At 42.7% G+C, this 60,959-nt stretch overlaps 1 protein-coding gene and 1 long non-coding RNA gene across 7 annotated transcripts; one reads left to right on the top strand and one right to left on the bottom strand.

The window, feature by feature from the left end:
* Positions 1-3,851: 3,851 nt before the first annotated feature.
* Positions 3,852-33,128, bottom strand: LOC125711733 (N-acetyllactosaminide beta-1,3-N-acetylglucosaminyltransferase 4-like). 6 transcript variants are annotated; one of them, XM_048980975.1, is made up of 6 exons: positions 33,003-33,128; positions 19,651-19,889; positions 17,725-17,800; positions 11,268-11,437; positions 11,029-11,118; positions 3,852-5,363 (listed from the first exon to the last, which is right to left on the bottom strand). In XM_048980975.1, exons 5-6 carry the CDS (start codon positions 11,085-11,087, stop codon positions 4,238-4,240), a joined length of 1,185 nt encoding a protein of 394 aa, XP_048836932.1. In that variant the 5' UTR covers positions 11,088-11,118; positions 11,268-11,437; positions 17,725-17,800; positions 19,651-19,889; positions 33,003-33,128; the 3' UTR covers positions 3,852-4,237. The 6 variants fall into 6 exon arrangements, with proteins under 6 accessions (XP_048836932.1, XP_048836948.1, XP_048836925.1 ...); XM_048980991.1 differs by having other exon boundaries at positions 11,268-11,376; XM_048980968.1 differs by having other exon boundaries at positions 11,268-17,800.
* A 23,277-nt stretch (positions 33,129-56,405) lies between these two features.
* On the top strand, positions 56,406-57,848 carry LOC125711763 (uncharacterized). Its single transcript, XR_007383104.1, has 3 exons — positions 56,406-56,495; positions 57,239-57,345; positions 57,476-57,848. It is a non-coding gene; the product is annotated as an uncharacterized LOC125711763 (long non-coding RNA).
* Positions 57,849-60,959: the final 3,111 nt, after the last annotated feature.

Below are 60,959 nucleotides of genomic sequence, written 5' to 3'. Positions count from 1 at the left end.
TGGTAAGTTAGTCATGTTCTCTACTGTGAACACCCGTGTAAAATAATCATTAAACTGATTTACTCTATCAGTTTCATTTTCAAGTATAAGGCCCTTACTATCCTGCAGATTAGTGATTTCAGCTTTTAGAGCTCTTTTGGAGTAAAAAAAAAATGTAAGAAACTTTTACTGTCACCCTTAGCCTCCAATGCAATTTTTCTTTCGACATTCCTTTTAGAGAGGCTAATGTTATTTTTAAACTCAACCTGTAGACTTAGATACTCCTGCTTTGTTTTTAAATCATTAGTGAATTTCCATTTGTGGAACAGAGCCCTTTTCTTCCTGACTTTATTCTTAATTTCCGTAGTAAATCACCTTGGTTGTAGTTTCCTACATTTAGCTTTGCTGGAAACAGGTATGAAGTCCTCTTGCACTTGCAACAATTTGTGCTTTTAAAAATTTCCCACATCTCTTCAAGCGTTTTGCTATTTAACTCCATCCAGTTTACAGTTTCTAGTTTCAGGCTCATACCATTAAAGTTAGCCTTCCTAACATTGTATATTTTTGTTTTGGACTCGAACCTCGAATTTAATCATGTCATGATCACTACTGTCCTGCTGTGTGATTGCCTGCAAACACTTGTGTTCATAAAGCTGTTATCAAGGTAAATAGTGGCTTGCTTGAAGAAATCAAGATAGTTTTACAGAAGATCAAGTTTCCAGCAAAAATGTCATCTCATTCAGGGTGCTTTTTAGCCTATGTTCCCTGAGAAAGACTCCAGTTGCCCTTCAACTCTGACCAATATAAGCAGTTTAAAGATGGGTGGATGGCTGGACAACAGGTCACTGGGTAGCATGTTTGCCTTCCACGTTCAGGGTGGGGGTTTGTGTGGGTCTGTATGTGTCCCCCCACAATGTGATAAAAACCTGTTATTTCAACATTGTGGGGACAATTTTTTCACTCCCTACAAGGGGAAACTTTTATAAAAATCTGTAACTGTAATCAAAACTAAAAATACTAAAAGTCTGGTATTTTTCATCCATCCATTTTCCAAACCACTTATACTACTGGGTCGTGGAGGGTCCGGAGCCTATCCTGGAAGCTGTGGGCACAAGGCAGGGAATAACCCAAGACAGAGGAAAAGCCCATCACAGGGCACACTCACACCTAGGGGTAATTTAGTAACTCCACTTAGCCTCAGCATGTCTTTGGACTGTGGGGGGAAACCGGAGTACCCGGAGAAAACCCCACGATGACATGGGGAGAGCATGCAAACTCCACATACATGTGACCCAGGCGGAGACTCAAACCCGGGTCCCAGAGGTGTGAGGCGACAGTGCTAACCACTGCACCACCATGCCGCCCCAGTTTGGTATTTTATTTGGTTAATTATGGTTAAGGTAAGGGCTGGGTCAGGGTTAGGATTGTTATTGTTGGGATTAGAGTTATAAAAGTAGATGGATGTGTGTGTGTGTGTGTGTTTGTTCAATCTCCCTGTGTCATATGGGTTTCCTCCAGGTACTTTAGTTTTAATGTTACAGTCCAAAGACATGCCGGTAGGTAAATTATCTCAAAATTATCTGTGTGTGTGTGTGTGTGTGTGTGTGTATATATACTACGGACTGACATCCTGTCCAGAGTGTTCCTCTACCTTGTCCTCTAGGATTCAGGCCCCCCTGCACAAGTGGTCGTAAGATGTGTATGTGTGTATATATATGAAATATTTTTGTGGGAGGGCATTTCCAGTGACTCCATAAAGCCATGAAACCACCCTCCTCTGCACTACTGTTGATAAAACTATCAGTTCACGTTGTTGAAGTTTAACTTTCTTGAGTGTTGAGTTTTCCCCCTAGGTTACTTTAATTTTGTTTATATAACATATGATTTAGACAAAGGAAATGAAAAAGTATCTTTCTTTTTTGATGACGCTATACTGTTGCAAAGAAAAAAAAAGACTAATGTGTTGTAAATAAGACAGTGTATTGATTCTGGGTTGTTCGAAATGTTAGGTATTAAGATGTGGGAACTCACTTTACAGGGACCCATCAACACAAAACCCGTAACACACATGCATATTCAGAAATCAGAAATTCAGTCAGATTCACGAAAACAAACTTGCTCAATGACAGAAGTGATTTACAGCTAATCGTGGTTTCTTCCTGTAGCCTGGAATGCTTGCCATCGTGAGAAGTTACTTCACCTTCTAGTCTCAAGCAAACATGCTACTTTTTTTGGAAGCTAAAATTACTACCCTTCTCTTAGAATGTTTTTGGTATGCACAGATTTATGTTGTCTATTTCTAGGTGAATCTCGTAACCTGAACATTATTTAATCACTACACGGACAGCATGCCTCATGCACCATCACCACCCTCATCCACCAGTACAATAATCCTCTCCTTTCCTGTGTTGCTTTTATTGGCACTTCATCTGTTTGTTCCCTTTTCCAGTTCTGCTTTTCTAGCTACAAAGCACTATTGTCATTGCTCAAAACGGCACGCGCTCTACATTCTGAGAAGCTCATAAGTCCTGCATTTACTCTTGGCTGAGGTGCTTCCTCCCTTCCCCAGATGTGTAGAGCTGAATATGCAAAGTGTGGGTGAATGCAGAGCTTAATCTGTGCTGGCCTGGGAATGGACACGTGGCTCATGCCAAGCGAGTGATGCAACTGAAATCATACTGAAGAACAAGAGAAATATGCTGATCACCATGAATTCCTCAGAAAGGACCTTTACAATTGGCCGTTACCAGACATTGCCGACTGCCATATTTATCATACAAAATATAACTTTTTATAACTCTCTACGATCATTGAGCATTAACAAATTTTAATAGCTTCGAATTTGTTGTGTAATGATTTTGATTTTTTTTTATTATTCTAACTAAGCAGATAGGAACATCATTTAATCTCACAATGCTTAGGGTGCCCTGTTTTTTGGACACCATACAAAAATGTTATGATTAGGGATGGGCCGATCCACATTTTTTTCATTTCCGAACAGATTCTGATAGACAAGAGCATTTTTACTTTAATATTTTAATATAATAAATGTATAATATATACACCTATTCTTTATATGTTAATATATTTAAACTAGTAAATACAGATGAAAAAAATCTTTAATTGGGCTACTAGAAACATACATAACGGACTGTTCCACCTCGTTTGTACATCTTGTTTTAAGCATTTTTGAGGCATTCTTTCACTGGGAACAGTGTCACTTACACATCGTTTCGATACAGCCCCTGATGGATCATAAGCTGTAGACAGTGCGCAAAGCTGTCCAAGTAGCGACTCCCAAATCATACATTACTTGTTTTAAATTACTCACGTTGTCTGGCACAATTGCGTGCGCTTTGTTTAGTGGAATTTTCCACTAAAAGTTACTACCACCTCTCAAAACTTTGTTTTTACGAAGACTGCAAATCGCTGTGCTGCTAGTTGCTGTTGGAAGTGTGAGATGGTCCAAAATCACCTTCTTATCTGACGTCCGTACTGCAAAGCCTTTGCGAATGACGTCACAGCAGGCGGAGGTCTAGCGCTCAGTAGCAGTGTTCAGCTTGGATGCCGCAAAAAAACACATCCGTAATGGGAAATAGCTGTCCTGCGATTGACTGTACAAATAGATCTAACATGAAATAGGAGCTCTGTTTTCAGACACTGCCAAAAACTAAATGAGTAGGTATCGTATGCTTTGAATATTTTGTGTCTGAATTTTCTGAATTGCATATCAAAGAGGCCATGCGATGGGTTGGCGCCCCATCCTGGGTTTTTCCTGCCTTGCGCCAGTAGCCCTCAGGATATGCTCCGTACCACCCGCGACCCTGATTAGGATAAGCCGTTTCAGATAATGGATGAATTCAAATGAAATATCAAGCTTACGACATTTTTTATTTTCTCAACCTTATCAGTTAACAGTGAGCTTAACAGATAAGCCAATATTATTCTGTCCAGCTTTTCCATTAAGTTAAAACTTAAACTTTATTTACACATAGATTATACACACAAAAAAGTACATGATGTTCATGTCCAATAACACAGAATCCATATTCAATAGCCATTCACTTAAATTTAGAGCAAAATGATTTAACCCTCTAGACCTCTAGCCACAAGTTTTAATTAACCAATTATGTTGAAATAAAAATGCACTCAGCATGCATTTATAAAATTTGTTCCATGAAAATGAAAAGATAAATAAAACGGTGCTTTTTATATTTGTCAGATTTCCGGCCTCCAAGCTACGGCATATTGGCCAGTGTTACATCTTAAAAGCTGGTTTGTCGCATCTCGTCTCTGGGTGGCTTACCAGTGACCACATGGTCCACTGTTCTGTGGTGTTCAGCTTGTGCACCACCATGAGGTTCTTGTAGATGCAAGGATTGAAGGGTGTTATTTGCTGGCGATACCCAAATGTCTTGAAGCCGTTGTGGAACACCAAAGTCACGTTCATCTTCAATAAGCACATGCCCACATATACGTCGTCGATGGGAAACAGGTCCGTGCTTTGGGCTGCCTGGTTCAGGTGAATGACTGTCCATCGTGACATAAGGTAACCGCCACCTCCTGCATAGGGAGGGTACTCAGGCTCACGGTATAACTCCTCTGGGATATAATACTTGTCCTTTGGATCACGGATGGGAAATGCTGGAGTAATCACATCACCAACAAAGAGGTGTTTGGAAGGATTGTACTCCTTGAGGAACTCCACCAGGTTGCCAGTGTGGACAAATACATCATCATCCCCCTTCATTACAAACTGGGCAGTCTGACACTTTGTGCTGAACCACCTGAGGAAGTGGATCTCCTTCAGTGTCAGATTGAAGAAGGTATCTGCAAAGTCCCACTGCAGAATGTCACCAAACTGCTCATTCTCATACTCGAGGAGCCTCTGTAACATGTAGCCCTTCACCATGTCCTTGGACCGGCCCATAAGGAATACGAGCTTCACCCTCTTGCCGCCAACAATTCCATATTTGCCCCATGTACTCCGGAGAGCCATTCGGCGGTCAATCTGGACAGCAGTTGACTTGATGGCCAGAAGGAGGAAGAGGTCTCCCTCGCAGTCTGTCGGGCTCTGGAGCTTGCGGAACAGGCGGCAGTGCCGGAACCTGAGGAATTCACGGTGGGCCTCTGGCAGGTGCTGAGGGATACTCTCCTCACTGTCATTTTTAGGCACACATTTATAATCAGGTGAAGCAGTTTCTGTCCCAGAGTCTTGTTGAATTTTTCCTGAGAAGAACAAGTCGCTGGATATCAGAGTTCCCAGGTCAGGCTGATTGGCCATGAGGTCCATACTTAAAAAAATGATTCCTAATACAAGCATGAGCACCATAATGCAAAGTGGACACTTGAAAGTCCTCTGTCTGCAAAGGGGTCTCATGGCTCTGAAAGGGAATGGGACAAGTCCTCATCAATGAAAAGAACACCTCCTGTAATTTACTATTACATTTATAAAATATAGGACTTGGCAGCCTTGTCCATGTTAATGCAAATGCATACTGTTATAGTTTTCAAGGGAAGGCACAGTGTCTGTTTGGGTGGCTATGGTAAAAGTTGGGGGGGGGGGGGGGGGGGGGGCATAAGTAGCTGATCCATAACCATGCCTCTGGGAGAGACCGTGCCTACTTGTTTTAGCAAAACCATTTTTTTGCATGCTTTAAAAATAAATTCGGGCTTTTGCAATGGAAGCGGAAAAAAATTACGACAACCTTCATACATTGCTATTTAAAGTGTTTAGATAACAGCCTCAGTTAATGGCACTCATTCGTTACCTAAATAGCCTATGTTACGACGTCAAGCCCACCTGTAATAAAGCTAAGAATGTGACCCTACATATTCTCACGGCCAAAATGGCAAGGCGACAAAGGAGGAAAAACGACACTTCACATCACGGATCAAATGACATATCATTTAGAAATAAGTAGATCATGTGATTGACGCCGAACAGTTAAGTCACCAATATCAAACTGTTTTTTTGTTACTAACCACAAGGTAATTTAAGGAATGGAATAATTTTGCCTATATTGTCATACAAAAGTGGATACAGCGTTACAATGTTTTCCTCTGTAATTAGATTTAATGAGTTGGAAATTTAACGTAGGCATGTATTTTTAATTGTATTTCTGAGTTTCTAAATCAAAATGTAACAAGAAGTCTATTTATACTATTTTATATGTGAAATATTTAAATCTCATGAAAGATTGAGCCATTGGACGTTTTATTTTCACTCCATGACCCCCGTCAATATTTAATTAATCTACTTTGATATAGGTGTCTTTTGTTGTGAATTTGTGGTTCTATAACAAAAAAAATATTTTTTTACTAATTTAGCACAGATCCGTATACATACATGCGCGACCGATTGAATTTCATACATTTTTTGTGTGGTATTTGTTCAACTGAAAAGGGTTAAAACGTTTAAATAATTTTTAAGGGGTCGCCTTCATTTATCAATTCTTTTTTGCCATGCCAATCTTTGTCATTTATTTAAATAACCATTCATGTTTTAGGCCTAAGCGTCTCTAATTTAAGTAGCAACATGTTTAATAGTTAGAATATTTTTAAAAGAATTTACGACAAATTACTTTTAGAAAGCCGGTTTCTAAACGGTTAAAACTGATAAAGTAATTGGCTGAAGCTTTTGCTTAAGCCGTGTATAGTTTACGCTTTTCTATTTCGATCGGAATTGAAACGTTAGCTGGGAATTTCCCAATAACCATTACAAATAAGAACTTGTCTCCAGCGGGGTTTGGAGTAAACATGATTTTTCACTTTAGCGAGCAAACGTCATCTTTCTAAGACATGTAAGCGTGACGGTTTAAAATAACAATCGAGCAGTGTGTTTCGGTTCAGATAGGAAAGCATGGTGTCCGATTTTGACAAGGACACGATGAGTGTAAAAGGTTTTTGACTCCGGAGATAAACTACCATTATCATGGCACTGACTGCCAGTCTGTCCTGTTAACGACCCCTTACAGGTAACCGCCATGCCTTGGGAGAACGGCTCTATGTACCCAAAGTACACATGTTTGATGTAGCGACGAATTTGCTGAACTTACCATCCGTAGGATAAAGAACCGGTGGCAGCTGGAAGACCACTGACGTGATTAAGAAATAAATTACCCCTCTCGGTTGTCTCTTCTAGAGTGTCTTTACGCAATAATTTGCAGTTAACAGTTGTAATAACTATCTGAGGACGAACCGCAAAGACTCTACAATACTTTGGTAGCCTAAGCGCAATTAATCCTAATTCATGGGATTATATCTTTTTTTTTATTAAAAGCCCTGCATTCAAAACGTTTGTTTCATAAAAAAAATATTGCCATATTCTGCCAACAGGAAAGGCTTACTCACAGTATTTTAAAGTCCTCTGGTACGGATCTCACGGGAAAAATAATTTATGCGTCTCGACCCTTTCACCTTGTACTCTGGAGGAAGTAGCATTTACTGTAATCTAAGCACCTTCACTGTTGCTACCAAGCGCCGGAGAACCTGGCTTTTAGTACATTACAATAGCAGGTATGTACCGTCCCTACCGTGTTACGTTATGCTTTGTGTTCCACCTACATGCTGTAGGATACTCTCTGACCAATCAGTAAGCAGAGGAAAACTCTTTGTAGTGCGACTGTATTATAAATGAGTTTTAAGATTAGGTGGACAATGAGGTGTAAAATTTGACGTCATTTTGGATTTATTGAAAAGTAACCTCTTGAAAATGAGATTATGAGATTCAGGAGCAGCACTAAGGCTGTTTTGGGGAGGGGGGGGGGTAGTCAAGTCAAATAAGCCCAATTATAGAATGTATTAATGCTAAGAGTAATACATGCATTGATAAAAACGATATTTTAAAATTACCCTCCCTAAATAAATTTAGCTTGAGGTACTTGACTCACGACAAAGCGAGGGTGGTCCCCTGCCGTGTGCCCAGTTCCTTGTGGGATTGGGGGGGGGGGGGGGGGCGGATACACAACTTCATAATTTAATTATAAATGTCTGTTTATTGGGAGGGAATGATGAATCTAAATTAAACATTAGGGGGTACAGACGTCCCCGGGTCTGATGCCACTCTTTGTACTAGATAAGCAGCTATAAAAGACAGAAGGACATTTGACTTGACTGGCATCAATTAGAAAACGAGCCCTGCTTATTCATATTTTGATATTTATTTTGTTTTGTATGTAAGGGTGCAGGAGAGAGGGGAGCACAACTGAAGAATTTCAATACCCTGGCTGTTCTGGTGCCCACACCCCAGTGGAGCAGCAAACACATTTTGTCAACTCATTTGCATTAAAAACATTTCAGCAGCGCGGGGTATCGGACTGCTAACAAACTCCCCCGTTTCACAAGAAGGGAAAGTAGGGAAATGTTAAACTACTGTACATAACTGTAATATAAACAATGGAATGCAAACAGTATTTCTTGCCCCCCCCCCCCCCCCCCCCCCCCCACCCGCAATGAGACGGTGCCCTAGGCAATTGCCTGTCTTATGCCTACGGCGGGACCCACTCTCAGTTTCTGATTTTTATCATGTAACGTTCCTCACATCACTGAAGTAAACTGGCTTTTATTCTTGCGAAACTGGCTTTTATTCTTGCTGAATTAGTTGGCCACCATGTTGTACATTTCCTAATTGAAGTCCTTTACATTTTTTTCCAAAACTACATTATCATGTTCATATTTCTTTTAAATGAAATCCTTATGCATATACACACACATCAAAGCCATGTGCTGCAGTAACCTTAAATAGTAACTATTTTTAAATTAAGAAATACTAAAAACCAATAATATATTCATGATGGATGGTTTAAGGCATTTGCGCTGAGCTCTTAATAAGAATGGGATGAAAATACAATTTGCCGTTAAGATGAAATATGCAGGGTGGTGTTCCTTATGCATACTTTGTTCTAACACTTTGAGGATGATTTCCTTGAATTATTGTTATTTGTCATTGACCTGTAATACAGGCAGCAATAGCAATTATTTCTTTGGTAATTAAAATTCGCATACCTGTTAAGTGTCCGCATCAACTTGAATATTTCCAGTGACATTATTGTATAAGAAATACAACCAGCTTTATTCAACAGTCATTTCTTGAAGCAATAGAGCCACAGGCTTCGGCCACCATAGAAGCATATGGCATTGTGCCTCCCGCCAAAACCAATCTAATTATGTTACAAATTTTTTAGGGCCCCTGTCAGTCGAGGACCATTGGAGTCGACCTAACTTCCCGCCATTAGGGTGCCCCTGAGCAAAGCTATGACCCTCTCGCAACTTTTCATCATTTCTCTGAGCACAGATGATTTGATTGTGTTATACTCTCTGCTCAGTATTTGTTACATGAATTACGTAAATTCTATATATCAATGAGAGTGATTCCTGAATGCAGAGCAGATGGTCATTCTGCTCACACTTACATATGTGGATGTGAGTGTGTATTTATTGACTCCTGACCACTTGGAAACCAACAGATTCAGCTTATCAAGTGTGTGACTCTGAGACAGATCCCATGTTTTATACAGGAAATGTGACGCTTTAGTACGGACGGCCACATTATTCATGGACAATTCAAGCAAAAATCTGGATGCATCTACTGAAATTCATTTATATTTCAGCAAGATAGAGACCCTATGCATGTCTTGGGGTTATGAAATTACCATATTATCATGTCAACAAGGAAAGCAATAGAGTGCTCTGACAGATGACCGGGCCCTCAGTCACCCAACCTAAACCCTGTAGCTGGTTTGGGATGAGTTGGATTGAAGAGTAATTCCAAGGTAGCCAACTGTTGACTAGAAATTGTGGAAACTCCTTCAGGACTGTGGGAGAAGCATCCTAGGTGGCTACATCTGGAATGAAAGAACTCCAAGACTCTGAAATGCTGTTATTAAAGCCTAAGGGGTCTATTCTAAAGAGTCTAAAATTTGAGATGTTGAACACTTCTCTTGATTGTTGCGATATTTGCTATCTATTACTTAATTGTCTTAAGGTCTTTTACTATGAGGTGAATAACATGACTAAAATACAGTAGTCCTCCCGCATCTAAGGTTTCAGTAGCCAGTTTCATTGTCTGTGGTCTACCACAGTCTGAAAAAAAACTAAATGTGTAACAATATGTTTTTCCATTGTGCATTCGTCATTTGAGGGGTATAAAGAGCATGATTTTCATTGCTCCGTCATCCCTTGATGCATACATTTTTTTCATTACTCTGTTGTTTTTTGAGAATTTGGCTACAACAGAATCCCTTTCATTCAATGGAGAGTACAGTACTGTATGGTACTGTTTAATAATATACAATATTCTTTATTATTACTGTAGTTAATATTACTATATGTGATTACAGGAAAATCACGTTACAAATGGGCTCTGTGGATGGTACACTATCAGTGGTTTCAGCTGTCCGCAGATACGGGGGAGCTACTGCACAGACAAATCCATTAAAAGCAGGTGTGTCCAGATTTTTGACTGGTACTGTATCTAAGTCTTTTAAAAAGTTCCTAAAAATGATACCCATCCAAAGAAAGGGAAATCCAGACCGGCGGCACTGACACCAAGACAAAACATCATCCACTCCATCTTAGTTGTCCTTTTCAGAGTAAAAACAGCCGTGAGCTGAGTACCCTTCCCTTATTATCAGCACAATGAGCTTTTCACTGGGTGTTCCCAGGCCCAGTGACGCACTGCAGGTTTGATGTATGGGCCTGTGAGGCAGATCGCCACCTCTGCAGGTGAATGCTCATCTCCACTGTCAGAAGCCCCAAGTCTGCAGGGTGGTTCCCCACCACGTCCACGTCATTCTCCCTTTTCCCTTGGCCTTTACCAGGAATCAGGCACAGACAGTGATCTCTGCTCCCACTATTGTTATGCAGAGCACTTATTTTTGCATCTTGGTTCTGCTGAGCCTTAGCTACTGCATACTTTCCAATTAGTCAACTATGTAATTAGAGAAGGAGTTAGAAAGAGAAGACTGTAGCATTTGGGGGGGGGGGGGTTACGGGTACCCTTGCAGGTGGCTATGGGTGGATACCCACAAAACCCATCACCTTCCTTACAGTTGCTTTTCTCTGGCTTCCTGTGACCTCTTCCACAGGCTTGGTCTGCTGGTCTTCATTCTTCTCCTCTTTGAACTTTATGCTTCATTCCTATGCAGGGGGGGAGGGGCAAACAGTGGTGTAGGAAGATCCAGTGAAACAGCATTCAGTAATGGAATATGTTTCATATTTAGATATATTTCTTATTATATATTTTCCCCATGTATGCGCCTCTCCTACACATGGGCCAACAGCCTCACCTGTAAGATGATTTTGCCCATAGTGTGACTTTCAAGCATCCTTTTTCTCCGTGGGAATTGCTCCGAAGTCTCCCATCCAGTATATCTGGTCACCATCGGCTAGTAGACTCTGCAGGCTCATATTTATGTGGAAGGAAAGTGATAGAGCGTTGCATCACATGACCTGGCACCTGACACAAAAACAGTAGAAATGGTTTTGAAGGAGTTTGAACAGAAAGTGAAGGAAAAGTGGCCAATGAGAGCTCAGCATATGTGAGACCTCCTTCAGGACAGCTGGAAAAGCATCCCAGGAGGCCACCTCATGAAACTGGCGTAGAGGAGACAGTAGGGTCAGTCAGTTCCTTAAGCCATTGGGGCCCAATGGTGGGATCACTCTGCTGGCCACGAGATTTGGACCAGCAACCTTCTGAGTCCCAACCCACTGAGCTGACTCCCCCCCACCCAAAAAAAAGGATAATTTTTTTGTTTAATACTTTTTTGGTCAGTGCATAGTTCCATACATGTGATTTAATAGTTTTGATGTCTTTATAATTTCTCTAAAATGTAGAAAATAGTACACATAAAGCTTTCTGTGGGTGGGCGTGTCCAAACATTTGACTTGTATTGTATATAAACAGATATACATGATGGTTCCCTAAAGTACAACCACTCCCCATTTAGTAATAGAGTTGCATTTCAAGGACCAGGTGTGGCATTCCTGAAAGCTTCGTAATGCTAAATAGTTTGTTATCCAGTACTTAAGATGGATCGATAAGTAGCACGCTTCTCCGAAACCTTTCGTAACTAAAATAGGCCTTGTTACTTATCTTGTTTGTTGATTTACGAGTGCTCTGACCCACTCGTTATTTTCTACGTCGTTCTTTATTTGAACTGTTTTCTGCTGCCCTGTCACAGAGACACAGAGATTGGCCAAAATAGATGACAAAAACACATTGATGCACTTATTGGGACAACGTGATAATGCTAATGATATGAGTTGAGGTCAATATTGCCATATAAAACTATAATGTCGACTATAAAATATGCTGCAGAATCGCATTTCGACTTTGAATATATGGAAGTATAATTAAGATGGAATTGATTTCTCATAAATTCATAAACATGAATTCAACAATACAATATTTCAATATGAATTACCCAGCATAGTCACATAAGCAGCATACACTGAATCCTGCCCGATCACTAATATTTTCGAGAGTAATAAGTACCTGTCGGCCATGCCCCCCCTCCCATTCGAGCACCTCCCTGAAAATCTGTGCATGTCACTGTTATTCATAATGAATGCCACAAGAGTCGACTATAGCATAATTTAACTGTGATTTTGTATGCCATGATGAATACCTGCGAATACCTGCTGATTTTGTGTACCATGATGAATACCTGCGAATACCTGCTGATTTTGTGTACCATGATGAATACCTGCGAATACCTGCTGATTTTGTGTACCATAATGAATACCTGTGAATACCTGCTGATTTTCTGTACCATGATGAATACCTGCGAATACCTGCTGATTTTGTGTACCATGATGAAAGGACACTTCATACAGTCATAAAAGTAACCCTATCACAAACCTATCCATCTGACAACCCACAGGAAACGCTACTGCATGCAGACTCCTTACAAATGGCAAAACACACGCACAGTTCAATATGCAAAAACAATAAACAAAATGCAAATGGAGAAGGACATAAATGATAAATGTATGTAAATATTTATGTTTTCCTAGATTAATTGACATTCAGGTGAATCACCCCTCACAACCAGCAATGGCAGATAATTGTGCAATAGTTGGTAGTGTTTGAGACAATGTCCTCTAGTAAACCAAGTTGCTTTTGTGGGTGGTCATGAACCCCTTGCAGCATCTCCTTAATGAACAATTCATGGAGAAATACAGGCTGGCCTGGGGTGAAATAATGAGCCTCCTTGGTCTGCTGCTGGACAAATTGAAAAGAGGAACAGACTGGAATTCTGCCCTCAGTGCACCGTTCAGCTTCTGGCAGCTCTCTGCTTCTACGCCACTGGTGGATTCCTGCAGCCCTACAGATGCACATGGCCTCAAAAAGGCTGCTGTGTCCTGCATCTGTGCATTGATCACTTTTCTGTTGCACTGTGCGCACAACTACATATAATGTCCAGCTGGAGGGGATGCCTTACATGACATGCCATTGCAGGCATACCTGGCATTGTAGGTGGAGTGAAAGGAATCCTCAACCCTATTCCTGTTTGCAGCCCCTTGAATCCCACCCACACCTGTCAAAAAGGGATCTTGGCACTATGCTTAAATGTGTAGGTAATATACAACCATCGAGGACATTTTACAGACATTGTCACCAAGTGGCCTGGAAGTACACAAGTTGCTTATATCTGGTCCAGCTTTGGAATATGTCAGATGGCAAAGGATTGTGCATTTTCTGATGGCTGGTTGTTGGGAGACATCAGGCATCCTCTTAGCGAATACCTGCTGATTCCAGTGTTGAATCCCCAAACCGTGGCTGAGGAGAGGTATGACGTCACACACCAAAGACACACACTGCTGTAGAGGGGGTTTTGGGCATGTGGAAGATGTGATTGTGATGCCTACACAAGTCCTTGGGAGCTCTGAGATTTACCTGTGAATGTTGCTGCACAGTTCTTGTTATTTGTAACATGCTGCACAATATTGCAGTAATTATGTTATTAAAATATATTTTTGAACATCTCCTCAATAAGTTGTTTGGCTTCTTTTGAGAAGTGTTAATTCCTTTTCCTTTTTTTAAAACCACATTTTTATATTTTTAAGGAATAGGTTAATTAATCTTGTTCCTTGTTCGTTCGTTAATTATGAAATAACGAAGGGTTTTGGGAAACGCACGTAGACCTCACTCGTTATTTACCTACGTCGTTCTTTTTCTTCGTTATTCGCTAAGATCGGTCGCTTTCGGGAAAGCCATCGCAGGTTCTTAAGCGAAATGGTCACTAAGTGAAACTCACACTAACCTCGGCATTACCGCCAATGTTTGGACTTTACGTCCGCCTTCCATGCTGTTTTTTTTTTTAATCTTTTATGAAGTACAACATTATATCCATCCATTTTGTGCATTCTACAGTTGTAATTGCATGCATTGGTCAGAAAATGAGCTTTTCCCATGCTTTCGAATGGTCGCTATTTGAGGCAGTCGTTAAAGGAGGAGTAGCTGTGCAGAAATGATGTGAAACAGTCCTAAGAGTTGATGTGCTGGATTCACCGTTATTCTTACTTCTGTGACCGAACCGCATAAACAGGTGGAAGATGGAAGAACGGATGCCATTCTCACTATTACTAATGGTGATTTGTTATTAGTAATTTGCCATTATTTTGTTCTGTGTACACCCAAAACCAACAGCAGTAAGCAGACATGAACACATAATGTATGTGTCACGATCGGGGATAGCGGGTGAGGCGCACGGACGGGGCGACGGACAGAGAGGCAGGCGATCAGGCAAAAACAGGGTAAACGGGGATGTATTGAAGCAACGAGGACCAGGAAACATCGCACGCCAACTAACATCAATGACAGACAAAGGTTTCAGGCAAGACGTGGACTTAAAAAGACAGGACTGGTTGAAAATAATAGGACACGGCTGGGCAAGATCAGGAAAGCACACGTGGGTAATCAGGGGGCGTGGCACACAGGAGGAGCGGACGAGCCGGTCATCACAGTATGGCAGTGACATACCACTCAAAGGAATCTGGCATGAAAGGTTTACATGCTTGCGAAGTTTTGTGAGGCCAAACTACTGGGCAAAATATATTTATTGGTCAAAGATTTACTTTTGCCATCTGGTTTGAATTAGCTGTCATCAGCACACGAAGCTCCACGATTATCTACATGAGCTGCAGTACCCAGCCATAGACAAATGCCTGCTAGAAAAAACACACTTCGTGAGTTCCAATAAAAAGATAAAAAAATGCAGGGTGATGTTATAATCAATTGACTTGAATGAGCAGTTGCATTAAGTAAATGGTTGATATAATTAGCAAAATTTAATTCTTCATATTTTCCACACTTTTCCATTTATATGAAAAACATATTCCATATATTTTGAAACAGTGATCCATGCTTTTATTTCATCCCATCTGGATTACTGTAGCTCACTTTATGCGGGAGTCAGCCAGTCGTTACTCTCACGTCTGCAGCTGGTTCAAAATGCCGCTGCACGACTTTTAACAGGTACTGGTAAAAGAGAGCACATAACCCCTGTCCTGGCCTCACTCCACTGGCTGCCTGTGTATTATAGAGTCCACTTTAAAATTCTTATTTTTTTAATTTTCATAATCTTGCACCGCCTTACCTCTCTGAGCTCCTCCACCCCTACACTCCTGCTCGGTCTCTCAGGTCAGCCGGTCAGCTGCTCCTGGAAGTACCGAGATCCAGGAGGAAGCTCAGAGGAGATAGGGCTTTCTCTGTCGTCGCCCCAAAATTATGGCATGACTTGCCTTTGCACGTTAGAGAGCCCCCCCTCGCTGTCCACCTCTAAAACACGTCTAAAATCTCACTTTTAGGCTTTGGCTTTTGGCCCCAGCAGGACTTAGTTTTCTTTTAATGATCTGACTTTGTATTTGTTATTATTTTTCTCTTCTCTCCTCTCTCCAGTGCTCCAATGTACAGCACTTTGTGTCAGATATGGTTGATTTAAAGTGCTTTATAAATAAAGATGGTGGTTGCGTTCATGAAAAATGATTTAGAAAATGGGCAAAACAGCCTGGCTCCTTCATGTTACAGATCCCTCAGGTATGAGATCAGCCACCGGACTGGCTTCACAAAACATATCTATACAGGATAGACAGCACTCCAGACTGAACCCGGGATAAGCATTTACAGTAATGGTCAACTTGACGGCCACATAATCACCGAGACGTACAGCGATGCGTCACGTAACATCCCTCTGCACAATGTCCGACTGTATGGACGACCGAGGTCCCGTAAGGTTGGAATGCACTTGAAAAATCCTGATCAGCAACTGAGACAACTCATTCTTACGAACAGACTGCTATAAAGCCTATTATACTAAAAACTCAGGTTAAATGGTTTGTAGTAACGAATGCACGCACTACTTTGTGACACTCATGAAAATATTGACTGTACATAGTGTCTTGGCTATTTTGGTAATATTCGAGGTAGGTGCAGAATACCATTAAATGTTTGTATACAGTGTATATGACATTTGGATAGCATTCAAGTCACCTAATGTCCTATTCGACAGATTGTGACCTAGACGTTAACTGTATAATCGAATAATATAATTAGCTACATTGTTAAAGTGACTCAGATTGTGCAATAGCATTTAGGCATTGTTCCAAAAAATGATTTCCAATAGATACCTTAGCATTCACTTATAGAAGCAATTGACCTAATTGGCTTGGATTATCCCCTGTAACTATCCTTTCAGAGTAACAGAAATCGCTGCAGTGGCAGGTAAACCTGAGGGTGTAACATTAGCATTAAGAGCATTAGAAGTGATAAAAGTAGTGAAAAATGTAGCGGTGTCATATTCTGTAGTGACTCAGGGATATTTTTGAGGCATTTCACATACTTCCCACAGCATTGGGTGAGACTCTCTTGACTGGGAGCATAAATAATCCTATCCTCAGCAAGTCCTGGGCAGCCATCAAGCACATCGGGGCCCACTGGCTTAAACTCTGATCCTGACTGCCTTTAGCCGTATCAATTACTCTTTAATGCCCATCCATCCATCTTCTCTACTCATCATGAGTAGGACCATGGGGGGTTCACAGGGGCACCAAAAAGGGGGGGAAATTAGGACGAATCCAAGGGCCTCAGAGTGACAGGGGCCCTAAAAAATTGGAACATAATCAGATTGGTCTTGGTTGGGGACTCAATATGAAATGCTTTCATGGGGCCCAAAATCTCTACTGGGGCACCTCGATGTTTAATGCTTCCTGCTGGAAATATTATAGTTCACTGAAAAAATGTATCAGGCAAATACTTTAAATAAAGTATAATGATATAAAGATGGGGGTGGCATGGTGGTGCAGTGGTTAGCACTGTTGCCTCACACCTCTGGGACCCAGGTTCGAGTCTCTGCCTGGGTCACATGTGTGTGGAGTTTGCATGTTCTCCCCATGCCGTCGTGGGGTTTCCTCCGGGTACTCCGGTTTCCCCCCACAGTCCAAAAACATGCTGAGGCTAATTGCACTTGCTAAATTGCCCGTAGGTGTGCATGTGTGAGTGAATGGTGAGTGTGCCTTGTGATGGGCTGGCCCCCCATCCTAGGTTGTTCTCTGCCTTGTGCCCATTGCTTCCGGGATAGGCTCCGGACCCCCCGCGACCCAGTAGGATAAGCGGTTTGGAAAATATATGGATGGATGGATATAAATATGCTGCTTGATTTGGGGGTTGGGGTGTCGTCTCTCTGTTCTTTTGGGAGAATGTCTCCTGGGTTCAGTTTAAAGAGGAGGAGAAGGCATCCGTACCGCAGTTTTTTGCAAGGCCAATGGTTGAGTCCTCAGCCTCCACATGGGCTGCGGGTGTCAGCTGGTTTGGAGGACCCTGGGAAGACAAACGTGCCCATTGGACACATTAGTTGGCTTCAAAGCCCACACAGTTTGGTTAACATTTGTGGGAAATGGGGAGAAACACCTCAAAAGCGAAAACGAAGGAAGAGGAAGGTCATGAAGAAAAAGACGGAAATTTGCCATGTTCTCCGAAAGGTAAGAAATCAGGAACACATAAGAGACCCAGTAGCTGCAGCTGATCAATGGGAACTCGCTGGTCTTGCCAGTCTTGGGTGGAGAAGGGTCTGGGATACCCTTCATCTTACACACTGACACTGTCACGTTGGACCTCATCCACATTCACACCTGGAGAACTTTCCCAGGTTTCTTGTAATTTCTGGTGTGTTTGAATCAATTACAACACTGTCCCATTAAGATATTTCCATGCATCCCTTTCGAATAACCAGAATCATTATAATTATTGCATTATAATTATTATGTCTGCGTTAGACTCAATCTAAATCCTTCTCAATGCTAGGATATGAATGTAAATAGGTATAATAAAATGATATAGATGACTGAAATATTAATATCCAGCAGAATTTTTTCTGAGAAGTATCAGAAGGGGGAGTGCTATGCCACAAAGCACAGAAGAGAAATAGTCCTGAATCTGGTCACTGGAGACGGATGAAAGGACTAAGTAAGTTCCCTGGACACAGGGAGTAATTATTTACAACAATAAATGACTACATAGTCATTCATCCTTGCATTACTTACTCCACAACGTATTTTCAAAACAGGAGTCAAAGGGACATAGTTTACATACCACAAAATAATGAAGAACATGGAGTTGGATGTATTACATAAATGAACTTTGATAGATGCTTGCAAAGTAGCATCAGCTCCTGAAAGCCTGTCCCTTGTTTGGCAAACATACCTTCACATACCCCAGTTCTTTACATACATAACAATTTAAATGGTCATATTAAGCAAAGTGAAAGGGAAAAATCATTCACAAACTCATCTGAAACACCAGAAGCAACTGTATTACCCCAATTGACACTACTAATGACATCTTTGGTAACTTTTGTACTTTGGTAATATCTGGCCTGAGTTTTGCAGATTTGCTCCAATGTGGTTTATGTATTAGGGAACAAATTCAAATACAAACGCAGTCGAGTGTGATATTTTTTTTTTGTATATGTGTTTTCGTTTGCGAGAAACAACAGGCAACAACAGGAGATCTGTACCCAGCTTATGTGAGCAGTGCAGGAGCACATGCAGTGCAGGAGCACATGCAGTGCAGGAGCAAATGCAGTGCAGACACCCACTGCCTATGCTATCCAGCAAGTGTCTGTATTGTTTTTGTCTTTCACATTTAACTTTTGTAATAATAATCATAATAAAATGTTCATCAAATGCCCCCAAAACATAAGTGATTGTGAATAAAAACTAGCAGTGTAACAGCGGGGCACAGAAACTTGTATAAATGAACTGCCAGATATTCTACTGCACCATGTAGTGCGTATAAATCACATATCTTCAATACGCTCACCCACTGCCAAGTTCCAGCCTATCTCAGAAAGCCATGTCAGCTCAGTGGGAGTGTCACAACATGGGTGAACGTGGCTTAGCAGTTTCAAGCAAACCTAACGCCCTCATGTACAGTGCCAGGTGCCAGCTAAAGGGCTATAACGCTCACCATCCACTGGATTCAGATGTTCTCTGAAGTAATGGATCATGTTTCACCACCTGGCAGCTTGACAGAGAGAGACAGGCAAAAGCCAGGAGAATTACCCTGTATCTAAGTCCTGAGGTCATTAGAAGTTCAGAGTGGGTTAAAGTTCCGAATATTCGCCATATGTGACCCCCGGAAACTCCAGCCCCTTTGCTGAAGCTCCTTACCTCTGCACTGTGCCAGGCTGCTGTAGCAGTTCCGTTCCTCCAGAAAGCCCCGCCTGCCATCCAGCCAACACAGCTAGGGAAGGCTATCCACAGTTAGCCCTGGGTAAATCATGCTCAGGCTGAGGTGGTTGCCCTTCAACATGAGCATGTGTTGGCGAGGCGTGGAGATCAGGGAATCCAGCAGGACCCGCTGGCTCACAAACTCTGACCAGCTCAGATCCAGTGGCATCAGCTGAGGCCTGTGATGGGGGTAAAGGGGTGTTGGAAACAGGAAAGAAAAGTTTAAGGTGTAGCAGGGGTAATGGTACTTTCAATGGATTCCCCACACTCATTTGATTTTGCATATTCAGGGATCTCAAGTTTCATCTGAAGTTTAGAGTGAGATTACATCTGATTGGGGAGGAGCGTGTGTCTCACGGTCAATGCCTGAGACTTGAGATCCCAGCCCAGTCATTGGATCTTACTGCCACCTCCAGCTTGTCTGCCCTCTGTATGTGGGCGCATCCATGTAATATTGTGCTTGCAGCAGAATCACATGTAACTTATTTTGGAATTTACCCGAAAACAACAAATGCTATTTTCTGATTGGCTGCTAGGTGGCCGTTAACACTGTATAACTCAGGACAGCTATGAACTCAGCAGAAAACTCCACTCCGTACGCCTGAGCCTCGTCCATTAATTCTATATGACGGGACACCTTGGTGGGCGTGATCCCACACACCTCAGCGTGAGAAACACAAGGTGTGGCGTGTGAGCATGTCAACCGATCGAAATGTGTGTGTATAACAGTCAATGCATGATACTTGAGAGCCCTGTCATTGCATGTCGAATGTTTCTGACATGAGACAGAGAGACAGTGTCAGGGTGTGTCCTGCCAGGGCTAGTATAAAGCTGGGTCACACACTTTGTTTTGTCCTTTTGATTTCCCCCCCACTTTGAGGAAATAAACTCAGACTAACAGCCTCAGCCTCACAGTATGACTCAGCCATTTTGGTGATGACACAATGCAGATAAAGAGGGAGAGAAGAAGAGAGAAAGAGAGACAAAGAGCAGAAGGAGAGCAGCCTGCATAGCATAAGCAGTTTGGAAAGTCCCTGTGATTGAAGGTTGCTGAGTCTGTGGTTGCCCTTTATATCCCATGCCTTAGTAATGTCAGCAACTAATTGAACTCTGTGGAAGTCATGCCACTGCATATTGCATTTCTTACACAGATGCCTCTATTGCCCCTTTGTGGCCAGTATGGAAACGGCACTTGGGCGTGACGGAGTGAGTTTCACTGTAGCAACGACACTTCTGGTTAAGTACCTAGACTTCTGACCAGTAAGCTGGTAGTTCAGTCTCAACTTGAGGCCCCTGTACTTCACCCTTTAACTTGACACTTTGCTTAAAAGGCTTCAGTTCACATATTTAGATGCATAATTGGCTGTGAAAATATTGCTATACAGGCATTGCTATTATAGATGCATTGGAAGTGTTAACTGAATAATGAACAATAAATCAGTTTCCTGTTCTATTTGCTGTTGTGCTTGTATCTGTTATCTTTCAGGTGTAATTAGGTATGCTTAAAAGAGTCGCTGCATTTGCGGCGTGTACAGTCGTGGCCAAAAGTTTGAGAACTATACAAGTATTGATTTTCACAAAGTCTGCTATAATTACACTTCAGTATACCAAAGAAACATCTGACAAAAAGATCTACAAACACTGAAGCATCAAACCAATACTGTCATGCCCGGCTCGTACGATCCTCCTATGTGCCACGCCCCCCTGATTATCCACATGTGCTTCCCTAACCATGCCCAGCTGTATCCTGTTGTTTTGCCCTGTCTTTGTTCTATATCGGTCCACATCTTGCCCTGCCTTTGTAATGTTAGATGATGTCCGTGATGTCCCGTTCGGCCCGTAGCTGTCGTCCCCTTAATAAAACCCCAGTTTTCCCCGTATTCAGCCTGCCTGCCTCGTCCTTCCCTGCCTCCTTCCTGCCAGCCTGCCCGTCCACTCCCGCGAAACCTGACAAATACTCGTGTCATTCTCAAAACCTTAAGCCACAACTGTACAGCTGCAGCCATGTAATTTTGCCTGGAAAAGCACCAGGCAAGCAAATCCAGTTGTATAAATGTAGCAACAAAACAAAGAACTTCTGATTAGCTCTATGCAGAAGTTCATGTAAATACCAGCATAAAATCTAAGCAGAGTCTGGAGGACACTGACCAGTAGGTTGCGGTGAGGAATGGGATTCCTAGAGAAGCCCAGCCTGTTGCCACCCAGTCCCAAGTGCTGGACATTGGGGGAGGGGCCTAATGCAAAGCCCCCTCAGGCTGTTGGCCTGGTTACCATGGAGCTCCAACACCTTCAGAAAAGGACATGCAATGCTTTAAATCAATCAGTTCAAGTTTCTACCAGATTATTCTAGATAAGCATCAGTGAAAAGCTTTCTCTACGTTAAGCTCTGTTCGATATCCGTTGATTTATCTTTCATCTGCTTATCCTGAGCATGGTCATGCAATGTTTCCTGCTGCAAATATTTTTCATTGGTCTAGTGTATCAGGCAAATAACAAAAGCAGATTATAATAAAAGGCTGCTTGATCTGTCCGGGCAATGAATAGTGTCCCTTTAGAATTCCGTAATATGAGACAGTTGTGGGTGGTCTGTTAGAATGGTAATATTTTCATAGGTTTGTAGTCCTGGCAAAGACAGTGCTGCACCGTCTGAGACTAGGTGCCCATCTTCGCCTTTGAGCTGATGCTGATGTGATGTTTTTGTCTGTTTCGTCTTTGGTGCTACCTCCTGTTCTGCCAAACCCATCTACTCTTTCTTTCCATTAATTCCCCAAAACCTAATTATTCTCACCATATCACCTGCAGTAAGTCTTACTTCAACGCAATAAAACTGCTTCTCACTTTTAGTGGACAGGATTTAATATCACTTTGTAAATTTGCACATGAACAGTTTAATGGGTTTCACTTAGTTTGACTCAGTTGAAAACCATAAGAAGTGATATGATTTTTTTTTCACAAATACAGATGCATGGAAGATAGTCTTAAGAGCTCTGACTGTGGAAAATATAATGTCATCATCAATGTCATCAACTGGTTACCCAAGAGATATTCAAAGCCTTTGCTCCTTATCACTGGATCAGGGATTCTCAGATATGATGGACTGGCATCTGTAATGGTATTTGGTTTTGTTCCAAGCATTATCAGCATAAAATTCAAAGGCATTGGGAGATCTAAATACATTCAGGTTAAAAAGTGTATGTAGCTGAGTAAGGAACTTGGAACATATGAGTAAGGAACTCCTGTGTTACACTATGTGTTTCAGACACAGAGTGGATGTTTATACTAAAGAGATGTTCTCCAAGCTATAGCTATAATATATATGATTCAAAGTTATGGCATGCTCTAAATACTGTCACCACATGATGTTGATGCTGATTTACCATCCTGCTCAGGATGCATAGCTAAGTAAGGAAGGCGAAGAGTAACAGAGAAAGTTATTAGACTGATTGGGACAGTCCCAGTTTCTAGTAAAGCATTAGCAATCCAGAAAATACTAGATTTGACAAAGCTGTAGCATTAGGATTGATATATACTATAGTTAGATCTAGTTTCACTACATATTTAATGGAAACAAATTAGTCACAAAGTGCTGTTTCAGACTGGAAAGGAAAGAATTGCAGTCTTTGAAGTGTTTTTGTAGAAAGACTTGTGTATTCTGGGGGCGGCATGGTGGCGCAGTGGTTAGCACTGTTGCCTCACACCTCTGGAACCCGGGTTCGAGTCTCCGCCTGGGTCACCTCTGTGTGGAGTTTGCATATTCTCCCCATGTCATCGTGGGGTTTCCTCCGGATACTCCGGTTTCCCCCCACAGTCCAAAGACATGCTGAGGCTAATTGGAGTTGCTAAATTGCCCGTAGGTGTGCCTGTGTGAGTGAATGGTGTGTGAGTGTACCCTGTGATGGGCTGGCCCCCCATCCTGGGTTGTTCCCTGTCTCGTGCCCATTGCTTCTGGGATAGGCTCCGGACCCCCCGCGACCCAGTAGGATAAGCAGTTGGGAAAATGGATGGATGGATGGACTTGTGTATTCTTCAGTAGGGAGTTGGGAACTGTGTTCTGTGTTCTCTATCAGTGCTGAACAGGATGATGTTGCTAGACAGTATTTAACTGGAAGATTGTGGTAAGACTAAGATTGTACTGTATGAAATTCCCTAAGAAAATGACATTTCAGATTGACTAAGCAGCTGCAATATCATGAATGGGAGATATCCATTACTCGTTGTACCAATGGTTGACCATTCTGGCAAGTTTACTTGCAACCCTGTTCTGTGGAACTTACAGTTGCTCAGCCAAAATGACACATCAGCAGATATCAGCCCTCATCACAACCACACAGACCTCAATCGCAGGAGTCCAACTGACTTCATGGAACCCTGAGAGAGCTGGGAAGGTGCAGGTCGCTCAAATAATAACTGTTTCAAAGCTATCAGTAGATCAAGGATATGGAAATGAAGTACACAAAGCTACACCAGCCAACGGTTTTTTTCTAGTCATGTAACCACAGAGGCTCCCTTTCCTGTCCTTCTTTGGGTATAGACATCACTTCACTTTTTGGTACAAGTCAATCTGCAAAGCACCGCAGTCTGAAGTGAATAAAATATGGGTTGAGTTTCTCAATGTCTGCTTAACACTACGTTGTTCATAAGTTCTGTGTTAAAAGATAGAACTTACAAATGATGAAGGCTTTGGGAAACTCACCCCAGAGTAATAAATAATATTACTAAAAGTAATGGGAAGCATTTAAAAACAAAAACTGGATCTATTACTGAATCTGGCTGATACTTTTATAAAAAGTCCAACCTGAAAATTGTGAACTACTTTCGTGTTTAAACTAACAGGATCAACTAGAGTTACACTTGTGGCTTCTGGAATTGTAGTCTGGAAATAATTAGACTTGGTCCGATAAGGAAAGGAAATAAAAGTTCATATTTTGAAGTAAAGTGTAGAAGAATAGGTCATAATTTCCAACCCCCATGTCCAGAATGCATCGGATTTTTAAGCAAGCGTAGATTAAATCATCATTCAGCCGTCCGGGCATCCTGAAAAGCTCCTTCAAGGCCAAGGCTTGCGGGCTCCAAGTATACTCCATGTGGAGAGCAGAGGAGGCCGAGGAGCTCCTCCTGATTCTCCACTTCAGTACCACCAACTCCCCACACCCAGAGTTCTGGCTCTTGCCTCCTGGTCTATGACAAGGCAAATCATATGAGAAGGCTGTAACCCAGAAAGAGTGAAAGACATCAGTGGTCACTAGCCAAACACAGTCTCACAATCTATAGGCCATGTTCTGTCACTGAATCACAAATTATTATTGGATCTAAATTTTAAAACAACTACAAAGATCAAAGAGATATACTTCTGGAAAATCACCTCATCTCCCACCTCCCCGGGTCCAAGACAATAAAATTGGCTGGAGAGACCAATCATTTATTTCGAGTGTACCAGTTTATTGCCCACAAATCAATATGGAATACTGGCAAACATGTGATGTAATTTTGCCCAATAGTTGAACTCATGTTCTGAAATGTGTGCCAATCATTGTGTTGAGAACATGCTAGAGTGTCCATCATTAGAAAGGCTACAGTTGCATCCCAATTCCAAGGCTACATCGTTCGATAGACGTGCTTGGTGTAGCCTTTGTAGGCCACGTCCTAAAAATCCAGACAATGAATCTTGGGATAGGTTGGGCTATGAAGGATACACCAGACGTGCAGGAAAAGAAGGATACATTTCACGCCTGCATTTTAAAGAGCTGTGCTGCATTCGGTCTTCGATTCAGATTTAGAAGGCTGCAACCCCTGAACTGGGACACAGCATAAGTGAAGCATCCGTCACTGGGTGGCTTTAAAAATGCATCATCTTCCATAATCTGACTCACCCAGCTCCTTAAATCACAGTGGAGGTCCTGGAGACAAAGGCTTTGCAGCAGCTCCGTAAACACAGAAGAAACCGTCCGAGAGCCCATGAATGATGAAAAAAATGAAAGTATGCCTAAACTTTAACAGAGCCTAGCAGCCTGTTCTGCTGCTGCCAGGGTCTGTTGATGTGCTGGAATGGTTGCAGTGGTTGCCTGGCAACAGGTTGTTGTAACATCACTGGAGCTCCAGGACGTGTCTATAACCAAATGAGTGGAGCCGAGAAATCTTTAGGATTTTTACAGGTGATGAAAACTAGGGCCTGCAAACATACTGCTCTGGCTCAGTTTTATATTTTAACAGAATCCAGAATTAAAGAATTCAAATTAAGCACTTAATACCATTTTTTTTGCTTAGTTTTTAGTTCATCTGCTTAATTACTAGTCTTAGGGCTCTACTGTGGTGTGGCTGTTGGAAACATGATGGTCTATGTCAGTTGGTCAGGAGGAGTGGGAAAGCAGCTGGCAGGTATCGCAGTGTATCGCAATGTGTGGTTTGTGTGTTGGCCATTGCCAATTCAATTTTCACTACAGTCCATACATACATTCACTACAGTCCATACAGTTTTCACTACAGTCCATACATACATTCACTACAGTCCATACAGTTTTCACTACAGTCCATACATACATTCACTACAGTCCATACAGTTTTCACTACAGTCCATACATACATTCCATAATCTGGTTCCCATGTTTTCCATCCTTGTTCTCATTTAGAATAGAACAGAATAGAATAGAATAAAATAGAATGCCTGTATTTTCACTATATAATTAATAACAAAATTAGGTATGCCACTTCAGTGACAATGCAGAAGAAAGAAAGAAAGAAAGAAATGTAAATTACACAACTATAGTTCATTCATTCCTTGTCTGTTTCCAGTTCCTTCACAAAACCCTCTGGTGATTCCTCTACAGAGTGGTGCAGCCTGACCCTAAACTGGGTCTAACATTATAATACAAAGTAAAGTGAGCTACGGCAGCTCCGAACTCACAAACCACCTGGATGAGATGCTGTGGATTGGAATGTTGCTGGTTCAAATCCCATAACCTGCAGAGTAATTGGGGCTTCAGTGTTACCCTATGATCCCCCTTCCTCCATGTTTCTAAACAAACACCCTGTTAGTGTGCTGTGTGCAGGAATAGTTTAGATTTTGAAGTTTTAAATGTAATAATAAATGGCAGAAAAGGCAGGACGGTTATGTACTCAGATTATGGGGAATGTACACCAGCAGTTCAGACTGTTTTGTTTGACAGGCTCTCCAACCTAAATTTTGGTGTAAAATATCAAAAGACAACGCACACCATTTAAGACCTTCCGGACATTTTGTCAGTTTCCCTCGGCATTTGTTTATTTTAGCTAACATCACACGGAAATGAAACAGAAGTCTATCTCAGCATTAAAAAAGTACAGGAAAAACACATTTAAAAGGGAAAATTACCAAACCCCACGCTCATATCTCTGTGGTTGAAATAAAAAGTACGATGAGATCTGGGATGATAATTAAGATTAGTAACGCATCCTTGTTTATCAATATAAATTGAGCCCAGAATGAAGAACATCACAGTAGTTGGGCTCCATCCACAGCAAGACCTTCCATCATGAGCAGGACCTCAGGTGAGAACCACCTTCCTTTATGCATCTCCTGTGTCGGGGATGAGCACAGAGCTCATATAAACTGCAGACACAGCGTTTTCATTTCAGGAGTTTCATTTCTAATAACTCGCATCTATCAACAGTTTTCTAGATGTTTACATCCTGTTTTCTGAAAAAAAAGTTTTTAGTAATAATGTGTTATCCTTAGTAATGAATAATTTTAAACTTTAGTTCAAAGATTTGAAAGAAACAATGAAAATCAAACTACTATTTTTTTCCACAACTGAAACCTTTCTTACTGATTAGCTTTTCAGGTATTATTTTCAAAACTATATATTTATTATTTATGCCAAAGACACATACACTCACACACACATGTAAATATATATATATGTATGTATATCTATATATATGTATATCTATATATATGTGTGTATGTATATATATGTGTGTGTGTGTGTGTGTGTGTGTGTGTGTATGTGTGTGTGCGAGTATACATACATACAGAGTTACGCAAAAGTCTCTGGCAGTCAAAGAAAATGTTTAAAACTGTCTGAGTAGTAAGTGTATATTTTCTTAGAAAAAAAACAGTTTAACATTGGACTATATATATATAACTTAACAGTTTTTTTTAATAAAAACTAACAATAATTTCTTTTGTTCTCCAAAACGTTACTTTTATCTAGTTGTATGACTAGATGAACATCATTTCAGTTCCCAAACCTCTCCTCAGGGGCACCTCAGACATTCTATGTTTTTGTTAAAATTCACCACCAGCTCACATAATTAATTAGTTTAATAACTTGATTAGGTATTTATTAACCAAACATGGTACGTTTTTGGTTGAGACAAAAATTCATGGACACATTACTACAAATACTGGGGTGACTTTAGGAGAGGTTTTGAAATGACTAAGCTGACACACTTTGACAGGGATTAAATCAGTTTTTCTACGGAAAGATCATGTAAACACCACTTCCTTTGGCTGCCCAGACTTTTGCCCAGCACTCTGTATATGAAAATGTAGCGAATGTAGCTTTTGCGAATGCAAAATCTACGTTATGTTTTGTAAGATTTTTTTAGAAATTTAATTGAAGGTTTAACGACAGTACGACAAAGAAATCATGGTCATTCACCCTTAGCTTGTCTTTAGTGGAATTTCATAAACCTGTCGACTCAATATATTGTGTAATTTAATGTTGCAGGCGACTTATTCTCATATTCCTACGGCTCATTTTTAAAAAGTGCATATCCTATTATATTTGAATATATTGACTTTTCCATAATGTGCTTCTTTAACTTAGGTAAAATCTCTAAAAACACATGGAATTTTATTTTACGGAGGCCTATAGGCTTCGTAAATCAAGCACTTTGTATAAGATGGCTATAGTTCTAAATGTGCTTAAATGCATGTACAGATCAATCGTAACTTAATTTCGCTTTAAATCGGACGGTCTCAATAGCTTTCTCTTATTCCTTCTCATAGGACTGACCATCGCCACCTTGCTCGCTGTGTTCGGTACCTGTTTACTGATGCCGATTCATTCTACAAGGAAACCACCTCCTATACGACTAAGCCTGATCCTTCTAAATGTAGACCTATTAACAAAGTATTATGTGAGTACCTGCTCTTTCCACCGTTCACCATAAAACGTTTAGCTGAAGAAATACATGCGTGACACCAATGGTTTTTAAACAGTTTTGATACTGTATAAGTGAACTTTTAGATTTCCACCTATATGGATAAAATAAATATTTATATAGTTATATGTTCTTAAGTTATTTGTCATAAAAAACAGAAGTTATATGACATTTCTGTCTCCTTTGTGTTTTGCTGATTGAATATTTATATTTAATCTGTAGGTTTAGGTTTACCTTTTGTAGCCATTTTCACTGCAATACCTTTGTTCAAAGTGCTGAAATTAAAAACATGTACCTTCCTACTACTAAATAATTTGTCTCTGTGTTTAGAAATCGCTTTTATAAAATTCTGCTAATACCAATACCAAAAAGTAGCTTCATCAAAATGCAATTAAGTAAAATTGTTTATCTTTTCCTCTTCCACAGAGGGATGAGATGCTGGAAGGGATAGTCGATAATTCGTTCTCTCTTGAGCTGCCAAACAACACCATGGAAGATGCCTGCGCTTTCACTGAATATCTTAAGAACATAACAACACATCAAATGAACTTACAGGGAAATACCAATACAACTGAACAACTTAATTGGATAGTCGGACAACTGACTCATGAGTTTGGTATAGTAGCATGTAATTATACGCCTAAAATGGAATTAAAAGACCTGGACAATGTGTTTAATCAGAAGACTCATGGTTTTCAAGTCCTGTCCTGCCTAGGTGAATGGATAGAGAGGGACATGAACATAACAAGGACCTCCGCTTCTTGTGTGATACAGACCACTCCCTTGTAAAACTAGGCACTGATTAAGTTATCTTTAATTATTTATTGTTCTTTCATAAATTATTTATTTATTTACCAGCTGACTTGGGAAACTATTACTTGGGTAATAGCAATTGAGTTTTTGTACGTGATATGCAGACCAGTGCCATGTATTGTCTACAATTAAACAGAAGAAGCCAATGAAGTGTCATTGTGGTTTATCTCCATGTGCCCTTTAGCATTTATGAATCAAAATAATTAGGTGAGCATAGTTACACAGCACCACTGAATAGCTCTCCTGCCTTTAAGCCCCAAAAGAAGAGTAAATATTTCAGTCAGTCATGTTTTACATTTACATTTATACTGAATAGTGATGGACGAGTAAGACCTTTGATACACCATATGCACATACAACTATCAAGGATCCAGCTTATTTAGAAATGCTGCTAGGCTGTTTCCAATGAATAACCAAAAATAAGTTCTATACAAAACATTGTAGAACCTAATAGCAGGAAAGTTATTGAGATACCGCCAAGACAAGTCTAGTAGGAAGTAAGTCTGAATGCAAAGGACCATAAAGCAATGTTTCCCAGCCCGGTCCTCAGTGACCCCCAGACAGTCCACATTTTTCCCTTCCACCCCCCGGTAGGGACCCCATGGACCTGGTTGGGAAACATTACAATAGAGCATATACAGTCGTGGACAAATTTGTTGGTACCCTTACACAAAAAAACAAAAATGAAATAACTTGAAGCTGACAAGTTTAATGGCATCCCTTGTTGTACATTCCATATTTAACACAAATCAGACTTTGCTTTTGATTATTAATTCAGCTGAATATTTTATATAATGAAATGAAAACGGCACGGACAAAAATGATGGTGTGATGCCTGACCCATCTGCTCCTCATGTGTGCCACGCCCCCTGATTACCCACCTGTGCTTCCCCGATTGTTTCCAGCCCTGTCTGATTATGTTGCCCTGCTTTAATGTATTTAAGTCCTGGTCTCCTCTGTTTCTGTGTCTGTCATTGATGTTACTGGTCTTAGTGAATGTTCGTACTCCGTGTCTTCAAATAAACCCCAGTCTGCCCCAATTTCTGCCTGCCTGCCTATTCCTGATCGCTCGCACTGCCTGAGCGATCTCCCATTCGGCACGTCCGGCAATTCAGCGTGACAGATGGTACCTATAATTTAATATTTTGTGACACCACCTTTTGCAGCGATCACTGCCAACAGGCGATCTCCATACTTTACAATGACGACAGACAGTTGCTCTTCCTTTACAAACCCATCATGCTGTCTAAGGTGTGAAGGGTCTCCACACTGCAATTTTCATGTCTTTCCATAGATGTTCAATACGATTAAGATCTGGGCTCATGGAGGGCCATTTAAGAATAGTCCAGTGTATTTTTCTCTTTTCTCAGCCATTCTTTTATGCTTTTAGCTGTATGTATTGGCTCATTATCCTGTTGGAGGACCCATGACCTGTGACTGAGGCTGAGCTCTCTGACACCGGGCAGTATGTTTCACTCCAGGACGCCTCGGTAGTCTTTAGACTTCATCGTGTCCTTCACAGATTCAAGGTTCCCTGTGCCAGATGCAGCAGAGCAGCCCCAAAACAAAACCGAGCCCCGTCCATGTTTCGTAGTAGGTACTGCATGGTGTCCTTTTGTTTCAAAGATTCAGTTTTCCTTCTGTAAACACAGAGCTGATGTGACTGGCCAAACAGCTCCAGTTTTGTCTCATCAGTCCAAAGCACATTCTCATGGAAACTTTGTGGCTTGTTAACATGCATTTTGGTGATTCCACCCTGACTTTTTTTTATGTTTTTCTGTCAGTAGTGGAGCCCTCCTGGGTCTTCTTCCATGGAGCCCATTATTGTCTATGAAATACTACAGGCATGCAGGTATACATTAGACAATTGCTTTTAATTGCATCATTTTACACTCAATGAGCTGTAAAGGTACCGACAAACTTGTTCATGTCTGTATGTGTCAAGTGAAACCATTTCAATGAACAGTAAAATGTGCCCTTAGTCCTGGTGTTCCTAGAAGAGATGGTTACTAAGACGTTTCTAGAAGGTTGTGAGTGTTTTTGCAGACTTGATGTAGTTCAGTAGCTCATTCCACCCTGCCTGAAAAAAAATGTCTACTACAAGACTTGTTTCCACTCCGCAGAGAAATTACCAGGTGATGTTTACTTGATGATCATAAAGGATAAAATAGAAACTAGGTCCAGTTGAGCAGCTTTATGTACATATGATGCAACAGCTCTGAACATAAGATGCAAAGGAGTTGAACTTGATGTGAGTACTTGCAGGGTGCCATAGGAGCAGGCATGTAGTAAAATACTGTAACAGCTTTGAGCTCCGCAGAAATAATGTTTTTTTACCAAATCTATGGTGTGGGACCACTCCCCTCCAGTGTTGGCGAAACCTACTGAGAGAAAGGGGTACCGCTGGAGATGAAAGCATATCAAATTGATTGCTAGACCTTTAGGGTTGGGCTACACAGATAAAATTCACTGTTCCCTTAATTTCCCATAGACCGTGAATGTGTGCACATGTATGCATCCATGCATGGTGTAGGCCTACTACAACCTTGTGCCCTATACCGTGTGAGAAACATGCACACCTCATCAAACATTATTTTCCAGAACTATAACTTATCAGGAAATGAAATGTGCTTGTTGAGGTGAGAACAGAATAGTTCCTATAATTTGTTTTGGGATGAAAGAAACTATGTAGGGGACCCCAATGTCCAGGGCTGATATTTAATCCCAGTCGATGCCAGAAATATCCCAACTCATGAAACTGGCTTATATATCGGTACTGGTGCTTAAGTGGTTGCACGGAGATACCTGCTATTAAAAACAGAGACTCCTGCTTTGAAATAAATAGAGAGACAAGAAATCTGCTGTTTCTTACTGATGCGTTGAAGGGGGGCTAGGTTGCGTGCTAAACTTTGTCACACTGAGAAAGGGGAACAAACTGGAACACAGGCAGGAAGAGAAGGGGGGCTCCAGCCCTCCTCGTAGTGTAAGTAAATTTCGGAAAGCAGAAGGTACATTGACAGGGTCGTGGTGACATTAAGCTTACGCTCGACCTGCGGGGACATAACAAGGGAGGGGGTCGCTGACGCTGCTAAATTGCAACATAACAAGACAAGGTAAAAGGGAACGGGTGTGGGGACTAACGCCAGCAATTTCAAAACAACAGTTGTATGTTACGCCAACTGGAAAGATACCAACAAGAACAGTAGACGCCCTAAACAGGGTATAAAAGCTAGACACAGACAACAGGGAGCTGAGCTTCCCTTGGTGTGTACTTTTGTGCATCTGAGGGTGGCTCCCGGATCGATCTGTACAACAAATAAAGAGAGCTGACTTACAACCATCCTTTGCCTCACGAATGCATCTTTTCCTCATCAACGGACTCGGTGGAGTCGAACTCCAACAGCGTAGATAACAAGCGCCGGATATCTTTAAAACAGCCGTGTCAGGACTACATCACAGCCGTCAAGAATTCCATAAAGCTCATGGGAAAACTGCACCACTACAATCCCGTCACTTTCCACTCTACTTCCTGTCCGAAATCTTTCTCTGTGGATAACGTACTTTTGCAGGTTTATCAGATCTCTTTATGAATTTTTTCTTTAGCTTTCACTATTTTTTTTTGTCAATTTTCGAGGATTTGCACCAAGCCAATAATAGACGATGAATTAAGGAATGAACGCTATGCATGGAAATGCACCAGGGCAACACGTGGTTACTGACATTTTTTTTACTTATGTAAGGGGACTGGCACGAAGCACATATCATTGGTGTCTGACATACAAGAATATATAATAACAATAATAAATAAGACGCTGTGGAATAAGAATGTGCAAATAGACCAGTATAGTAAATTATATTTATAAAGAGCAGAAGTGGAATATTAATACCAACTGCACATCAACCTCGGCATCAACCATTCAGAGACTGGGAGAATATGTACGGTAGGGGTCAGCATGTAGACGCCACCGAATTAGAACCAGCCCAGCGTTTTACTGCGTTAACAGCAGGTTTAGGACAATTAACAATTGCATTCTAGCGAAGATTAACCGTGCGGTCGATTCTGCCGCATGTAATTACTGAGTCTTTGGCGCCCTCTGGAGGTGTTTTTTAATTTTTTTTTTTTACATAAGCTGAGAAGTAAATGGCTGCAGCCTTGCTCAGTCCCCGCCGGTTTGAAGCCCCTTCCGGTTCCATGCACAGAACAATTCGCCATTCTCAAGCCTGGCCCCACATGTGCAAAAGAGAATTAAAAAAAAATGAATGAAATGACCATCATGTCGGGTTCGAGTCTCCGCCTGGGTCACATGTGTGTGGAGTTTGCATGTTCTCCCCATGTCGTCGTGGGGTTTCCTCCGGGTACTCCGGTTTCCCCCCACAGTCCAAAAACATGCTGAGGCTAATTGGAGTTGCTAAATTGCCCGTAGGTGTGCATGTGTGAGTGAATGGTGTGTGAGTGTGCCCTGCGATGGGCTGGCCCCCCATCCTGGGTTGTTCCCTGCCTCGTGCCCATTGCTTCCGGGATAGGCTCCGGACCCCCCGCGACCCAGTAGGATAAGCGGTTTGGAAAATGGATGGATGGATGACCATCATGTAACAATATTGCTTCAGTACTATTTTAATCCTGATGTAAATGTATTTCATGTGTCCACAATGCCCCCTCCGAGCAGTGCAGGTGGCACATCTATGGACATGTAGCTCCACATCTTCCTAGATGTCCCACTCCAGGATGCCAGTGCTCAGTGGCAAGGATGTTCTTCCTTAGGCAGAGGGAAACCAACAACTGCCAGTGGACACAGCTAGGGACTGTCCCTCCACAGCAGTGGTAGGGGAGGCCATGAGACTCCACTTGGCTGGCCCACTGAGAACAAACCGCCTTCATAGTAGGACCAAGAGGGGTAACATCCTGCCACCCAGGCCTCTTCTTGCCGAAGCCAAGCCGACAGATGTGAGAGCTCTGGGTTCACTCTTTAAGGCAGCCGTCGAAGGGTTGAACTTCCATTGCTAGGAGTCACAGTTGCTGGAACCTGAGCTGATTCTGTGCTGCTGTCAGTTCTCGGGGGTGGGGGGGGGGGGGCGCATGGGTGGTAGCTCGGCGGGCGGCGTCCTGGGGTAACGGCTGGTGCTGGGAGTTGCATCCGTTCTCCCGCACGTCGGAGGGTGGGTGTCTGTGTATGTTGTGGGGATGTGCGTATGGTGTATTTGCATGGCTGAGAGGTGTGTTTGCGGGGTGTCTGTGTGGATGGTGGGGGCCTGGGTCCGGGGCTTGCTGCTCCGTCCTGGGTGCGGTTGGTCTCCTCGGCGTGGTTGCTGGCCCCTTTCCTCTGGCTGGTGGCCCGGGGGGGGGCTTCAGGCCTCTCCGGCGTGGGTGGGGCTCTCTACCGGGGGCTGATTGGCCCCCAGCTGCCTGGGGTCCCAGGGGCCCTGGCCTTGGCTCGTACGGGAGCGGCCGCGCCCTCGCGGGGTTAGCTACCTGTTGCCTCTGGTTCTCTGGGGCTCATGTCCTTTTGGCTGCGGGGGCTGCGTCTGGGACCTCCCTCCTCCCCCGGCTCGGGCGGGGGCGCGGCTATCATTAGGACGTCGGGCCCCGGCTCTTCCGTGCTCTTTGGAGGCTGCGGATGTCCTGGTCCTCCCGGGCCTGTCTCCGCCGACCTCTGGCTCTTGTGGGGTGTGGTTGCGGCCTCCCACCCTTGCTATTTAGTACATTCCATGTTGAAAACACACACATGCAACACACGCACACAGCACACGCACACTAGCCTACATCTTGCCTACACAATTAAGCACACATGTACATATACTTGCACGCACCCATCCAAGCACACACTGAGATTTTATATGCTTGTCACTGTCTGCACGCTTTCATTTTGTTTATTCCTTTCTGAATCTATCCACTCCTTTTTTTCTTTTTGTTTTTTTCTCCTTTTCCTTCTTTTTCCTTCTTTTTTTTATCCCCTCCTAATATGTCCCTCCTCTACGGCCAGCTCACCCACTGCAATGTTTTTACATGTGTGAAAAATGAAATAAATAAATAAATTAATAAATAAATAAATAAATAAATAAAATTTACTAGGGGACGTTACCTACACAGAATTCCAGCCTAAGCAAGGCATGTAAGAAGTGTGTAATGATGTCATCAAAAAAGTCTATGAGGTTACATAGAATCCTATGAATTCCTGAGCAAGTTAAAAAAGTCTATGACCATCAACGTACATCGGCAATAAAACCTAAATGCAGGACATGTATTCTCACAAGTTATCACCGTTTCAATTTCAGTGTGCCTGTTGATATACAAACCAAGTATGAATTATCGAAATCTGTTAGGTGACTTCATCTCCATCTAAGAAGAACGGTTAAATCAATGGTACAAGTGCTCTCCAGGTGACGTTTTGGGTGGGTTTGGCAGGGAGTGGAGCCCAGCGTACAGGTTCCCTTACAGATTTAAGGATCAGAGCTCAGGACTGTGCTGTCGCCTCCGGTTCCTTCTGCTTCAGCTCCTGATTGTGCCTGCAAGAACATTGCGAATGACATCATCAAGCAGGCATCTACTGACTTAATCATCGTCGGGTTTTATGGTTGTAAGAACTACAGCCGTATTTTCCATACGCTACCAAAGATGCAGAATGTGGGAAGAACACCAAGTTTGAATCTCACCATATATGAGCACAGACAGCGAGAAAAAGCAGCAGGTGCGATTACAATGATTTGCAATTACTTATAAGAGAAAAACAAAATTACTCCGGTATATCAACAGTGTTTATTTGGAAGTTAATCTGCAGTTAAGCTAATGCCTGTAATGATTCACCATAGCTAGCTGTTATCTGTTAGCTGTTGATCATGATGTCCTCGCGCTATCCAATCAGCTCAAAGCCACACGCCGGTCCAGCCAGCATCACACTAAAGCAGGCACAATGCCCACAAAAGAACCCCAATATCTTTACTGCGTCCATAGAGATAATTACCAATTATTTATTAGAGAAGGATTCATTTTTATCTGAAATGATATACCTTAATGGTTAAATTATGTTATTTTTGTACTTGTGTGATAAAAACCTGAGAGTGTGTCTTTGAAAAAAAAAAATTATGTCCATTATCAAAAATGCAAAATTGACAGCACTGAAAAGTTTAAAAGTTATTCCGTGAAACGTGATATTCCATGATCAGAAAGACTGCTATTCGTTAAGTTCTCTCCAAACAAGCTTGATGGGCCGAAAGGCCTCCTCTTGTTTGTAAATTTCTTTTGTTCTTATATTCTTATGTTCTAATTTGAGTGAGGCAGGTTGCCAAGATGAAGATGTGCAGCTTCTAAATTTGTTTTTTTACCAAAAGTAACTTTTAATATTAAAGATATAATGTGTACTTACACAAACAAATATTAAATGAACTAATATTTATGTACGTGTTCCGTATAATTTTTTGCGGTGAAATTTTTATTGAATAAAATTGAAAGAAAAAAATAAATTGTAAAATGAAGTTGTAGAAGATTTACATTCCACCTCCTCAAATGGCCTCACATCATGACCCCGAACCAGCTCTTGACTTGCTGCATGTTTTCTTGCCGTGCCTGAATGGCTGAGCTGCAGACAACTCCAGAGGGGTCAAATTACAGAAGGTGGACTTCCAGACAGAAGGAACTGTATGGCCAGGGGATTTCCAGCGGGAGGCTAATAGCAGCTTAGCTGCCAAGGAAGCAGACATCAGGAGCCTCTGCTGGGGGCTACAAAGGGAGAGAGAGGAGAAGGTCCAGAAGGAGAAGGACTACAGGGGACATGACAAATGGGAAAGGAAAGAACTGATGAGAGAGATTTGGCCATGAAATCCCAGAAGGCAGCAGTAAGAGAACAGTGCTAGAGCATAAGAGGAAAGGTGTCCAGGGACCTGAATGGGACACAGAAGGCTTGGTGGTTCAGGGTCTAAACCTATGACTGCATTTCCTGGGAAATTTTAAACAAATTAAAATTTGTTTTGCTGGTGACGCAGATTTTTAGAACAATTGTTTATATTTTGAAAGATGACACTCCAGGATAACATGGGAGCGGGGGACAGTGCCATCTGTCAGTTATGATGGGGAGAGGTTTACGAGAGGATTTGTGGAGGAGGGAATAGAGGGTAGACACAGGTTTAGATTTAGTGGACAGGGTTGAGGCAAATAGGCATAGTGGATGAAGCAGAAGAGGAGAGGACAGAGGGATACTACATGCCCTAAGCATGGACCTCGGGTGGATATCAAAAAATGGAGGTAAAAGGGAAGCTTTACCTGCACTTAAGAGATTGGAACATTTAAAGACATGAGCTGTTAAAGATGTTGCCCATAATGGATACCAGACTGTAACCATGGTGAGGTGGAAATGGGGCGACCTCCAGCATTCAGGGCAGAGTTGTTGAGCATCAGAGTGTCACAGTGCCATCTCGGGAAAAGGCTCAACATCCTTTCCACTCTTCTCCATGTTCGATGGGCATGGGAGATAAGTGGACCGACAGTAGCGAGGAGGGATTTTAGTTTGATGGCGAGGAAATGGAAAGAAGTTGAACAGTGGGGAAAAATATATTTTTCTTCAATAAGTAGTCAAGCAGGGGGATGTTGGGGATGCTGTTGCGGAAAACTCCTCTCACAGGTTGCCTAGCACCAGGTCAAATTATATTATCTAGACCAGTGGTTATCAACCAGTGGGCCGCGACGGTATTGCAGGGGGGCCGCCAATTATTATTAATAGAAATTGTAATATTGTTAATATAATAAAAAATGTCTAGTCAAAATCAAATAAATCATAATTTGATATATAATTAAATAATGAGAAATTAAATAATAAACTGTTACTATGCGTTCACTATTCGACAACAGTTTTTTTCTCAAAAAACATTGACGGATTTCTGGATTCATACATTCTCCGAGTATCCTGATCTTTCTGACAAAGCTCTTAAGTTTTTGATGCCATTTCCGACAACATACTTATGTGAAGCAGGATTTTCTGCATAGGTGGCACTCAAGACAAAATACCGGAATAAGCTTAACGTCGAGCCTGATCTCCGCTTGCAACTTTCTTCCCTTCAACCCGACATACAGCGCTTAGTAAATGCTAAACAACACCAACCTTCGCATTAGGTGAGTGACAAAGATTGTTGTTTATAGTTTCATGTCTAATTGTCTTGTAAATAAGTTGAGATTTTTTTTGTGCATGTTATCCATTTAGCTAAATTTGTTTCATGGTTGTTGTTTTAAATTTATTTACATATTGCAGTTCCGTTTCCCTTTAATGTGTCTTTTTTTAAAAAAAAAATTTTTATTGTTATTTTTTTTTTTGCCTGCTCTCGATTTGCGCTTGTCACTCGAGTCTAGTCTTGCTTTGTCCAGTGCTCCATTTCTCTGCCGGTTTTGACTGCTCGTTTCAACCCAGCTCTGCCTGTTCCCTCTGACGGCTCTTCGGCTCGCTGACGTTCTACCCGCTGCCGACCTCTGCCTGGATTTGGTTTTCCCGTTTTCGAAATGTCAACCCGAACCTGTGGGGGCTTGCTGATCCGTTATGTATATTTTCTGTTTACCAGTTTATTCAATAAAAGACAAATAACAGCCTTGCTTCCGAGTACATCCTGGGTTGTTCCCTGCCTCATGCCCATTGCTTCCGGGATAGGTTCCGGACCCCCCGCAACCCAGTAGGATAAGCGGTTTGGAAAATGGATGGATGGATGAATGGGCCTGGAAGAATAGGACCCATAATATGGCTTGGCCATGGGTTTGGGAGAATTGGGCCCATAGAACCCAAATCAAGCCACTGTAGGTATGAAGTCCAACGATAGTGACTGTAAATAATTCAGAACAGTGCATGGTAGAAGCACAAAAAATATATATTTGGGGGATTAAGCACAGGAATTATTCATACAATCAGACAATCTAGAGAAGCTAGTTATCCTAAGAGCATGAGTATGGATTGCAGCAGAAACTCGTATGACATGTGGGTCAAACATGCTAACTCCTCACAGCAACACAATGGAGGTGAGATCCAAAACTCCAACCCTAGAGATGTGAGTAAGCATGTGTGGTAAGCTAGTACCAGATCATTACTTATTTGTTCTATTCACATGAACAGCTGTCAGTAATAAGTGGTGAGAGCTTAATGCCCCTACATTACGCAATCAGGTGCCTTTCCATACTCTTTGATTGGTGTGTGATGTAGTGTTGTTTGTTAGTGATTTGTGCAAAATTTAAATGAAACTGATCATTTGAATATATGATACTGAGGGTGTTGTGATGACACGGTGGTTAGCACTGTTGTTTCACACTTCTGAGACTGTGGTTTGAGTCTCCACTCTGGCTCATACGTGTGTGGATGTTCCCCCTGATGTCATTGGGTATCCTCTGGGTAAACCTGGTCTGCCTGTGTGAGTGAATAATGTCTGGTCCCTGCAATGGATTGGCAGCAAGGTGATTATAATTAACAAAAACTTGAACTAGGACTGAAAACAATTCATTAACTGAATTAAAAATAAGAGTTTTAGGGAAAAAATGAAAACAACAAAAAACTTCAATGAACAATGTAACATAAGCTGAAATTCAGGTAAAATTGGGCAGATATCTCCAGGCAGACCTTGGGTGGCCAGAACCAACACTGGGAGGTGGACACCTGACCAGCTCCTCTTCTGGGTCCCAGCTTATGCACCAAGATGCATGACCAGGTTGGCGTGACCATTGAGCAGGAGCAGGAGTCCACAGAGTGGGCCTAAGGGCAAGGTCTAGAGAGTTCCTCTGGAGTGGTATATTCTCTGGCTCCATCCCCTCCAGGCTGCCTGTGGCCAGGAAGTTGGGTGCAGGGCTGTCGACAACAGGAGATGATGAGGCGGGTCCCTGGGCAACACCTAGAGGCGAGCAGGGTGCAACCGGGACGCCTGGGGCGCAGATAAAGCAGCCCTCTCTGGGCTGGGAGTCCGGGGTGCAGGCACACAGGCTGCCGGACTGTTTGGGACACCTGTCATTCTGTCATCACTGCCAGGACAAAAGGGAAGCGGGGGCATGGGCAACATGAAGGCATGACATTAGTGAGCGATCTGGGATACACAGCATTGGGAAGCACTTAAATATATGACTAACGAAGGGGCTAATGAGGCAGCTGGTGAATCACATAAGGGCAGGAACAAGAGGTAACGCAAAGAAGCACCAGGTGTGGCTTGTTAGGACCACACTGGGGAGACAGCAGGAGGGTCAGGTGCAGAGGGCGTAACAGAAACCAGTTACCAAGCTTTGTTAAAAGGTTTGCCAGTTATGTTTATTAATTATACTTATCATTTTTCTTTTTCGTATTCATATTGTCGAAGTTAAAACAGGGCTGGTGAATTGTCTTTCACACATTCAGTGTTGAGTGAAATATTATTAATTTTGGCATTTTGAGTGTTTTGAGAGTTTTTGAAATTCATCCATCCATCCATCCATCCATCCATCCATCCATCCATCATCTTCCGCTTAATCTGGGGTCGGGTCGCGGGGGCAGCAGTCGCAGCAGAGAAGCCCAGACTTTCCTCTCCCCGGCCACTTCATCCAGCTCCTCTGGGGGGATCCCGAGGCATTCCCAGGCCAGCCGAGAGACATAGTCTCTCCAGCGTGTCCTGGGTCTTCCCCGGGGTCTCCTCCCATTGGGACATGCCCGGAATACCTCCCCAGGGAGGCGTCCCGGAGGCATCCGAATCAGATGCCCGAGCCACCTCATCTGGCTCCTCTCGATGCGGAGGAGCAGCGGCTCTACTCTGAGTCCCTCCCGAATGACTGAACTCCTCACCCTATCTCTAAGGGAGAGCCCAGCCACCCTGCGGAGGAAACTCATTTCGGCCGCTTACACCCACAATCTCGTTCTTTCGGTCACTACCCATAGCTCATGACCATAGGTGAGGGTAGGAACATAGATCGACTGGTAAATCGAGAGCTTCGCCTTTTGGCTCAGCTCTCTCTTCACCATGACAGACCGATGTAGCGCCCGCATGACTGCTGAAGCCGCACCGATCCGCCTGTCGATCTCCCGCTCCATCATTCAACCCCCTCGTGAACAAGATCCCGAGATACTTAAACTCCTCTACTTGGGGGAGGACCCCATCCCCAACCCAGAGAGAGCATTCTACCCTTTTCCGGCTGAGAACCATGGTCTCGGATTTGGAGGTGCTGATTCTCATCCCAGCCGCTTCACAATCGGCTGCGAACTGCTCCAGTGAGAGCTGAAGGTCACGGTCCGATGAGGCCAACAGAACCACATCATCTGCAAAAAGCAGAGACCTAATCCTGAGGTCACCGAACCGGACACCCTCAACGCCCTGGCTGCGCCTAGAAATTCTGTCCATAAAAACTATAAACAGAATCGGTGACAAAGGGCAGCCCTGACGGAGTCCAACCCTCACTGGAAACGAGTCCGACTTATTGCCGCCCATGCAGATCAGGCTCTGGCACCGGTCATACAGGGACCGAACCGCCCTTAAAAGGAAGCCCGGTACCCCATACTCCCGGAGCACCCCCCACAGGACTCCCCGAGGGACACGGTCGAATACCTTCTCCAAGTCCACAAAACACGTGTAGACTGGTCGAGCAAACTCCCATGAACCTTCCAAAACCCTGCTGAGAGTATAGAGCTAGTCCACTGTTCTGCGGCCAGGGCGAAAACCACACTGCTCCTCCTGAATCCGAGGTTCAACAATCCAGCGGACCCTCAGAGAGATAGAGAATACCGGTTCTTTCAAAATGATTTATGACCTAAAGGTCATAAAGGTCATGGGGGGGGGGGTGGAGTTTGGGGCGTGGTTGTGGTGGTACGATGTGACATCATGGGAGAGGGATTTAATTATTTATTTATTATTTTAAATAATTTATTTATTATTATTTTATATTTATTTTAAAAATTATAATTTTATATTGAGGAGAGTGCTTATGAGTGTGTATTATTTGAATAAGTTATTATTTATTTATTATTATTTTGAAAATTATAATTTTATATTGAGGAGAGTGTGGGGATTTGTCAGGCTGAGCGGGGTGGGTTACCTGATGGAGTGTGATCGTACGCTGTGTCTGGTGCGGTACTGTGATAAGGTCCCGGGCTTTAGAGAATCCACAAAGGACTCTGAGAGAGCGATGCTGTGTGTCTGGTGCGGTACTGCGGTAAGGTCCCCACGGCTTTGGATAATCCGCAAAGGACTCAGAGAGAGCGATGCCAGAGAGCTCCAGAGCACCCCCGGTTAGGTACTATTAAGCAGCATTTAGTGACATGCATCAAAACACATTTTTAAAAACTTTGACAGAATAAAGTCTTAGTTATTTTAATAAATACGTTTTTCAGTAAATGTTTATTCACGCGTATGCACATAAACACACACCCCGAAGGTCAAACTAAAAAAAAAGTTGATACAAACTACAGTTGTATCGGACACGCACACAAAAACACAAAAAGAGTTTGCTCAATCAAAAAAACACCAAACATATATAGTTCACGTTTTTTATTAAAATGTATAAGGACTGTTTTGTTATAGCGAAATTTAAAATTAATATGAGTGTGATATAAGTCATTTAGGCAACAAGATTTGAGGAAGAACCTAAATCGCGGCTAGAAATGACCGACCAGGCAGGCAGAAGTGTGCTTTCCTTATCTCACAAGTCATGGAATGGTGGTATGGGGGACACATAAGTGTGGGGTAGGAACTGTGGAATCATGCAAGGGTGTAAGAATTTAGGATATAGTCTTGTTATTTTGAAGAAGGTGTCACGCCCCCACAGGCGGACACCACCAGCAGTGGCTCATTAAGAGTAATGAGCCTAGGTATAAAGCCAGCCAGAAGTCACCAGCCCAGTGCGAAGTATTGCGCTGATGAATAGAAGCCTTGCTAAGCACTTTCTTGTCGATTGTCTCTCCCTGCTACCTAACCCTGTCTGTTTACCTCGTGTCCTCTCCTTGCCTCTCTCTCTCTCCCGTTCCAGACCCGCTCCTTCACCTGACCCCTCTACCCTGCTTGCTCCGGCTCGTCCCGTTCCCGTGCCCTTGTGTGTTCCCATCCCGTGCCTCCTTGTAGAACTGACCCCCCGGCTTACGAACTCCCTGCCTGTTTTTCGACCTTGTCTCTCGCCTATTCCTTCTGGTGCCTCAGTTTGGTTTTCACTAATAAAGCGCCTCTCGGCTTGCATCCCTGGATCCAGCTTTCTCTGTTCTGGTAATCCTGACAGAATACTTCGCCGTATTCAAATGGATCCAGCAAGCCGCGCAGGTTTGGAGGATCGCCTGTCTGCTGTCGAACAGCTCCTGGCAGCACAGGCAGCCCGAGTACCGCTTCCGGCTTCCCCGCCTCGCCCGATGACGTCTGCACCCATCCCGATGCCTGAACGCTACGACGGGAATCCCGACCAGTGCCGCGGCTTCCTTATGCAATGCGGCATCTATGTCGAGGAGCACCCGGAGATGTTCACCACCCAGGCGGCAGAGGTGCGGTTTGTCGTCTCGCTCCTCATCGGACGCGCTCGATAGTGGGCGACGGCGTTATGGTCCAACCACAGCCCGCTCATCGACTCGTCCCAGGACTTCCACCGTGCTCTGGTCGAGGTTTTCGACCACCCCTCTGTCGGGCGCCATCCAGGAGATCGTCTCCTGGACTGTCGACAGGGAAACCGCTCCTCAGTGGATTATTCCTTGGAGTTCCGCACCATCGCTGCGGGACTCCAGTGGACGGACGACACGTATCTTACCATCTTCCGCCGGGGACTCAACCAAGACCTTCAGGATGAGCTCGCTTCCCGTGGGGATGCGATGACATTTGACGAGTTCGTCCACCTGGCTGTACGGCTCGACAATACGGTGAGGGATCGCCGTTACCGCCGACTCCTGAGCGAAGCTCGCCGCATCCCAGCAGCCCCCGCTCCGGAAGCACCCGAACCAATGCAGCTAGGATGAACACCGCGCACTTCAGCGGAGCGTTGGAGGCGGACCCAGAACGGTCTGTGCCTCTACTGCGGAGAGGCAGGACACCTCCTCCGGACCTGTCCTGTGCGCCCGCGTCCCGCGGAGGAAGCGACCCCGGTAAGTGAACCGCCGGCTGCGTCATTCACCCGCCGACAGCTTACAGTTCCGGTACGAGTGGAGGGCGAGGAACACGGAGTTGCAGTCCAGGCTCTGGTTGATAGTGGAGCCGACGGGTCTTTCCCTCGCTCACCAAGTAGGGCTGCTCCTACAGAGACTGGCAATACCCCTTTCAGTATTAGGAGTAACGGGTGAACAAATGAAGGAGGGGATGGTCCAGTACTGTACTTACCCCTTTACCCTGCGTGTCGGCGTCCTCCATGAGGAGGAGATCACCATGTACGTCCTACCCCAAGCGAAGGACCCAATGATATTGGGGTACCCCTGGCTCCTCCATCACAATCCTCGCTTTGACTGGAGGACAGGTGAGCTAACCGAGTGGTCCACTGCATGCCTGTCCGCCTGTATGTCCGTGCCGTGCAGGACTTCCAGCGTTGAGAGCCCCAGACCCGAGGACCTCACCCAACTCCCTGATGCTTACCAGGATTACCGGGACGTCTTCAGCAAGGCAAGAGCCTTCACCCTGCCGCCCCACCGTGAGTGTGATTGTGCGATCGAGTTCGTAGAGGGGGCTAAACCCCCCAAGGGAAGACTATACCTGATCTCATGCCAGGAGGAGGACTCTCTGGATACTTACATCCGGGAGAGCCTGAAACAGGGGATCATCCATCCGTCCACGTCTCCTTGCACCGCAGGTTTCTTTTTTGTCAAGAATAAGGACGGAGGTCTACGCCCCTGCATTGACTACCGGGCCCTGAATGCTATCACAGTAAAATGAAGAGAACCCCTTCCGCTTATTCCTTCCTCCCTAGAGCAGCTACGAGAAGCACGCGTCTTTTCGAAACTCGACCTTCGTAGTGCCTATAACCTCATCCGAATCCAGGAAGGAGATGAGTGGAAAACGTCGTTCGTCACCAGTAAGGGACAATATGAATATCTCGTTATGTCGTATGGTCTGGCTAATAGCCCCTCTATCTTTCAGGCCTTTATGAACCAGGTGTTCAGGGACCTCATTCACCGCAGTGTAGTGGTCTACATTGACGACATACTCATCTACTTGCCGGATGAGCAGTCTCACCTCCAAGACGTCCGCCAGGTCCTGCAAAGATTAAGAGAGCATCACCTTTACGCTAAGCTCGAGATTGCTTTCATCAATCTCAGATCCAGTTCCTAGGTTACATCATTGGGCAAGGAGCTGTTGCCATGGAGGAGAAGGTGGCCGCGATCCGCAGCTGGCTCCCTCCTCGCAACCTGAAGGAACTACAACGCTTCCTGGGATTCGCCAACTTCTACAGACGGTTTACCCGGAACTTCAGCCAGGTGGCAGCGCCTCTCACCTCCTTGACCCGAAGTACAGCCTCCCATTGGATCTGGACCTCGGAGGCCGAGACCGCCTTCGGGAGGCTCAAGAAAGCATTCTGCACCGCCCCCGTCCTTGCACAGCCCCGACCCGATCTCCCCTTCGAGGTGGAGGTGGATGCCTCCGAGGCCGGGGTCGGTGCAGTCCTCCTTCAGAGAGACCCCCAAACCGGTAGACGGCATCCCTGCGCCTATTATTCAAAGAAGTTAACAGCCGCAGAACACAATTACCCTGTGGGTGAGAGGGAGCTGCTCGCCATCCATTTGGCATTGGAGGAGTGGAGGCACTGGCTGGAGGGGGCTCGTCACCCGTTTGTGGTCTTCACAGATCACCGCAACCTGGAATACCTGCAGTCGGCCAAACGTCTCTCCGCCCGGCAGGTTCGCTGGGCACAATGGTTCGCCAGGTTCGAGTTCCAGGTCCGCTACCTCCCGGGTAACCGTAACCTGAAAGCGGACGCGCTCTCCCGACAGTTCAACCCTCCTGCCAGTGCTGAACGTTTGGAGCCTATCCTTAGCCCCTCCTGCTTTGCATCTACCATTACCTGGGACCTGGAGGAGGACATCCGTCGTGAGAACGAAGTGAGGGCTCCCCCTCCGGGCCGTCCACAGGGGATCCTGTATGTCGCACGGAGGCATCGCAGGGCTCTACTGAATTGGATCCACGCCCAGCGAGGTACTGGACACCCAGGTACTGCCGCCACACTACGCTTAGTGTCCCGCCGGTACTGGTGGTCGGGCTGGAGGAAGCAGGTGACTGAGTATGTGGAGTCCTGCCCCGAGTGCGCCCGTGCCAAAAGTTCGCCCCAGGCCCCCGCCGGTCTGCTACATCCCTTACCAGTTCCCTCCCGTCCATGGTCTCACATGGCCATGGACTTCATCACAGACCTCCCACGCTCGGCTGGCCGGACTACTATTCTGACAATAGTGGATAGATTCTCTAAGATGTGCCGTCTCGTCGCTCTTCCTAAACTGCCCTCAGCCTCCGAGGTAGCCGACATCTTCGTCCTACATCTCTTCCGTTACTACGGCATAACCGAAGACATCGTCAGTGACCGGGGACCCCAGTTTAACTCTCGGGTCTTCAAGGAAATGTGCCATAAGCTTGATATCTCTCTCAGCCTGTCGTCCGCGTACCATCCCCAGTCTAACGGTCTGGCCGAGTGGACAAACCAGGAGGTGGCCAAAGCCCTTCGTCTCATATGCCGAACCGATCCGTCCAAATGGTTCACCCACTTGGTGTGGGTGGAATACGCCATCAATTCCCGGGTGAGTCCCACCACACGTATCTCCCCTTTCCAGTGTGTATTAGGTTACCAACCCAAGCTCTTCCCGTGGGACTCCCCGGAGGGACCTGTGCCTCGGGTGGAGAATTGGTACCAGGAGGGCCAACGAGCTTGGCAGCAGATCCAGCAGGCGCTGCGAACCCAGGCCCAGAAGGGGAAGATCCAGGCGGATCGCCGACGCCGAGCGGGACCCACTTATCGGGTGGGTCAGTTGGTGTGGCTGTCGACACGGAATCTACGTCTCCCAGGGTGTAAGAAGTTGACTGCGCGGTTCCTCGGACCCTTTCCGTATCCTGAGGCGAGTGGGACCCGTGGCTTATCGTTTACAACTCCCTAAAGTCTATCGCATCTGCCCTACCTTTCATGCCTCTCTACTGAAACCGGTGAAGTTCAGTTCCCTACGGCCCGATGTCCCTCCGCTTAACGACTCCCCAGAGGAAGTGCCAGAGGTGGACCCGGCCCCACGAGCCAAACTCTGATCATACGGTCATACGGGGGTGCCTCCAGACTGCAGAGAGCGGTGGAGGAAGAAAGGGGGAAAAAAGTGGGTATCAGAGTTTGGCTGTCTATGCAAGACAGTTATACTTTACATAAACCGGTTAAAAAGAATTTCCCCAGGAACAGAGTGTTTGTACCGACAACCATGTGTCAGTGGCAGGCCGATTTATGCGACATGCAAGGGCTGGCGACGTACAACGATGGGTTAAAGTATCTGCTTGCGGTGATTGATGTTTTTTCCAAAAAGGCCTACGCGTGTGCGTTAAGAGACAAGACTGGGGTGGCAGTGGGTGTGCGTTTGTATGTATGTATGTGTGCGCGTGCACGCACATTCATTCGTTTGTCCGTCCGTCTGTCTGTGGTCAGTGTTAGTTGTGAACTGTGTGCTTGGTTTTTTAGTCCTGCTCTCTGTTTAGCCCAGTTCCTTAGTTGTGTTATTTAATGATTTCTTTAGTTCATTCTTATTTCTCCCAGCTTGTTTCAGACCCCTCGCGGTCCTTTTGTTTAGTATTTTACCCCAGGGTGCTCTGTTTTTCTTTAATAAACCCCATTTTCGTCTTGGAGCTGCTAGTGGATCATCACCTTTTTCCTGCCTGTGCCATAAAGCCTTTTCAGAAAGTATAGGCAGTGCTGTGCTTTGCCTACTACCACTTACACGTTTTTTGTTGCAAGCACAGGTCACAGACCTGTCTTCAAATTTTATATTGCAAGTTTAGTGACAAACACCGAAAATAATTGCCGGGTCACAAGCACAGACCCCCTCTAGCCTTTAAGACAAGGGGGGCAAATAAATAATCCAAGTGTGCAGAAAATCAATAAAATGAAAATTAGACACAAACTAGTTCAACTCAAGAAAGAAAATATTATTAAACTAAGAGAAGTAGAGTTTTTAAGTTTACCATTCATGTAGTACTGGAGACTCACTCAGACCATAGAATCATACAGATTAGCATTAAAGACACAATTTAGTAATTTAAGCTTCCAAAATGAGTAAAAGAGAGGCAGGGCGACTGCTCATTTGTACTACTCCCTGTATACTTTCTCATAATGCTACACCATGGGGTTCCCACAACAGGCCTTGAGGAAACCTCTGTCTGGGACAGGTTACTTGTCACACAGGTGGACCACAGTCATCAATGATGAGATAAATACCTATTTCATGAAATGATTTAAAAAATAATACTTGAATATTCTAATGTAACGGTAATTCAACATGTACCGGCAAGAAACCTTCATCATACAACACAATGTTTTAAGCAGCAGACATGCTTTAATCACAGGACTTGTTCAGCATGTCACATTAGCCAAACAGTCTTGTCCTGACAAACTGCAACTACTGTACAAGAGACGTATCCAAGAAATGGTCATATATAACATGCCTTCAGAAATTCATGACACACTGTCTGATATTACAATACAGTTCATAAAAATGCCTGGGGCGAACCTAAAATAAAAGGAAGATGACACTTCACGATTCTAATACACATATCACTTAATTTCAGAGTACTGCAATTCACATAACTTCTACTACAAGAATCTCACACCGACATGGCAGGTAAAATCAGGTTCAGACGACGCTTCTAGATGCAGAAGAAAAATACATTTGTGACCAACTTAAATTCTGCCTCAACGTCTGCCTTTTAAAACGCGACGCTTCATTCCCAATATATTTGTTTAAATAGAAATAGATTTCAAAATGCTGTCGATTTGCTGAGCAACACATGATCTGTCTATACATATCCAGGCGACGGCTTTGTTCCGCTGATACAATCATGTTACCTTGTTAGCTTTGACATGTGGTGACATTTCAGTGACATTGTTTTAAAATACTCTACAGTAAAACAGAATAAGTGTAAGGTGATTAGAGGCTACTTGAATAAAATTAAGAATGTGCCTTTAAATGTTTTATGTTAAAGAAAGCGTCTATGTTTGTAGCTACTTAAACACCTGTTGGCATAAGCGCATGCAGTTTACGACCGTACGCTTCTCCATCACCTATCAAACCCTAGGCCGACGGTGTTTAGACAACCACACACACACACACACACACACACACACACACACACACACAACATGCAAACCTGAAAAATATGCACATGCTTCTGGTGGATTTCAATAGTTTTGTACGTTTATTTTTTATTTATTTAAATGTTGAATAGGCTTTCTTCTAAACCGTGTATGTACTGAATGAAAAATACAGCAAGTTTTAAGACCAGCTAAAAGTGTTATTGCTAGCCAGCTCCCTCCTGGCGTTGACAGCAGCTTTAAGAGCAAATATACACGAACCTGGCTAAAGTGTCTCGGGGATAGTTAGCCGCATCTTAAAAACGTAAGAGCCCCACTGTTCGCAGCGTTACATCAGCTAGCAGCTCGCGCCACACCGCACATTCCCTTGCACTCAGTGCCATTGACGTGTCCGACATATTACCGCCTCCATTTCCCTTACTAACCGATAGGTGGTAAAGTAAGAAAATGAAACTTCGCTCACTTTTCGCTCAGAAATCTCACTGCAAACTGGATGACGACTGGTTCTGTTGAATTAGGACTAAGTTTCATTAAGTGTGACACATGGTGCAGCTCAGTTACCGGTGTTAACATGGCATCCTCAGTAAGCATCTCAAATCAGGCACCCGGATGCCATAAGCACAGGCCTCGGGGGTCACCTTGTAGGAAAGCCAACATTTATTGAAAAGCCATCTTTATTAAAAAATAACTAAGGCTTTATTCTTTAAAGTCTTTAACGTGTTTTAATGCGACTGCTAAATGCAGTTTACTAGCTCCTACTGTTATAAATTAAATGCTGTTAACCAGGTGTACTCGTAGTGACAGCTTTCTCTGGACCTGACCCTACACTGGGTACATGCATGGGGACCATTGCTGACATAAGGATCTAATGCCTAGGTGTCGAGTCTCATGGTTAAAACCCCCAGTCCCCATGTGGCTCAGGGTTCATCAGCTGGTAAAGATTGGTAGATTCCATGAGAGGTACCCCTTTAAATATGCTTTATTCCCACCACCCCACAAAATTAGTACATTTTAAAAACACAACCGTGCTGCATACATATAACAAAACATATGTACAACTTTTATTTTGAATAATAAAACACCCGGTCATGGTACATTTTAAAAACTCATTTGATATATGTACACAAACATTTTTGTACAAGCTTGAAAAATAAAACACACGTATACATGATACATTTTAAAACAGTTGTGCAACTTTGAAAATAAAAAAACTTCATGTTACATTAACAAAATCTCCTTTGATAAAAAGCCTACAAAATTTTTACAACTTTGCTTTTGTAAAATAAAAGCCATGTTCATATTAGATTTCAAAACTAATTCACAAAATGAATGCATAAAACTTTGTACATTTTAAAAATACGTTTGGGCTGCAAACACATAACAAAATGTTTTTGTAAAACACCCAAACATCTTACATCTTAAAACATCTGTACATCTTACTTTGAAAAACTTTCTTGTTACATTTTAAAACATTTGTACATCTTACTTTGAAAAACTTTCATGTCACATTTTAAAACATTTGTACATCTTACTTTGAAAAACTTTCATGTTACATTTTAAAACATCTGTACATCTTACTTTGAAAAACTTTCATGTTACGTCTTAAAATATTTGTGTAACTAAAAATTATGGTCAAGTTATATTACCATTCTTTAAAGTTTTTAATGTGTATTTGCAGCATGGTGCTAAATGCAGCTTACTGGTTGCTATTAAATGTAATTAAATAATCATGTACACCTTCTTTAAAATAACAAGACTATATCCTAAATTCTTACACCCTTGCATGATTCCACAGTTCCTACCCCACACTTATGTGTCCCCCATCCCACCATTCCATGACTTGTGAGATAAGGAAAGCACACTTCTGCCTGCCTGGTCGGTCATTTCTAGCCGCGATTTAGGTTCTTCCTCAAATCTTGTTGCCTAAATGACTTATATCACACTCATATTAATTTAAAATTTTGCTATAACAAAACAATCCTTATACATTTTAATTAAAAAACGTGAACTATATATGTCTGGTGTTTTTTTGATTGAGCAAACTCTAAAAGCCAACCTTTGGTTGTGCGCTTGTGCGCATGCTTGGGGTTTTGCTGTGTGTGTGTGTGTGTCTGTGTGTGTAGGTTGTTCATCTAGCGTCCAAAGTTAAGGTTATATTTTATACTACTTTAAAATAACACATTTTTGTTTGACTGTTTAACAAATACATTTAAAGTTTTTATACATTTAAACATTAACAAAAGCTGTTAATGTCTTTTCTTTAAAATTTACAAGTCTATTTTGTGTGGTTTTTCACAATAAGACCCATGAACGACTAAGTTAGTATGTTTTGGGGTCTGAATACACATCGCGGTCCTATACTTTCACAGACCTAAAGTTAAACTCTAAAGCCCCTGACCACTGGTGTGTGTGTGTGTGTTTGTGCACATGAGCATGAATATACATTTACTGAAAAAACATATTTATTAAAATAACTAAGGCTTTATTCTGTCAAAAAAAAATTAAATAATGCCAGCGGATAAACGGAGTCGCTATAGTGAATCTGTAGTCTCCCTGCATAGTGGATGACTGCTGACACTGTTGAATTTGAACTATGTTTCATTAACTATCAAACAGGCTGCAGCTCCATTACCGTTGTCAACTTAGCATTGTACTCCAGCAAGCATCTCAGATCAAGCTTGTAGATTATAAAAGCTGGGCACGTGGGCACCTTGTAGGATGTCTTTATTAAAATAACTAAGACCTTATTCTTTAAAGTTTTTAATGTGTATTTGCAGCATGCTGCTAAATGCAGCTTACTGGTTGCTATTAAATGTAATAAATAATCATGTACACCTTCTTCAAAATAACAAGACTATATCCTAAATTCTTACACCTCTGCCTGATTCCACAGTTCCTACCCCACACTTATGTGTCCCCCATCCCACGCTTCCATGACTTGTGAGATAAGAAAAGCAGACTTCTGCCTGCCTGATCGGTCATTTCTAGCAGCTATTTAGGTTCTTCCTCAAATCTTGTTGCCTAAATGACTTATATCCCACTCATATTAATTTAAAATTTTGCTATAACAAAACAGTCCTTATACATTTTAATAAAAAATGTGAACTATATATGTTTGGTGTTTTTTTGATTGAGCAAACTCTTTTTGTGTTTTTGTGTGCGTGTCCGATACAACTGTAGTTTGTATCAACTTTTTTTTTAGTTTGACCTCCGGGGTGTGTGTTTGTGTGCATGCGCGTGAATAAACATTTACTGAAAAACGTATTTATTAAAATAACTAAGACTTTATTCTGTCAAAGTTTTTAAAAATGTGTTTTGATGCATGTCACTAAATGCTGCTCAATAGTACCTAACCGGGGGTGCTCCCCCAGAGACAGTTGCTAGTCCATTTATTCTTTTAAAGACTACTGATTCCAATTTGGTGCCATATGCTTTTATCTTGTAGGCCGTAGGATAGCTCCATTTCTACCAGCTAAAGGCCATGGTACGTCTGGGCTATTATGCTTAAATTCTTTATTAATTAGCGTTGGCTATGTGCTTTATAACACATTTCATATTTCTTTTACACGCGTTTACTTATTGTATACACACTTTAAAGTTCAGAAAACGACTTGCCTCAGCTGTTTTCAATAAAAGACAGTGGTGTGTGGGTATTGTGGCTGCACGCACAAGCGTGACATGGAAAGAGCGAGCGAGTTATTTTAACAACGATCGCCCGCGTTATTCCTTGATTCTTGTTGTCGAAATGCTTAAGATGTTTTATTTTAAATAACACATTACCCGAAAAAGAGTCGTGGGAGCGCTGCGGTGGTGGGGGTCACACACTACCCCTCGCTCCTTGTGCTTTCTTTACCAAAGGCGGAAAACCCCGCTCGACGTAATAAAAAAATATCTGCGGATGGTTTTTATGGGAGACAAAATGTCCAACTTGATGTGCGGCCCGCATGGCACGTAGGGTAAGGCCTCGATGATACTTGTGCCTCTTTACCATAGGAGGAAAACCCCGCTCGACGTAATAAAAATATTATCCCATAAATATTATCCCATAAAATCCCATACATTTGACTGGGATTTGACCTACTGGGATGTAATACAAACGGTTGCGTGAGGAAAAACACATACACGGTCAAAACTACCGCTACGCGTTTTTATTGGACGTCAGACCCTCCGCCTCCTCTCATTCTTTGCTCCAACTTTAACATTTTCTCCCAGAGTCACATTCTCTCAGAGTTTCTCGCAGACTCGCGCAGCACGGCTCTCAGCTCTCCGACATCAGACTCGAGCAGCACGGCTCTCAGCTCTCTGGCATCGCTCTCTCCGAGTCCTTTGCGGATTATCCAAAGCCGTGGGGACCTTACCGCAGTACCGCACCAGACACACAGCATCGCTCTCTCAGAGTCCTTTGCGGATTCTCCAAAGCCCGGGACCTTACCACAGTACCGCACCAGACACAGCGTACGCTCACACTCCATCAGGTAACCGACCCCGCTCAGCCCGACAAAACCCCACACTCTCCTCAATATAAAATTATAATTTTTAAAATAAATATAAAATAATAAATAATTAAATCATTTAAAATAAATAATTTAAAATAATAATTAATTAATTAAATCCCTCTCCCATGACGTCACATCGTACCACCACAACCACGCCCCAAACTCGCCGGATGGTGGACCAGAATTTCCTTGAAGCCGTCCGGAAGTCGTTCTCCATGGCCTCACCAAACTCCTCCCACACCCGAGTTTTTGCCTCAGCAACTGCCAAAGCTGCATCCCGCTTAGCCTGCCGGTAGCTGTCAGCTGCGTCTGGAGTCCCACAGGCCAGAAAGGCGCAATAGGACTCCTTCTTCAGCTTGACGGCATCCCTTACCACCGGTGTCCACCAGCGGGTTCGGGGATTGCCGCCGCGACAGGCACCGACCACCTTACGGCCGCAGCTCCGGTCAGCTGTCTCCACAATGGAGGCACAGAACATGGCCCATTCGGACTCAATGTCCCCCGCCTCCCCCAGGATATGGGAGAAGTTCTGCCGGAGGTAGGAGTTGAAACTCTCCCTGACAGGGGATTCCGCCAGACGTTCCCAGCAGACCCTCACTGCCTTTGGCCGCCGCCCAGATCACATTGCACCCGACCCCTATGGCCCCTCCCATGGGTGGTGAGCCCATTGGAGGGGGGGACCCACGTGCCTTGTTCGGGCTGCGCCCGACCAGGCCCCATGTGTGTAGGCCTGGCCACCAGGCGCTCGCCATCGAGCCCCACCCCCAGGCCTGGCTCCAGGGGGGGGCCCTGGTGACCCGCGTCCGGGCAAGGGAAATTGTGGGTCCAAAATCTTCTTCTTCATAGGTGTCTTCTGAGCCGCACTTCATCTGGTTCCTCACCCAGGACCTGTTTGCCTTGGGTGACCCTACCAGGGGCATAAAGCCCCAGACAACATAGCTCCTGAGATCACTGGAACACGCAAACCCCTCCACCACGATAAGGTGTCAGCTCCAGGAGAGGGAGTTTTTGAAATTTACATATTAAATTTTGGTTCAGACTCAACGCTTTGCACAATAATTATCTGATTGCTTTACTTTAATATTTCTAGGAAAAATTCCTCACACCCTAACCACTACTCCACCAGGGGATTTCTCCTACAGGGGGGCACCCAGGTAGACTTCACTTGCCCCAAAAGTGCCAATTCCCATCAAGTGTGTGAATATTATAATCAGGGAATTGGAGTATCAATAAACCAGGTTCTTCATTGCTATAAAAACATGATACTGAAATCGAAAATTAATACTGAAACATAAAATACAAACTAACAAATAAAGCATTATTTTACAGCTGAATGAAATGTTCACTTTAAGGTAGTGTGGCTTATGTGCATTTTATTAGTGGTCCACACATTTAATGGTATTTTTGGCCAAACACGTGTGGCTGTGTCCCCAAAAGGAGGATAATTCACGCTTAATGTATTTTACACATTCCCTATAGGAATCTTACTATTGCACAGCTACCTTATCTCTGTTTCCCTGTTGTGAGATAAGTATGATTGTAGTTAAGGTACTTCATATACTTCTCAGCAAAAACATTATCTATTTCAAAACTGCTTGCTCCTACTTTATATAACGTTACAATCGTGTGTAAGATTTGCGGTCATATTTTGCATGCAGAAAACGTTTGCATCTTTGCATGATTGTCAGGAACTTAACCCTTTCTAATCTTGAGGCTGCAAACCATAGATCGTAAATCAACAACCAAACCACCTGATAAGAGAGAAGCTCGTGAATAATTCCCCAGTTCAAAAGAATAAAGTTGGAAAAAAAAAATACCATTACACCTTTCAGCACATCGCACTCTGAGTCAGACTTATTTTGACTACGTCCAAATAGCAAATATCACACAAATTATGACTGCTGCTTACTGGTTGATTGTGTTTATTTATGTGTGTGGTTCTGCAACTGCAGTTCACAGGAAGAAGGAAACCCAGATTCTAATTCGATAATGCTAATATTGCTTACAACAGCAAGTTGACATGATTTTTCCATCATGAATTGTGAGCATTTATATATGAAGAACAACGGACATCTCTTCAGTGAAACTTAAACCACCTTGAAGATACTTTACTTCTCTAAGCATGGAGACGGTAAAAGGTGAGCTGATTTTCCCCGAAATTTATAATTATTTGGAAGCAATTACATTTAAATAAAATTTAACTGTAATAGGCTATAACACAGTTTTGCTGTATTTTTCCATACTAAATCACATAAATTACAAAACATTTTCTGTGAACTTGCATGACATATTTATGACACTCCTGAAGTATGATACCAAAGTCTCTTATATAAAATGGAGTAATTTCTGCATATAACCTAAGCACATCCACCTGTATATTTAAATTATCTGTATATTACTTTTAATACCTAACACGATATAAATGCTATGTAAATAGCTGTGATACTGTATCGTTTAAAGAATAATGACAAAAAGTCTGTGTCTGTTCAGTATCCAGAGGGAACCATCGTGATATATAAAGAAATACAATTAGAGAAGCTACCGCAACGTGTGCCTACATATTCGGCAAATTCAAGTTTTACTTTTTGGAGATTTATGTTTTTTTACGAATATTTTCGATCCGGGATTGGTTGAATCTGTATTTTATAATTAAAAGTACTGTTATAAGTAACTGCGATGGGTTGGCGCCCATCCTGGATTGTTCTCTGCCTCGCGCCCGTAGCCTCCGGGGTAAATACGTTTGCGACGCTGAATAGGATAAGCGGTTATAGAAAATGGATGGATGGCTGGATGGATGGATGTTATAACTAATAACATATCTTATTGCATATGTACAAATAATGAGTCATAATTGTGCTCTTTTTTTATGGTTGCTCTGCAGTCCTGGCAATGATCATGTTTCTGACTTTCGGAAAACTGTCGTCATTTTCCGCCGACCCCGTTCATCTTCTCAACTTATCAAAAGCGATCGACTCGTTGGATCGTTATGTAAGTTGTCATTCCTTATAATATTGAAATGCATATTGAAATTACGCTTAGAATGTACGTACTCCACTGGAATTTCATGTGGGGCAAGGTGATGCTGCAGATTTCTTGACGGGGCATCTTTACATTTCAGAAGAACTTTACGAAGGACAGCCTGGAGACCCCCACTAAATCTTACATTGCTGGGAATATTACAGAGGCTCCCGAAGACTTTACTCTGGAACATGTAAAAGAAACTCTATTGTTATTCCACTGTTACACACTCAAAGCCACTGAGAAAAACGAAATGTTTCATGGCGACTTTACTCGTATAGCTAAGGAATGCTGGGATCTCCAGAAACATATAAATCCACAACACAGAGAACACCACATCAAACATGACTGTGCAACAGAATTCAAGGGCGACTACGAAAGACGGGAATTTCAAAGAAATCTACTATGGTTGTATGTTCACTGGTTGGAGAAAATTCGTAAACAATACTGTGATACACTGAGGTGTAGTTTTAAGTGAGAAAATGATTATGTTTTTTTTTTGCATTTATATTAATCAATTAATTAATTTATTTATGTATTTAACTGAAATTGGTTTTGTCTTGTAATTTATTGCACCAGTAATAAAAAAACATACAGAAATCCACAAAATGTTTCAACATATCACACCAAAACGAATATAACTTCGTAATAACATAAATATAATCATTATGCAGATCGAGTTCATGCTAATTTTTAAGGTTGAACGCAAAATGTAAGCTATTGCAAAACACGTACTCTCCACCACCGATTGTTTTGCTGGCACACAGTCATCCCATACAATATATGACATCCGTAGGGAAAGCTGGCAGGATATGGCTGAACCTGAGCGATGGGAAAAATGAGGCTCTGACACTGTGCCGTTACGATATATTCAACAGATAGATTCTTTTGAAAACGAATTTTCCTCACCCAAAATGGAGTAGATTGAGCGTTAAATATGGAATGACTGACTGAATGCAAATAGATACATTAAGGGCTAGTCAGCATTATAGTTTCAGAAAATATTTCATTTAAAATTTCAACGGTCGCAATAAAAAAAAAAAAATCCTGCCACAAAGATGGAAGAAGAAAACCTCTGTTTCTATATGCTTGATATAGGTATGTTACAAAAAAATGAGACAGTAAAATTAAATGTTTTCATCAGGTAGAGTGTAAAGAAACATAAATTTTGATATCAAAACCACCCCTCTATGTTCAGTATTAAGGAAGTTATGACAGTTTTAATATTCGGGGAATGGCTAATTTCCATGTATTGTCTTTGCAATATAATAAAACAAAAGCTGTGATCAACAAAAGTGAATTCCATGAATTAATGTTCAATAACTTCCTTGTGGGTTGAGATAACTGAATGAAACTTTCAACACATACAGAGAAAGTTAAAGAGAATTAGATAAGACACTAAACAATTAAGCTGGATATCTATTTTTCCTTTTAAAATGAATTAGTTAATTAACTAATTAGTGTGACACACAAGGCTAAAGATGCAAAAATGCAGTGACATGGACCAGTATTGCATTTTATGACAAGAAAAATCACCAAGTAAGTAATTCTCAACTTAAGCAACATGCTTAAATACTTTTGCAGTTAGTTGAAACAGGCATGACAGGTAATTACCCTCATGGGTGATAATTAGTACAATTTTCCCAGGTCAAGGCCATCACTTACACAAAACATCAAACAGGTCCATGACCACCATCAAGAATAAGGAGTTAAAATCTTGCTGTCATGGTGTAAATCACTGCACCAAGTTTTTGATTACATATAATGCCATAATACCGGCTTTTGATAGTGTTAAAGCAGTTTTATTTGTGCAGGATTTTGGGAAATTTTCATAGATTTCGTGTCCGCCATGACACTCAGTCAGACAGGCGATCTTCAGAACAGTAAATAACTGTCTCCGATTCATTTGATTTTGATGAAATTTCACCAGTTCACAGAAAAAACAATAGAAAGAGCGTCCACTTACCATTTGTTATTGTCCAAAGCATAGATTTTGGTTTAGAACAGGTTGAACTTGATGAAAATTTTCGGCGCAAGCAAAAATGACAAACCGTATGATCAAATTGAAAAATTCGAATTCGAGGCTGAAGAGGAGAATCCTAAATATGTCATAACAAGGAATCTCGCAGAAATAGTCAATCACAGACAGCGCAGTGCCCATTTTAGTTTGGGGTTACCCTGTGATGCACCTATATCACATAGCAGTGGTGATCGTAGAAAATGGCGGCCGGGATTCCCGTGAATTGTAACATACTTACTTGATAATTTCACTCTACATATAAGGTAAAATTCTGAATATGTCATCAGGGTCTCCTCCATAGCTACATCGTAGCAGACTATAATTCCATATGTCATAGGTAATGACCTTCATCAAAGGAGACCGCAGCTTTAGTTAGTATAACACATTCCCCTCCCACGCACATACTTCATCTCCTTTAAATATATAAAAAGCACTTTTCCATTCGCCTGGCTACTCTATTACCCACCAAAGGTGTCAAAATTACCGTGAAAGATGATGCAGACATGCAAGTAATCAATCATGTGTTATGTTTAGCTAATTGCTCATAAAGATAACTAGATTTAAAAAAAATCGGCCTACAAGACAAAGACAAAGGAGTCAGTGTCCCAAACGGATGCAGTCTAACAACACACTGGTAATGAACATCCTAATTATTATTATATTAAACTTACTGATGTGCAACGACTTGGTTTTTGCAAAATCTCAGAGATTACAGTATTTGTTCTGCTACGACTGAGACATTTAACCAGCATAAAATCATGTCGAAATCAATAACAGAAATCTAAGACAACTTGCAATAAATTTTTGTTAATCTTTGATACACACTTACCTTAACCCTTTCAACCATATCCATTTTTGTGTGTTTCACTGTCCCCTTGATTTTAGGCTTATTACATGGTATGTACGTGACATTCTGGCCTACTGGCATTCTGGACAGATATCACATAATTTGATGTGTAAATGCCGTCTTGATATTATCATTTTCATTTGGAAAATTACGTGTGCCTATTGAGATTTAGTCTCATCTAATATAAAAATTTACAGGCACTACAAATATTATATATGTTGAGAGTAGAGTGTCGATGATGTGGGGAGGCAGGGTTTTCATTGGGGACCGTTCTGTGCCTTAGTATTGGGAAGGGATACATGGTTAGTGCCAGGTGGAAATGAATATGTTTTATTTTAGTGTATATATATATATATATATATACACACACACACACACAAACACACACACCCTCTATTTCGACTGTTTTGACCAGAGTACCCAGACGAAACCCCACGACGACATGGGGAGAACATGCAAACTCCACACACACGTAACCCAGGCGGAAACCTGAGCCCGGGTCCCAGAGGTGTGAGGCAACAGTGCTAACCACTGCACCACCATGCCGCCCCTTTAACAATAGCTAGCAGCTCGTAACTCATAATGCAATATTCCTGCGCATTCTTGTTTAAGTGATTATGTGCAGCACTGTATTCTGACTCTCGTGATAGAGTACGGGCAAGGGGGAGCATCGATGTTAGCAAAATGGGTGATGAAAAGGCAGGATTTTCAGTTATG

The sequence above is a fragment of the Brienomyrus brachyistius genome, chromosome 2 (genome assembly GCF_023856365.1).
Source record: "Brienomyrus brachyistius isolate T26 chromosome 2, BBRACH_0.4, whole genome shotgun sequence".
Classification (NCBI taxonomy): domain Eukaryota; kingdom Metazoa; phylum Chordata; class Actinopteri; order Osteoglossiformes; family Mormyridae; genus Brienomyrus; species Brienomyrus brachyistius.
Note: the sequence above shows the minus strand (reverse complement) of the source record. Positions and strands in the feature narration are given on the sequence as shown.

Excerpts from the sequence above, each read along its gene's own strand:
- LOC125711733 (XM_048980968.1), bottom strand. The coding sequence starts at position 11,087 with ATGAAGACCAGCAGACCAAGCCTGTGGAAGAGGTCACAGGAAGCCAGA. Across the intron at positions 5,364-11,028 it reads GAAGCCAGAGAAAAGCAACT|AGCCATGAGACCCCTTTGCA; the intron begins GTAAGGAAGGTG and ends ATTCCCTTTCAG.